This window comes from Pistacia vera, unplaced genomic scaffold (assembly GCF_008641045.1).
Source record: "Pistacia vera cultivar Batoury unplaced genomic scaffold, PisVer_v2 Contig27, whole genome shotgun sequence".
Taxonomy (NCBI): Eukaryota; Viridiplantae; Streptophyta; class Magnoliopsida; order Sapindales; family Anacardiaceae; genus Pistacia; species Pistacia vera.
In genome coordinates, this window is record NW_022196079.1 from 548,231 (window position 1) to 609,676 (window position 61,446).

Genomic DNA, 61,446 nt, shown 5'->3' on the forward strand with positions numbered 1-61,446 from the left:
TCAAATTGAAATATCCAAACGAAGACTCCAACTTTTTAGAGAATGTTGTTTTGAAGGAAAACCCTTCTTCTTCTAGCAAAGCTTGTGTTACAGTCTATAGAAATGAAAATGATGTGTAATTGTTGTTTGTAATATTTAATCAACTTTTGGTATGGTAATTTTTGTACAATTACAGATTCAGCAGTATATCTATCCTTGTATTTTGTCGAACACTTCTTTAAAAACAATGTTTTTTTAATTTGTCTTCTGTTTCTTCTTCTTGTTGCACCAATGAGATCTTGATCCCTTCTCTTGAAGTTACCCTTGATACAGCAACATATAATTGTCCATGCGTAAATACCTGATGCTTCATGTATAACCCCACTGTTTTCAAAGATTGGCCTTGGCTTTTGTTGATTGTCATGCAAAAGCCAACTGCAATTGGCAATTGTCTTCTTTTCAATCTGAGGGGCCACCTCGTATCTGCATTGGACATTACTATTCTTGGAATCACAACATTATGCCCAATATTTGATCCTATAATAATCTCTGCTTGTATGCACCAGTTTCCTAGATGGGTTACAATTAATCTTGTGCCATTGCAAAGACATTTGCTTGGTTCAAATTACATAGTAACATAATTGGAACCCCAATTTTTAACTTTAATTCGTGTTTCGGCATACCGGAGCATATCAAGGTGTTTAGGAATTCAGATGATATAGGATATCATCATCATTTGACATTCCTCCTGCTTTGCAAGTTGTATCCGAGCTGTAGTATGTCTTCCCTTCTGATGGCAACGTCTGAATAATATACTCATTAAATTCATAAACTACGTCATTTTTTGCTGTAAGAATTGCTCTCTCCCTTATATACTCAACATTTTCTATCTGATCACATAGACCTAGGAAAACAGCATTGAGAATGGTCTCTTGTGGAGTGCAATCTACAGTAAGATTTAAGTCATCTAGAATTTGTAACAGGCTTTCATCTTCCAATACGCCTGTTCCTTTTCCAATACGAAGTAACCATTTGTCAAAAGCAAACATCTCATCCAAATCTGCAGTGCTACTGTCATTTTTCTTCAATCTCGTGTTCTCTATAAGTTTCAACACTGTTATAGTTTCCCAAAGATAAGATGAACATAAACATGCTTACATTATATCGAATTTTTTTCCTTTTGGAATAACAAGCAAAATTTGTCTGAAATCGCCGCCAAGAGCAATAGTCATACCTCCAAACATCTTTTCAACATTTGATTGGTCATCCTCAGATAAATTATCTTTCAATAATCTGTCAAGAGCTTCAAAGCAATACCTATTTGCTATAGGTGCTACATCCCAAATTATCAAAGACATTTTCCGAATGAGATCTGCCAATTGCGTGCCTTTTTTAATATCACATGTGATGGAAATTAAATAGAATAACATATATCCTAACATAATCCCAAGATCATAGTCGCCATTTTAATCACATTTGTATATAAATGAACTACAATGAATTAACACAGCATAAATACCTCATTTCCTTATCTCTGAAGTAACAAAAGTAATCTGGAAGAAAAACCACGAATTGTATTTCTGTTTTCCAAATTCTAGAGAGAGAAAGCGTATTTTCTTTTTGCGTTTTTGAGAGTGACAGTGTGCTTCTAAAAGAAAGAACTTTTTCTTTTATATGTAGCGGTTAGAGAGAAACTGCATTTGGCAGTTTCATTTCACACACGTCGCTTGGGGTAACCCATCATGGGTGTACCCTTATCCAATAACATGTACTCTTGTCAGTGATATCTAAAGGTATTCGAAAACATGAATGTGTTGTTCTTCCTCTTGGTAACAACAATGCAACAATTCCTAAAGTTGCAACAAGAAGTACAATTTTGCCTTTAGATCGTAATTTGCTTATTATTGTTGACCATAGGAATGTCTTGCCTATTCCACCGTGCCTATAAACAAAAAAAAAAAAGTTGTACCTTTTTTATCTTCAACTGAATCCATGATTGAATGATATATATAGTAAAACTTCTCTATAGTTATAATAGTGAGATCAAACTAATTTATTATTATGAGGAGTTTATAACTTAATAGAGGTGTAGTTACAAAAATTATTGTTTTGATTTCTTATTTTATAATTCACGTTTTAGTATTATGTATTAGGATTTCAATTTATTATTTTAATAGTCATTGCTACAATAGACTAAAAGAGAAAAGACATTATCCCGAGGATGATAGTACAGAAATACAAAAAGTTTTGTTCCAATAAGCTCTAAACATGCTTGAGAAGTTAGAAATATTTTGACTTCAACAAGAAGGTGTTCATACTATCAAGTTATTACGTACCCACAAATTAAAAGATGTGGTAAGAACTCTAAAATATAAATATCCAAAGAATTTTAGATAATTTTTTTTTTTATCTTAAACCTTTAATGTAACATAACATATATTTTTTTGCAATATACATATAATTATTACTATATGGAGGCAACATTCTTAAGACGGGAATTATAAAAATTATAACTTATTACAATGTGGAGTTTATTCTTATTTATAAATATCTCAAGTTGGGACTAGAATTTTTTATGACTATATAGAGGTTATTCCTATATAAAGTATCGCTATAGAGAGGTTTTACTGTATTTCTTTTTATGACTATATAGAGGTTATTCATATATAGAGTGTCGTTATAAAGAGGTTTTATTGTATTTCTTTGCCCGTTGTTGAGACCATTGTACAAATCATTGTGCAATTTTATATTGCTATCAATGTCATAACTCATCTCCTCAACAATTAATCTATTCTGTGTACTCTCAAATTGAGAACGATTTGGAATTGGAATTCCATGGAAATCAGCCATTGTTTTCCCTCGCTTTTTAATCAAGTCTTCAATTTCAATCAATGCATGATTCTATAGTTGTTCATCACCGAATCTCACTGTTTGCATTCCCATTTTTGGTTTGAGAATATATGTCATATCTTCAGATAGCTTAACTACATTTGTTCTCCACAAATCTGTAGGACTAACAACTCCATTGAATAGCAGAATTGTTACAAACAATTGTCGTAACAAACTTCCAGAAGCCCATACTCATGGTTCATCTAGGCAATCATTCCATTCTTTATCATCATCCAGCAAACCTAAAGTGTAACATGCATCTTTGAATGTAGGGTGTATCTCTCCATTTACAATTCTAATAGCTGCAAACGATGTTGCTCCTTTAACTAAATTTAGGAGCATTCGTAGATAATATTTCTCACCACTACTTGGATATGCAAAGTAGATTATGCAATACATTTTCCATTTTTTTCTTTCAGTCCATTTTCTTTCTGTAGCATTCCAAACCCATTTACTTGGAAAATCAGAATAAGTCAATGATCTTGCCTGAGGGTATTCTTGATTGCATTTCATCCACTCCGTTAACTTAGTCTGTGTAACAGCTCTACTTTCCAAATATGTTACTAAACACTTATCTGGATCAAAGATTACAATCTGTTCGTTCTCCAAGTGGAATGGTAATCTCTCAACTACCGGCTCTTTGTAATAGATATCAAATTGAAATATCCTCCAGCAAGATTCCATAGCAAATATGTATATGTAATTTGAATATTGAATTCATTAATGTTTTAATTATAATAAATAATAGCAAATGATACTATGAGATTATATGTTATCTGTTTGGATATACCTGCAATCAAGATAAGCTTTTATTTCGTCCACCATTCCAGCATTAGTGGATTCAGAATTCGCTTCACTATTGTTATTTGGCTGTACATAAATTGTAATTCTCTCAAGCCCTTTGTTGATGTATTTGAACAAATACTTGATTGATCTATGTTGATTACAGATCGAAATTAATGTGGGCATAAGACTTTATCAATAAATTCTTATTGTAAGGAACAACAAAAAGATTGTTCAATTTGACTCCTTTTTTCTCAATAAATGCGCCAGTATCCCAACTTCTATATACTGGGTAACCTTCATCATCGACAGTTGTGGTTTTCCAAAGAGTTTTTGACATTTTCCTTTTTGCATGCAAGGGGATTTTTTATTTGCATCACCACATGAGCCATGGATCATGTAGTTCTCGACAGCAGTAAAAGGAAGAGGATCATTTTCTTTATCTGGTATTTCAGCAGAGATCATATTATCTATTTTTTATGCTGGAGGATTCTTGTACTTAGCAGCCAGAAAAAGCAATATATGTGCATGTGGAAGTCATCTTTTCTGTAACTCAACTGTATAGACAACTGGAAAAAATAATATAATTTGATTAATATTGGTTTATATAACATAATTACATATGACAAATAATTAATAAAGTATTTATTTTCAATAGAATGCACATGTTATTCATCAGAGTACTTACTTGCTCTCACCAAAATATTTCTTGTGTTTTATTTCTCTCATCAATTCAAGTAATTTTATCTCAAACACACTGCAGTTACTCTGCCTTCTTCATCACAATGCCCAATAGCATTTTGTATATACTGAATTTCTGACCATTTTGGATTACATGTGAATGTCAAAAAAATATCAGGATATCCAGAAGTCCTGCAAATTGCCATAGCATCTTGATAATTTTGAACACGATATCGGGGACGGCCAGTGTGAGAGGATGGCAACAATGTAGATTTGCCTATATGTTATGGATTCACATCTCCATTTGAAACAGCATCCATCAATCCACTATACAAATCACTTCTTAATTTATTTATTTTTTAATTTCTAATCCAATAAAACCATTCTTCTTCAATAGCCATATATGCATCTACAATATATTGTTGCAACAATTGATTTCATTAGAGCATGACCTTAATTTACTCTATACTGTAATCGAAACGCATAAAATTGTCCCATTGTTAATCTTTTTCTCTTAGAAGATTCTTTGTTCTCCAGAACTCTATGATCAATGTCAATTTTGTATCCATCTTCTTCGTATGGGAATACAAACTTAATGCCATAAAACTTGGATGCAAATCAGTAATTCTCTGAAGACCTTTTTTGAATGGTAAATAAATAACATCTTTTCCACGTTCAGATATTCCAATATCACCAACTACCATACTTGCAATTTCATATGCAACTGGCAAATTGTACTGTCTTCCATCTTTCTCTATGAATTTTTAATTGTAAATGCATTTCTGGAACATTGTTTGAATGAATACTATCCCTGGCAAACCGATAAACTTTAACCAATCCATTGTTCCTGTCTAGCATGAATTGCAATTCCTGCAACAAACCCTTGTCAATGCACCCTTCATCTAGATAATCTCCCATACAATTCAATCTGTGACTGGTTTCACATTGTGTGTCATATATATAGAGTTGTGCAAACGTAGGTTTCTTTCCAGTAGGTGGAAACAATGACCCTATATGATGGTAATTATGTCCACAAAGTCTGAAAAGAAATGCACCACTCCCTTTGTTGATGTCACGGTCAATTCTCAATTGTTCCTCCCATTGAAGTAAATGAGAATATTGTATTATACATTCTTATCTTGTTTTTGAATTTAGCTCCTTTCGATCCACTGGCTACATCCAATAATCCTTTCAACGGTTCAAGTGGTTCTTTCAACAGTGGTATTTGAACTTTGCCATCCATACAACATAGTGAAAATGTAGGAGAGGTTGGATTTTTGCTCTTAATAGTATGCTCTTCACACCACAAAATTGCTTCACAATATTTGCAAGTGTAGGATGGTTCACCAAAGTTCTAGGGCCTTACATTTGTTGTTCACATGAAAAAGAAAATTACAAATATAAGAAATTAATAATATTGCTTGAAAAAAAATGTTTGATAATACTTAAAAAACTCACGGTCACATTTTTCTAATGGAGAAATGTCTACATTAGATCTTGGTTTTTTGCGTTCATTAATACCTGATATATATATATTCAAATGTTGGACGCAATTCCTCAATCGAAACAAATCAGTGTTAATCAAGTGTCCTTTATTTACTTTTCTGTTTATTTTATTGCATGTGTTTGACTGGTGTTTCAAGATAGTGGAGTAACAACATTAGTTGTTCGACAGTTTATTGTTGACGGTTTATTATCAATATCATATTCAGAATTAAAATGTTATTGCTTGGCATGCCAATAGTAATAGGCAATTATGACTTATATTGTTCGGTATAGCTAATTCTAATTACTGAGGATATAACTTATAATATGATATAAATGACAGCTACATGTATCACAAGTAATGAATAGATTCACATTCAAATAAATATCTTTAATATTTCATATTAGATTCATGTAAACATAACGACATAACTCATACACTGTATTCTTTGAAATTCAGAAATTTTAATAAATCACTTTATCAATGTTTTCAAATACATGTTCATTTATATTAACACATCTGTAATATTCCATTAATTTACAACAAAGGAAAGAAATAAACAAAGAAAAGTAATTGATTTACAACATACGGGTCTAATTGATAAATACAATAAAATTATTTAACGAAACTGCATTACTTTTATCAAGAACTATATTGTAAAGTTGAAGATTGTACGAATACAATCAGTATGAACTGTATATCAAGCACCGCAGAAATTGTTGAAAGATTTGTGTGTGTTTTTGTATATTAAAACTCAAAAAGAATTATTAGCATATAATTAAAGAACTAATAAATGAATTGTATAAAATAGAGATAAATTACCAGATATTGACGTAGATTCAATTGAAGAGATGGTTTTCTAGAGATTACAAATCAACTGATGTAGGTTTCAGATTATTAAAAGTTACAAAGAAAAATATATTCATAAAAGTTTCCCAAAACTTTGTGAAGAAATAGCTTTGAAGAAATTGCGCATCGATTAATCTGGATTTTTGAATATTAAAAGTCAGAAAGATTAATATTGTTATAAAAGTTTTGCAAATATTAATTGCACTATACAGCAATCCGTTAATATTCATCTACACAAATAATGCAACACATTTATTCAAAACATAGTTCATTTTCAACAACAGAAAACTCAACAAATACAATGTATCAAACTCTTTATTTTGAAATAAATATGTATAAGCATTAATAAAGTAACTTTAAAATATACATATGATAACATGAAATTTACCATATATTGGATTTAACTTACATGAAAAAATTAATATAGGTAATTAATGCCTCTTTGTGGTTTTAATTGTGTCCCATCAATTTACATACATTGTATCTAAATATAAATAATTACCTTGATTTACCATAATATAAAGTGTTAATTTTGTACAAACAGTAGAGCAAAAAATAAGAGTCAAATTTAACAATAAATGTATCCCAAGACAAATAGTTTGGTATTAATATTTATTTAAAATGTAGATATTCTGGAAAAAAAAACATAATTAATTGATGAATCTGTAAATTTTTTAACCTTTGCTATTAATTGTAATGTATATAACATTTCAGTTTAATAATTATTAATATTCTTAAATTTGTTAAATTTAAAATATTTCAATACGCTCCCGTTTAATGTAATACCAGTGTTTAAAATTGAGTTGGGGATTTAGGGCATTTTCTTTTTACTTCTGCGTCTTGTTCATCGAAATTGCGTCACAGTCTATTGTTAATAGTTAAATTAATTAGAGTAAACTTGGTTGATATTTTGGTTTCTCATTACCGTTTTCTTCTGCCTTTGTCTGTCTTTGTCATCAATTTGTTAATAAGCAAGTTTTTTTCTTAATCTACTTAGCTTCAATTCCAATTGGTATTCGAAAATGCTGGGTTTAGAAATACCTAGTACTGTTTCTTTATATGATCTTTTGATTTTTCGAAAGCAATATAATATATCTGATGATTTTGATTTATTACCTTGTGATGCAAATAATTTTTATACATCCACCAAACCTCCTCCTGGATTTTTTTTCTTTCTATGAAGTGTTTTTGCAATGTGGACTTGTTCCTCCTTTCTCTCAATTTGTTGAAGAAATGATTGCTTATAACATTGTGCCCACTTAGATTCATCCGCATGGTTGGAAAATAGTTTTAGGTTTTGAAGTTCTATGCTTGATGCATAAAATCATACCTGCTTTCACTATCTTTAACTATTTTCATGCGATTAAAAAAAGAGCGAATAGCCCTTTTTATTTTATTGAGAGTAGGAAGGGTAAATGTTTGTTAACAGGATTGTGCAATAAGCTGCGAGGTTGGAATGATAGATTTTTTTTTATTGGGTTGTAAAAAAGGATGGGGGGACTACCAACTCAATGGACACATATTATTATTATTTTTGTAAAAGTAATATTTGAAAAAGTTATAAGACTTCCAGAGACTTCAAAATCAGTTTGGCCACGCAAACTGCTTGTTTCACCTCATTCTGGACAATCCACAATTGAAGAAGATCAGAATCTGATTGAAGAAGAACATGAGGATACAGAAGAGTGCCAATTAATCAGGTGCAGCAGGCGGCAAAAACAAAATGCAGAAAGGGATGCAAACCAGCAATCTTTTATTAATTTCAAGACTATGTCTGCAGAAGATCTAGACAAACTTGCACCAGATGAGGTAATTTTGCTGATTTCAAACATTTAATTTTGTCATTGTTGTATTTATTCTAGTTAATTATTTGTTTTGAATTTTTATGTTAATTCTGTTGACAGGCTTCCAGTTAATTAATTGTTTTGTATTCCTTATGTTATATTTTTGTAAAAAAAAAAAAAAAAACAAACAAATCTAGATCTTGAAAGGAAAAAGAATACTGCCAAAAAATTTTGCTTACAAAACAGATTAGAAGAAGCTATAAATTAATTAAAGGATAAACAGCAGATTGTGAAAGTTGCTGGAAATTCTTGTGCAAAAGCTGAGGAACAGATTGATATTCTCAAAAAAGAAAACAGAGAATTACTTGATATGATCTCAAATTTACAATCTACTCTTGCTAAATCTAAAAAGGATAGAGATGAAGCTTCTGATATTGTGATAGACATGTTTGTCAAAACTCAAAAAGCTTGTGCTGAAGCATTTAAATCAAGTTTTCCAGATGAGAGTGCAGACTTTTTAGAAGAAGCGATGTTGGAAGAGGATCAAACCGACTGCAATATTACCCATGTTTCCGTCGATACCATTGATCCTTGATAGATCATATCTTACAACACTTATACAAATACATAAGTTCTAACATTTTGAGATCTTATGTATATATTACATAAGTTTTGTATATATTTACAGTAACATTTTTAGATCCTTTGTATATATTTTTAGTAAAATTTAAAAAAGGTTTATATCATGTGTCAAAAAACATGGAACTAAAAATGAATATATGGATGTTCACTTTGTTTGAGTAATGCATTACTGTATTAGTAGATTCACAAGACTGATGAAGTATGGTTAACAGATTCCAAAGATTGTTAAAGCATTGTGAAAGTTCTTAAATGCAAAAACTAATATCATCAACCAAAGTTCTTATTAGATTCCGATTAAATATACAAACATTGTTTCAAAATTTCTTTGCAACAGGTTTTTAGTGTAACATAACAAAATCTTTATCAAAACTTCAATTTTTTCTTTCTGTTGCTTTCTATGTCTTGCTGTTCTGTTCCTTTGCCCTTTTCTTTTGATATACTATCCTGTTCTTGGCCTTCTATAGCTGATCCAATATTTGCTGACCTGTCAGTTATTTTTGGCATTATGGTCTGACATTAAAACACATCTGCTTTTGAAGAATCTCCTTCATCTTTTTCTTCAATTGCCTGTTAATTTTTTATAAAATATTAATATCATTTGAAAGTTAACAAAATATTAATATCATTTGAATGTTCAAGAATCCATTATTTAAAATTAAAAACTATACTAACCTCTTCCAATTGCTGTAGCTTGTGATCATTTTCAAGTTCATCATGTAGGTTTATGGATCTATTCACGCAGCAAAATTTAAAAATTTTAGATCCAAAACCTAACCCATGATCCTTATATTTGTTGTACATTATTTTACACATGAAAAATTATCAAGATATAATAAAAATCATACCAACGTTTGGAGGCTCCTTCAAGAGATTTAGATTTGCTTCCACTCCAAGGTAGGAGTGCACAAACGGTATCCACATAAAGACAGGATGAATGCCGCTGGTTGATTTTATTGGCTAGTAAAGTCACCAACTTTAAGAAAAAAAATCTGTAGAATTTTTCTTTGGGAGAAAAATTATTTCTCTCGCAAAAGGCTACACGTTTTGGGAGGGAGAGAGAGAGGTGTGGCTAGGGTTTTTTTTAATTGAATGAAATTATTTCATTTTAATTTTAGTTGCACTTAAATAGTGCACACTAAAACCCTATTCCAAATTGGATATTAGAATAAATTACCCTTGCAACCAAACATGGTATTTCAATTCAATTTAAAAACAAAATTTGAATTCACATTATCAATATTAATAATAAATATTAATACTGGATAATATCCTTTATATATATATATATATATATAAACTAAATATTTAAATATATATAATCTCACTAATTTAATTTCCACATGAAATTAAATTTAGGCAACAACCTCAATAAATTTAATTACATTATGATATTATCAAAATCTCTTTCATCTTAAAAGACGAAAATCCCTTTTCATCATAAATGACAAAAATACCCTTCTCATGAATTTTATTCTTAATCTGTCTTCTATGTGCGACCCGAAGGCTCCTCATCATATCGGCAGTGAATCATATTGCGATTGACAATCAATCAATCGTTCCACTAGACATACACCAAGATTGGCCTCTAGCCAGGCATCATAGTCACCCGATAGATTCGGATTTAGCGAAACTGCTACATATCAACGATATGATTACTGTGCAATCCAATCCTTTCATCATCTACTATCTCATCAAGGTTGAGGCACAAAAGTAATGTCAACCTCGGATATCCTTTGTTAGAGTAAGTGCCCTAGAGCTAATCAATTATTGTAAAATTGACTTTGTAATAAATGTTTATTTATCAATAAAAAGAATATTCTTCTATATCATGTATGTAATGATATATGTCCTTAGGATGGTAGAACCATGACGAGGGTATCAAGTGTTTCAAATCTTGATAGTGAGAACACTATGATCACATATGGTGGCCATTCGATCTAGAAACATCCGTAGCCCTAGTATTATTCTGACCAAGGACACAGATAATACGATAAGGATATCATAGTATTAAACGACCCTGTCGAAAGGTAGTGATTGATCTCACTTGTCAAGGTTGTTTGCCGACAACCTAGTGCAACGCATGGGTGCTTGCTAGAGGTAAGTTCACTGGACAGACCCACCAGAGGATTCCATATGGATGGTAACCCGAGTGTCTATGGAATAAATCCTCTAACGGATGGTGGTGCATGTGATCCTTAGACTTGAGATCACCGAAGCGTCTTGTGCACCGATTGGTGTAGTTTGACACTAGCCCAACGCAGTTATATTCAGAGTTGTCAATACGGTAGTGATTGGCTGCATCAATGAGTGTATCAAGACTATAGTGGATCGACAGAGGATTCATCACTCTCGGGTACGGGAGAAGTTATCTCACGGCGTAATTCAGTGAATGACAATGACACTAAAACTGTGGCCACAGTGGGATTGAGTTGTTGCTTAATCCAATTTATTATTCCTGTCATTGGTCCAATAATTGAATACATAGATATCGAGGATAACTGAGGTTGACACTATTTATGTACCTCAATCTCGAGGAGATAACCGATGATGAAAAGATTGGATTGCACAGTAACCATATCATTGACAGGTAGTTGTTTCGCTGAATCCGAATCTATCGGGTGGCCATGATGCCTTGCTAGGGGCCAATCTTGGTATGTGAGTAGTGAGACGATTAATTGGTGTTAATCGCAATACTACTCACTGCCGATATGATAAGGAGCCTACGGGTCACACACTTAGAAGATAATTTAATAATCGTTTTTGTGAAAGGGGTATTTTCGTCTTTTAGGACGAAATGGTATTTTGGTAATCTCATAGTGTAATTAAATTTGCTGAGGTTGTTGCATGTATTTAATTTTAATATTAAAATTAAAAGTAGTGAGATTATATTTAAATATATGTGCGCATATATTTAAATAGATTATTATTAATAATTAAATGTTAATATATATATTATATATATTAATTGATTTTAATTATATTAATAATCAATTAAATTAAAATACCATAAAGGGTGTGTTTGGTTGCAAGGATGGATTAACTTAAGAGTCCATGGCTATTCCTATTGGAATTAGGGTTTTCAATTAAGTGACACTATATAAGTGAAACTTAATTAAAACATAAAATATTTAAATTTTTCATTCATTCATTGAAAAGAAAACCCTAGCCACCTTTTCTTCTCTCTCTCACATTTTTCATACTGAGTGAATCAAAGTTTTTGATTCACTTGATTCTTGAAGCCTTCTATTAGTTCTAGCAAAACTATAGTAGGTTCTACGGATTATCTTCGTATGGACGACGTTCGTGCGATTCTCTTCTTGAATAGACAAGCGAAATCAAAGTATTGATAGATCCTCCAAATGTTGGTAATGTGTTCTTAATCCCTGTATGGATTATTTACTATGATTTATATTGTACAGATTTTCTGTTTATTAACATGTAAGCAATTTGATCTATACCCGGATCTTGGCGTAGAAAGTGATTGATTTTTTTTTTAATTTGTGATTTTTCCGCTGCCTTTTCGAGATCAATCACTTACATCCTTGATATCTTGGTATTCAGTTATTGGACCAACGACCGGAATAGATTGGATTGAGCTACAACTCAATCCCACTGTGGCCACAGATTTAATGTCGTTGCCATCTACCGAATTACTCAATAAGATAATTTCTCCTGTACCCGGCAGTGATGAATCCTCTGTCGATCTACCATAATCTCGATACAATTTTCAATACAAGCCAACCACTACTGTTCTAATAGTCCTGAATAAAACTACGTTGAGCTAGTGTCAAACTACAATTGGTGCACAAGGCGCTCCGATGATCTCAAGTCTAAGGATCACATGCACCACCATTCGTTGGAGGATTTGTTCCATAGACACTAGGGTAACCATCTATGTGGAATCCTCCAGTGGGTCAGTCCGATGAATTTGCCTACAACAAGCACCCATGTGTTGCACCAGGTTGTCACTAAACAACCTTGATAAGTGAGATATGTCACTACATCTTGACAAGGTCATCCAACACTATGATAGTCTTACTGTATTATCTGTGCCCTAGGTCAGGATAATACTGGGGCTATGGACGTTTCCAGAATGGCCACCATATGTGCTCATAAGATTCTATTTATCGAGATTTCAAACACTTGATACCCTCGTCATGGCTCTACCATCCTAAGGACATATATCATTGTCTTATATGAATATAATCAGATCATATGATATAGATAGATGTCTTTATTGATAGTAAAACATGATTACAAAGAGTCAATTTACAAAATAGGATTGGCTCTAGTGCACCTACTCTAACACATCATTCACTGGATAAACTTTTGATATAGCGTAAGAGTCATATCCTTGTTTCAAGCCATCTTTTGACAACCTAATTTTGAAAACAAAACTCTTTCCACAAAGTGCATTTAAAACATTTGGAACTGTTTTACGGTTGTTCTCTTGGGTTTTCAGTAGTTGGGAACATGACAACCCAATTAATGTATGGCATACTATATCAAACAGTATAGAAGTTGTTTCAACATTGCCGTTTGTGACTTGCAAATCAACCTTGTACCTGTTATATCAACAATTATTCATTAATAAACATCAATTGTTAAGGTTACCATGCATTAGTTTATACCAACAATTCAATTTAAAATAACAACTGATATACCTCATCTGTGGGAATTGCGTCTCTTTGTTGCATTTAACACAGTATAAATTGCTGCTGTTCACATCAGGGATTTTTTTCTTGCAAGTATTATAAGATAAATAACACCAACCAAATCTACTATCAATTCCAAGTATTGTCGCCTTTATTGTATAATCTGTTATCCAATCCCAGTTATGCCACATAAGACCGGTAAGATTGTTCAAAGATACTCTATTCTAAAACATTTCCTTCTCAACTGATACTTCATTCAGCTTTCTCTTTTGCAATTTAACTACTAGAATATGTTCGTTACTACACATTGTATAGTAAATAAGATATAAATCATACAATTATTTAATAATATATTTCAACATACGGTTGCTAAGATACGTACTTTCTTTGCAGAAGATACAACTCCTCAATTTCCAAATTTATACAGATTTTTTATGCAGAAGTACTATTAAGATATAGCTTTCCTATACATAAAAATTCAAAAATTAATTATCAAAAGATTTTCTAATCTAATATAAAAAAATTAAAATACCTTGAAAATCTTTAACATTTGTCGACATGACAATTATGACAGCTGGTTTGTCATTCTCCATTTGAAACTTTCATGAATCTCTTTAGAAATATTTCCATAAAGAGACTGTAAATGTTTCACTACAAATAATATTGAAGTAAGATATTTCGATTGTATCAAGTGATTAAGATATTCGTAGAAGAACTTACTATTCAATTTGTAGTATTATATCCCATTTATCACTCTTCATTGATATGATTTTTTTAGTTTCTCCTATTCCACTCAAAACACCTATGACATATGCAAAACATTTGTTATATTAAGAATTAGAGTAATTAGTATAGATGTACAACATGGATAAATAAAAAGAAGTTTACCTAATAACAAAGTAGTGTCGTTTGATCTATTTTGAAGATCATGAATACTTGCAAATTGGAATTTAAACTTTGGAATGGCAATTGTTGCCTCTTTGATCTCCTCAACAAAAGTTATCATGAGAAATTGTAAGAAGTAAGGACCTTCAACAGGTTTGTAAATAGCAGAACATGGTATGACTTTGACATTTTCAACCAAATATATAAGACCTTCACGAATTTGGTTCTTATATTTTACAACTCTATTCTTTGGTATAGCTCCATGAATCAAATTATGTTGTAGAATAATTGGAAATAAAATAGGTTATTAAACTTGTACAATTTCAATTCCAGTAAAGTTTATATTGTTCTAGAAATATATCTTATACCTGTTTGTCAATCAAAACCATATCAAGGCGAATCAACTCATTATCCTTTCTGAAATTTAAACATACCCACAATCTAGATACTCTAACAATCAGTAGCCAATCATCTCGCGATTGGTTAATATCTTTAAACAAAATATTCGACACTACCATAACTTGCCTGCAAAGATAATAATCAACATTATAAAGTTTTATGTAAAAAATGATCTTTTATTCGTAAATGCATTGTGTCAAACAATATACAACACACTTAAACATGTGCCGGAAAAGCAGGGGCAAATATCAAATTTCAGATAAAAAATATATAAGGTGAATAAAATATTGTTCGGCAACTTGGTTACAACTGCAAAAATAATAATCAACAATATAAAGTTCTATGTAAAAATCGATCTATTATTCGCAAATGCGTTGTGTCAAACAATATACAATACACTTAAACATGTGCCAAAAAACAGTGGTAAATATCAAATTTCAAATAAAAAAATATATAAAGTGAATAAAATATTGTTCAACAACTCGATTGCAACAATTATCATGAACAAAACAACAAAAAACTTTTAATAAACCCATTACTTGCCTGCAAAAATAATAATCAACAGTATAAAGTTCTATGTAAAAAATGATTTATTTTTTGCAAATGCATTGTGTCAAACAATTTTTTGTCAAACATTACTTCCCTTTTTATTAATTTTTTTTATCACTATTTTTTACTTCAATAAAACAATTTTTGATGAAATCAAAGTAGTAGCAAAACATTCTCTACTTGTTATCAGTCAGAAATCTAGAGTTTGATCTATTTTTAGATTTTGAATGTAAATAAATGGAGAAAATAATCAAAATATAAATAAAATTTATAGTAATGTGAAATAAAATTTCCTCATGTAAAGATGGTAGGAGATCAAATAAAACAGTCTCTTATCTATTTACTTTTTTTACTTATGAAATGTATATCATCTTCAAAATTCTAAAAAACCAATATGGAAACATTAATTAATTTATCCAACTTCTTTTTAAAACAAGCAAAATAAAATATCTAAAAATTAGAGTTAATCTTAATCTAATGGAAGCTGGGAATTATCTTTTGAGAGCCCTGAAACCTTCCCATTTCAGTCTCTCTAACTCCCTACGTTTTTCTTCTGGTCACTCTCTCTTATACTCTTAACTTTGTCGTTGTTTGATAGTTGAATTGATTTAATTTTTAGCATATGGGTGGGGTTTTTCAAGGTTTTGATTGTGTATTTGTATTGTAATAGGAGGAAGATCGGTTGAAAGAGCTTATGATGCATTGCTGTTGGATGCTGGAGGTACCCTTTTGCAATTGGCAAAGCCTGTCGCAGACCTTTATTCTTCAATTGGTAGAAAATACGGTTAGTTTAAGGTTCCAATTGTTAAGGTCTTTATATGATATATTAGTATTTTAAAGCTTGATGATTCAGTGTAGATCACATTTGATATGGTGGAGTTTATCGTCTCTTTTGTGAATTTTACTCTAATATGACTGGGTTAAACCATGATAGTGTTCTGTTTTTGTAAAGTTTAATTTATGGTCTGGGTAATTATTATTACTAAATGTTTCAGAAATCACTCAGGTCTGACTGCCACTTCAGCCGAAATAAAGAAGGGATTTAAGAGAGCTTTTGCTGCTCCGTGGCCTGAGAAACTCCGTTACCAGGTCAAATATGTTTCTTTGAGAATTTTTTTTCATATTTTGAAATGTAGTAGTTTTGATTTGTTCTGGTTTATGATACAATTGTAAGCTGTTGTCTTTTATACTTTTAATATGTTTATTTTGTGATCCTTCATTATGCTTAGCATAGCATCATTTAGTTTCTGATCAAGCACTTTGGTTGTGTTCTTGTGGCTTGCTAAAAAAAATTGTTCAAGCAAATCAATAAATTATGCTTTTGTGATTGCCACAAGAGAAATTCATTTCAAAGACAATGTAATGGGATAAGTGTCATCATGGAATAGTCATTTTGCTCTATTGAAGCGGAAAGAAATGATCTTCAATGTGCTCAGAGTTTCAATAACTTTCAATTGACTACATTGTATTTATACTAAACAAAATCTTGGAAAGGGAGGACCTTCATGTATCTGTATTACTGCAATTATGATGAAAACTATTGAAACATTAAGATGAATGAGTAATAACATTATATGACACAATAGAAACATTGCACCTAAAATTTTCATGAAAAAGAGCCAACAAAGGGCGCTGCTGCTTCTTCTTTGTTGGCAGCTAAAACTTGTGCAACTGATTATATCTTTAAAATCCTAATCAAAATAGTATCGAGCTAGTTTTTTCAGTAAAACTAGTGAAATTTGTTTTAGCTTGTTATTCTCTTAATCTTGTAAAGTCAGGAACATTTAATGACTTGTTGGTGCTAGTGTATAGTAACATGCATTTTATAGCAATGAATATTGCTGTGGTGACGGAGGAATAGATTTCTTTTTGTCATCTGCTGATTACTTAATATAAATGCTTTACCAGCTATTTCAAAATACATATTTCAGTAGTACTTCAGAAGTTTGAACTGAATCCTGTGTAATCTTTATATCACATGTATTGTTATTAGGGTGACGGAAGGCCATTTTGGAGACTTGTTGTTTCTGAAGCAACTGGTTGTGCCAACAATGATTATTTTGAAGAAGTCTATGAGGTGATATTTTGTATAAGACTATGTAAAATTAAGTTAGCAGTTGATGTAATGTTGACACCATCATCTGAATTCCTATTTGCTTCCTTATTCAGTATTATGCAAAAGCTGAAGCATGGCATCTTCCAGATGGAGCTTACCAGACAATTTTCCTCCTCAAAGAATCTGGAGGTAATATAAATTAAGAATTCTCTCTCTTTGTTCTTCACTGCAAACAATTCTCAAACCAGTTTTCTGACTCCTAGCTTTTTTGTTATTTGTGAACAGTTAAGGTGGCTGTTGTGTCCAATTTTGACACCCGGCTAAGGAAGCTACTGAAAGACCTCAATGTTATAGATCTGTAAGCATCAGTTCTATACAGCCGTTTTCAGTCACTTAGTTTCAAGTATTCAGCCAGTTAATGCACTTAATCAAGTTAACCACAAAACTTCATCTATTTTTCTAAAATTCTTTTCACATCTTTTTTGCATGATATGTAGGAATAATTATGCTTTTCCTCTATTCTTTGATACATGATGTGGATGAGGGTATTCTATTGTGCACAGAAAAACAAATTGAAATTTTTGGTTCTTATGTCACCTTTTTGCCCCTTTAATTGAGACATATAAGTCCAAAAGGTCACTTATTCTCAAGTTAGCCTTTTTAATATGAAATTTGTTGTAGTTTGCTCATGTGGTCAACAAAATTATAAGGCAGCTAAAAATGCTTTTATGTCCTAAGATTTATGGAATTGTTTTGGTTTGCTTTTCAGATTTGATGCCATAGTTATATCTTCAGAGGTTGGATATGAAAAACCAGATCCAAGGATATTTCAAGCTGCTTTAGGTATATATCGTAACACCAAGTTCAAAAATTTAGGTTTATTGTTTTGTGGTCTTAAATTTCCAGTTCATCTGCTCTGTTGGAAAAATTGACACCAAGTTCATCATTTGTTTCTTACATACTGCTAATATCTGTATGTGGTTTGAATAACACAATAAACTTGCTTCCTCTAGTTATTTAGTTGAGCTTTCCATCTGACATGAACAGCTTCATTATGTTATTCCTGAAGTTCAGAGGTACACACTGATGATCGTCAAAGTAAATCAGATCTCCGTGTCTAACTGTATATATCTATATCAGTTTCCGGTTATGTTGGAATGTCAGCATTCAATTGTTGAATTTCATGATTGATGATGACTGTAATTTTTCTTGGAATTGTCTAGTTTAATTGTATGGAGCACATGCATCTAAGCGTGCCTTTCAATGATATATCTGTATTAGATGGTTTATTTCTTTTTGTTTATTTCCTTCTGCCATAAAATTAATGGTTGAACCGGAAAGAAATTTGCATCAATGCCCTAAAATGTTCTTTTTTGAATTAATTATGCATTGAAACGACCCTCACATGTTAGGCATTTTCTTAGATGAAATGAGTATAGATGCTAGCAAGGCTATTCATATTGGAGATGATGAAAAAGCAGATAAGGAGGGGGCGAATGTTGTTGGGATTGATTGCTGGTCAGTATACTTTCTTGCAAACACCTCTGTATATGTAAACTTTTTAATGTATTTATTTATTGCCTAGCTTGTTACATCCGTCACCATTGTATCTCTAAGAGAAATGTTCATTCTAAATTCAAGAGCCGTATATTGCAACTGAGAACTGCATACTTCCTTCCGTTATGAGTCAAAAGACATAACCATATACTACTTTGCAGTTGAATCAAATGCATTAACTGTCAGAATCTAATGTCTTTAAAACATTTGGAATAATCTTACTGTTAATCTGAATAAGCAGGTTGTGGGGAACAGATGTGAAGACATTTTCAGATATACAAAACCGCATCATCATCTCAGAATCATAAGTGCCAGAAGATTGTCAGTCATCCTTGATACCTCCTCCTTTGTAGTACTTCAATGTAGTCAGATATTGGATTAGGTTTGATAAAATAAATAAATAAATAACCAGAAACCTCCTATATGATTGACATATGTTAATGGGGATTCTTTCCGATGTATGCCTGTTTGAAGATTATAAATTGCTATTGGATCAGTGGATTTGTTTTATTTTATTTTAAATTGACAAAGAATGGGCTGAGCTGCGCCAGTTGATGTACTATAATTTTGTTCTGATATCTTGGACAATGAATGACTGAATAAAGAGCTAAAAGATAATTCATCAGGTACCATGTCAGTAGCCAGTAAAAATCAAAAAAGTTGCATCTCCAAATGGGTGTGCAGTAATGCAGCTTAGTGATGTGTTGCTTTGAACAAACAAAATGGACAGCAACAATTCACACCTCTGCCAATATCAAATTTCTGGTTGATGGGTTCTCAATCAGATTTAGCATTATTGATTCATCTGACAATCAAAAATCTGCCTGGTACTGTGAACCGCAACGATTATTGGTTCTATTATTGGATTTTGCAATCTTATACAACGTCCACAACCATTTTAGAGCTTGTTTTCAAAATTATGCAACCCATTTTCACCTTCTAACAACGCAACAGGACTCATTCTATTCCCAGTTTTTGTAAGACTATTTCGTTTTGGAGTGGTATAACGGAAATGGCAGACAAGAAGACCAGTTTCACCGTCTTAACAGTTAACATTAACTTTGACACAGCATATTTGGCCTCCAAGGCAGGTGTAACTTTAAAAACAACAGAAAAATAGCTAATAAAGCCCCATCTTTTTCCTAAAACAGAGAAGACCTGACATGTGACTCTTCAACCTTTCAGTGTCCATGATAACAACCTTCCACGAAAAAGATTTGGCATACCAATAACTTTCATGAAGTTCCCTGAATGCAGATAATTGTGGCGGTCTATGCTCTGGTAGCTAGTAATGTCTTCCTTTCAAAACTGCAAAAGAATCTCGTCATTTGTTGCATATTAGCATCCAGATATTGTCTTCCAGGTTTCTGTCCGCTTAACCTGTCATTATTATAAATCGAGGATTCCATGCATAAATCACCCCTTCTATATCTACATCTATGGACTATGGCTGATCACACTAGTCTATTTAAGATCAACAGCATAAATTCACCTTTTTCTAATGAATATTTGTGTATAAACAAGTACAACTTTGAAATCCATGCTAAATAAAACTTATGGCAGAGATGAAAAATACAAGTCAAACATGAATCAAGTCACTGCTTTGCTAACGCACCTCCAAATCAACAACCTAAAAAAGACAACTTACAGATTTAACAGTGAAGATACTTCTAGGCCTAAAGAAGAAATTTTCTTCTAAAAAGGAAAAGAGTTTGTTTAATTTAAGATACCACTGGCATGATATTCTCAAAATTATTAGTTTAGCAATGGTTGCATATCAATTAACCAAAAAATTATACAACAGTGTAATCAAAAGGATAAAAAAAAGCAGAAACATAAACGGATATTCATTAAAATCAAATGGAGCTTGCAGAAGTCGCAAACCAATTTTCAACTTACCCACTAAGGTACAATTTGTCAATGCTAGACTTCCCTCAAGGAAAAAGTAATCTGCTAATTGCCATTTTTTAGGCAAGATACCGATACAATTTTCTGTCCACATTATCTCTCTCCAAGAAATCCCTTTCAATTAGGGACTCAATTCGTTTCTTAATCTCTGTGGGGTTCGCCAGGAACCGTGATTGCAACTGCTTTGTGACCTCTGTGATTATGTTGTTATGATCAAGAACCCTCCTTGATTTCATCACCCTAACTATAGCGGCTTCAATCTGTGGCTTTCTGTCCTCCTCTACTCTCTGCCGGGTTTCCTGTTTCTCAGGTTCCGATTCTTTTTGTGCAACCACAGTTCCTATCTTTACCTTATAGAATTTGCTTGAGAACTTATCATTGACAAAAATTGCATCATCCTCACCAATGTCCTTACTCATAGGCTCTTTCCTAAGAACGTTCTTGCCCTTCACACAAGCCATAGATTGGAGACACCTCTTCAAGTCTGAAGCAGGAATCTCTGTGGCCTGCTCAATTTCCTTGTAGCTAAGTCGATCAGCATTGTTAAACAACATGAGAACACACATTTGGTACGTTGAGACATTCAGCTCATGCTTCTGACCCTTCCCAAATATTGCTTTTATATCTGCTGTGCCCATGTTCGTTTGCCAGGACAGTCTCCTTCCAGTATGGGTTCCAAGGTAATATGACCTAAATTTCTCACACAATGCTGACATTTCAGCTGGCAGATTGCAAGTAACACTGGGTTGGGTGGGCCAAGATCCTGTTGTCAAAACCTGGACAACCAGTGTGCGGCTATCCCCTAGCTCAGGGTGGCTTGCATAAAACCCTTGCATTGTGTCTTGGGAGGTCTTCATGTCTGTAAACATACCTTCTAATTTGGAAGTAAATTGGTACCCACATTCTGTCTTAAGCTTGACTATCAGACTTCTCTCTGCATCATCAGAGACAGTTTTTCCCGACAAAAGTCGCTTAGCTAAATGTTGTTTGTAGTACTTTTCAAATACATCTTTTTCCTGTAAGTACCGGAATAGCATCATTACTTTGTCAAGAATGGTCTCCACATCCTCCTCACTAACCCCCTTCAGACCTTTACGAAGTTTGTCATCCACAAACAATGAGATGAACTCAGGAGAACGAGGGTTCAGATTAATGAAATATTCAAATGAGGAATTCAAAGCATTTTGGAACGTCTTATCATTGTTAAATGCTGCATTGATAATGTTATCATACTTATCTTTTTCATCCAACAACCTCTGCACAAATTCAACAGGATCCTTTAATCTTTCTGGATCAGTAACTAGCTGTTTACCAGTTTCCCTGAGGTGAGAAGTCATCACTTCCCGTATTGATGAGAGACCATTAGGAACCCTACGAAACAAATTGTACATTCTTCCCAAGTCCTCATATTTATCATCAAGGAGCATATTTACCAAGCCTGAGTTCTCCATGTGTACTAGTCTCAGCATGTGGTTTGCAATCATCTCCTTCTCCACCACATTCGTTATCTTCGTCTCACTCTTGGCATCCAAGTAGTGGGTCACTCTCTCCATTTCTTCATTTAGACGTCTCTCTGCCTTTTTCAGGTATTCCCCACAATCGCAGCACTCGATGAACTTCTGAGATTCAACCTTATAAAACTCAGCAGAAACCTCAAGAAATGGCTTCTCAAAATCTTCTTGGTAAACAGAAGAACCTAAGTCCATTAGCATCTTAATTATATTCCTCATTAGCCCCCTGTTTATGACTTCACCAGTTCTTTCTAAATGCACTAGCTCAAGAAGTGTATTCAAAAGCCTTGTCTGAATTTTGTTTGAGTGTATAATGTTATCCCTCCAAAGGTTCAAGCCAAGCTCATGAACGGGGGTTTTATGGGTACTTGGAATATAAGTCCTGTCCATGTACATCAATATATCTCGAATCATTTGCAATGCTTTATTATGATCATTCCATTTCCTGTTCAGCTCTTCCAGAAACAAACCTCCCTGGGCAGCCTCAATGGATTTTGATATTTCTTTGAGATGCAAGGTCATAGTCATAACAAGTCCTGAATACAGCTTCTCACCAAATTTGTGCAGCACCATATTGTAGGCATTTCTGGATTAAAGTTAATAAATAACATTAGCAACAGGTAGACATTATAACAATGCAACATCGCGGCTTAAATCTTGACTTCAATTTGCTCATGCAGAAACATGAGTACAAAAAAGGACAATATTGAGATTATAAAAATCTGATTGCGATAAAAAATACAAACATTCAAAATTATCTTTGGATACTTGCAGGGACAAAAGAAGAGTATAAATCTTGAAAAACAAATAAGACTATAAGAAGTTATATACAGAAATAAATTAGTGAATTGTATGCCTTTCCTGTTTCTTATTTCTAGTACCCCTTCCAGTTTGATATCAAAATTAAGAGTTAAAAGAAGAGAAGATGATAATACAGTGAAGTAATTCCCAATCTCTTTCAAACATGTACATATTCACTAGGGCACCTAACAAGCATGATATTGATGTCCTCACTCATTGATGATGCATTATCACATTAAGGCTGTTGTGATGGGAGCACAACATTTCTCAAAAATAAATTCAATTAAATTCCATTCCACGACTATGTTGGCTTTAATTTTACAGCCACGGCCAAGAATCCTATTGTCTGACAAAGAGTTAGGGGCAAACAACATGAGGTACCACCAACCGTTAAAACCTATACCAAAAATGAAATGAAATAAAATATATTTCTGGAAAGCCTTTAAGTCATCACTAGAACTTCAGGCATTAGCAATTTACATACCAACCAAACAAAGAAAATGGTATGACTTAATGTACTTTCAGCATAACAATAATGCTCCAACTTGCAAACAAGTCATGTCATCATCTTGACTATCTAATCATATAATACGATTTTTTTTTTTTTTTTTCATTTTTTAAACCAATACAGTTAAGAATGTTAATGAATACAGATATCTTCCACTATCCACCATTTGCTTGCTTAAGATATTGTCTCTCGTCTCTGTATCATCTAATCAATGGAAAATGATAGTGAATCAGTGCCTTGATTGACAATTGCTAACCACACACCATTTACAGCTCTGTTAAAACACAGGATGATCTCAAAAATGTCAGCCATCATAACAGCATGTCTAAAGAACCAAAACAAACCTCACTTAACTTTTACCACATTGACAAACAAATTTCAAACAGTTCATAAGAGACATATATCAGATTATAGATAATGAAAAAGCTCAGAATCTATCAGCATATCAGCATAAACAAAGCTTCTCACCTACCAAGTTATGCAATACCCACATAAGAAAAATTAGTACATAAGCACCCTTATTTGGCTCGAATCAAAATGTCTAACAACTAGCAGCACTGACAATTTCCAACAATAATACCATCATATATGCTGTGTAGTGATACTGTAACAACAGAGAACTATAGAACTGAATAAGCAAATGCAATCCAACAATTTAGCAAAGAGAGATATAACACAAGAAATAATTAGGGCCCAGTCGTTATCAAGTTTAGATTCATTTTCTTTGTTCTATCATCTCGTAAAACTTGAGCAACCAATTCTCTATCATTTCCGTTTTCTAGAAACACAAAATGGAAAAACATTTTCTTACTTCCATGACTATGAAATAGAAAACAAGCAGAACACAATTTAAAGATCCTCTACCTGTTCTCTAGGCTTGAGCTTAGTCTTAGTGCAGGTTATCTATCCTCTCTCCTATCTATCTCTTTCTCTTCTCTAGAAACATATTGTGGGATCTAACAGAAAGAGTGAATAAAAAAGATATATAATACGGCTTATTAACGGATAATGTATAATATTTACAAAAAAGAAAATACCCAAGTATCAAATTAGGACCCTTAATAAGTAATTCATTGGGGCGTTTTTTCCCTAGATTTACCTTCATTTAAAATTTTAACATTATAATTTTATTATGTATTAAGCATAAAATTAAATAACTTATACCTTTGATTTAATTTTATTTTAATTTAGCACTAGTTTAGAATTAGAATTGTTGCCTTTATTTATTTTTCGCACATAAAATTTAAAACTACCATGTTTTATATTTATCATTAAACTGATATTGTACTATTACTAGTAGACATATATTTCAATGGTTTCAGTTACAAACACTGTTTTCAAAGAATGATGATAAATGCATTCTCAAATTTTGAAAATACAAATTACATTTCTTGTATTCATTTTTTAATTTACTAATACACAAAAACAATAATGAATGCATCCTTAGAAATCAGAAAAGCCTAGTTAACACACACGGTGATTTCAAAATAATATGAGCAAAATAAAACCATGAAACAACAACTCATGAATCGCACTAGATCATCATAAGAAGATTAGCTCGATTAAGATAATTAAACATGGGGTTTCTCAGACAGCACAAACAAAAAAACTACTGCACCAGATTCATCCTACGACACACTAATCATTCCCACCAAATTTGCACCACATCACCATATTCCTAAATACTATTGCCTTATTCAGTAGAAAAATTCAAAGCAATCAAGCAATTCTGCACTCCAATAGAAACTTTACATTATCCCAAATATCATCAACACAAAAATAACTGAAATACTTCCTCAACTTCATATATTAGCACGTTGATGATACGTTACATTCCTTAATTGCACATGTACACTAAAATCAAGCATATCATCCAATAAAGAAAATGAATTTTAGCATTAGAAATACAATCGAAACCTAAGAAACAGAGTGATAGTAAGTCGATCATAAAACGTAAAAGAGAAAGAACGAAAGCTGACCTATAAAGCTCTTCAAAACTGAGGCCACTAGCGTTGTGATTATAAATCTCATGAATCGCATGCTCCAGAATCTTCCACGTCTTCTCGGCGTACTTCGGATCCACCACCACACGGTGTTTGAACGCCTCTATTTGAAAGTTCCTCTTCTTCTGATTACTCATTTCTCAACCCGAATCCGAAGCCAAACAACAAAATATTCGGATCCAAGAACCACAAATTAAAAAGTAAAGTGTAAAGTGTAACGATCACACGGAGATCATGAAACGGTCGAATTCCCGTATAAGACCGGTGACCGGAAGAAAAATTGTACGGCGGAGAGAGAGCGGGCTAGGGTTTGAAAAATGGATTAAAAGATAAGTGTAAAATGGGTCCCAAAATGAGTTATGATTAATGAATTGGAGGGATTTTGATATTTGATGATGAATATATATATATATAAATTAAAGCAAAAACGGGTTCAGAGGGTAAGGTAGCGAGAGTTGGCTCGTATTGTTATAAACTATGATATCGTTTCGGGGGTTTACAACAATTCGCTCTTCAAAGTTGAAGAAAGTAAAACACACCGCAAAGATTTCAATAGTAATAAAATTATAATTCAATCTTAGGAGCTACTACAAACTAACTATAAACTGATTATTTAAAAACCACTAATTCAGTTGTGAGAGAAAGTTATCAAATTGGGTTGTAAGTGCAGTATTATCTCTCAAAAAATTAATTATTTTACTATAGTACCTTTTACCTATTCTTTTGGGTTATATTACTTCAATTTTATGGAATAAATTATAATTAAACTATGAATAGTTAAATTACTGTTCATTTTATAAAGTAAATGAGAAGTCCAAAAACCTAAATTTAATTAAATTACTGATAAGAGCTTGAAAGTATACATATTATTAGTGATTTAATTGGATTATTTGTAGAAAAAGAGGTTTAATTGTTGGAATTTGAATTTATTATTTCATAAATACTTTTTACGGGATCACGAGTGTATTTTGAGTATTTTCAGATTCAAACCAATATTTGAAGGAAAAAGAATGATGTCGATGGAATTCGTGAAGAGTAAGAACAAACGATGCAAGAATCGGAGTTGAAACGAGAAAGTTGTGACGCATCGAAACTACAACGTAAAATCTAAAAATCTTTCAAGATGAGCATGCTTTGATGTTTCGATCATAACTTGAGCTGTGGTAATCAGAATTCGACGATTCTGGTGGCATTGGAAAGCTTATTCAAAGAGCTACAATCAAATTCTGAAGTTCACGGACTCTGGAGACAGAAAGAACGATGGCCACAACGATCATTTCTCATCGCCGCAACGATGGGTCTCGGGCCTGTTTGGGTTATTGCATTCTCCTAATCCGAATTTGAGTGGGTTAAGGATTTTTACTCTTTTCCTAAGTAAGATCAAAACCCTAGGATATAAAGAAGGGTCTTTAGGGAGATTGAAGAAGGAGAAAGGACGGCTACTACTTTGGAGATCGAAATTTTTGTGATTCTCGTTCACAAATTAGAGAAGTGTTTCTATTTTTCTTTCTTGAACTCATATTATTCAATACAATGGTTGTTTTCATTAATGTATTTATGAACTAAATCTCTTTTCTAGGGTTAAAGATATAGCCCAATTTATGAATATGTGTTGACTTAAATTGCTGTTAATTCTTATTCAACATTTAATTCTAAGTTTTATTATTGTGCATAGTGCTTTCAATTCTTAAGAATCCGAGAGTTAAATGATATCATGGGATTGGGTTGAGATCGAGAGATGAAATCTGATTTGTCTAAGATAATAAAACCATAGATTGAGCAAACGCTAGAGATAGGTTACCGCAATCTGTGAGGCTCTGGTAAATTCTATGAAACTTAATGATCTCTTTACTTCTAAATCCAACTTAGAGATATTTTGGGTTGTTGCTAAGGGTTAATTCACTAATTGTTCGAGAGAAAGTTAGTGGAATATTAGGGAATTTGGCCTTTAGAATAAGCTTAATTAGGTTAGCAATAATTGTCAATGCATAGGATTAAATTGGTGTGAAATCTGTACCCTAAGTTTAGTCATATTGATTTCTTTACCAAAGTATTTATAAAATCATGTTTTTATTTAGGTTTTAGTTTGTTATCTTTTTTATTAAATTCATTCTTAAAATTATGTTTCATTAAATAATAATAAAATAGACTAGTTTGGTACTTGGTAGGTAGTTCTCTTGGGATTCGACACTCGTTTATTCGAGCTTTATTACTTACGTGATTTCGTATACTTGCGAATAGCCTGTCAATTACATACTAAGAAAATTGTAAAGGGAAGTATAATAAGATAAAGGATACTAAAGTCTTTTTGAAACAAAGTTTTAGATTCTTTTTAGTTTTTATTTATTTATTTCTATACAGTTAAAATACAAATTGAAAAGAATATATAATTAGATAAAAGATATTATAGTCTTTACTAGGCATGGCAATCCTCTCCGAAATTTCGGGGACCTGTCCCGACCTGCTCCATATGGGGTAGGGAAGCCCTGGTTTTTTTGAGGATAGGGGCGAAGGCGAAGGGCGTTTTCATCCCCGTCCTCAGGGTTAGGGCAAGGGTAGGTGATGCTTTTCCCCGCCTCACCCCATATATAATATATAAAGTTATATATATATATACTTTTCACTAATACTTATATATTTCACCTAGTTTCACAATTATCCTACCTATATAAATTCATATTATGTTTTCATAAGGAGAATCCAGGGAAATGCTCAAATTTATGTTTATGTAAAATTAATTATGTTTAAACGATTAATTTAAGTGTTTGTCAAGTGGACGAGAATTAACTATGTTTGATAATGCTCAAATTAATTTATGTTTATGTAAAATTAAAGGGGCGGAGACGGGCCTCCAACATTCCCCATGGGGTAGGGAAGAGGAATTTCTGTCATTCCCGTAACGGGGATGGGGCGAGGGTAGGGAGTGATTTTTAGGACGAGGATGAGTATGGTGAATGAGATCCCCGACCCATTGTCATACCTAGTCTTTATTGATAAAATAATTAATTTTTTGGGTGTAATTGTTATTATCCAAAACCCTAGTGTATTTGTTAAATTGTTATAAGAATGGGCGTTTGGCTCGCTTCGTCAGGGACCCGACCCACCCCAACCCGAACGAGATGGAGATTCCCCAAAACAATTAGGGGTTGGGATGGGCCCAAGCCCAATGAAATTCCCCGATCCTAGGGATGGAGGTAGGCATGGACTCGCCCCGCCCCGTGCTCATTTTGAGAAATAGTGATTTTGAGGTAAGTAGAAATTATGCAAATTTTCCTATTTTTCTCAGCAACCAAACATATCACCAATGAGGAAGATAGGAAAAAAGACATATACACCAAAGCTATTACATTCCTTTTAAAGACCCAATTAAAATTTCCCTTTCCTCCAGTTTTTCAGCAACCAGACAAGCCACCCAATAAGTAAAAGAGAACAAAGCAATTCAATTAAGTATCTGACGAGCTAATTTTCACTAAGCCGCTTTAATTACTTTTCTAGTGGCAGATATGGGAACCCAATAGTGGCATAGTAATCACTAGAAGCTGCCACCACAAATGGGCCAAACGGAGCGCAAAGCCTCCTGCATTATTGAGCTTTGAACTACCAAAAGGAAAGAGTAATAGTAATCTTGCTCACTCTTCTTACTCACTTCTCTTACTCACATTTGTTAAAATGTTAGCCTTATCCACTTTTTAACTTTTTTAATAAAGGTGAGTAAAAGAAGTGAATAAGGCTAGCATTATTCAAAAGGAAAACCAGCAACAGTTAAAGTAATAGAAGCAAAGCTCTTGTGAGACCTAAGGTGGGTCATAACTTTGAAGAAAGAAGAAGAAACGGGACGATCGAGACGGCAATGAGAGTCACCACATCCCCGTGGGCCAGGGATGAGAATTTCCTGACATCCCTGTCTCGGGGATGGGTAGAGCTCGGGGAATCCCTTTGGGGATTGGGGCCCCTAACCCCACCCCACCCCGACCCCGACCACGCCCATCCCTAATTCGTTACTTTTCTTCAACCTTGAGGAGGAAATTGTTGTAAACCCTCGATTTGGGTTCACTAAAGCAATTTACAACTTCTTTTCTCTTCTTCTTTTTGGTTTATTAGTTGCTATGTTTAGCTAAACAAATCTCAGGGAGGTTGTGGGAATGCTTCTATTTTTTTTCTATTATATTTAAAAAAAAAAATTAATATTTGAAAACTGTAAAAGGATGTTATGATCAGATTTTATTAATACTTGGATTTGGGTACCGTTTGAGATATGATTTGGAATGATATTATTCAGTTTGTTGTAACAAAATTCTATTTATACATTGATTTACACTTTCTAGATCAACGTGTATGTGACGTTGACATTTATGGTTTAAGATAAAAAAAAAATTAATTAGACTTTTTTATATTAATATTATGCTTCAAAATTTATTTGGATTGCTTTTTAATTTTAGTTTTCTGTTATATACTTTTTAATAAATAACATAGCTAATCAATTCAATATTTTTTAATATACACATTCAATATTTTTTAATATACACATTAGCGTATAAACTTCATAGAAATAATGAAATATAATTAATAAAAATACAAAAAAATAATAAAATAATAAAATCAAATCAAATAAAAGGAATAAATTATTTACTTTTCGTGTCACATTGGTTTATAGCATTTAAAACTAATGTTGATAAATATAGGAAAATTAAAATAGTTAAATCAAGATGTCATTATATATATATAAAACCATGAGACATAGGCCATATGATTGATTTTAAAGGAGCTAGAATTCTTTCATTTTGACACGTCTGCAGTTGATTGCCCAACACATGGCTGCATTTGATTGGTGATGATGTGGATTATTTACATTTGGCTAGATGTTATTGGTGATGATATGCAATAGATTGTTGAGTTGTATTTTATGGTATATTAGGCTTCATGTAATTGGTGTTTGATATTGTTTGTTAGTAATGATAGATATTAATAATCTTATTGATTGTTGTTTGTTTCACATTGACAATAAATATTGTCATTTACATTTACATAACCATATACACTCATTTTATTGATTGTTGTTTGTTTATAAATTTATGTGAATGTAAGGGGTCTTATACCTTGTATGTTATTCACAATACATTTATGTGAATTTAAGGGGTTTGTGAATATAAATGGTTTGATAAGTTTTTATTTTGTTACATTGTATGTGTTGTATGTTGCTCTTTAATATAAACGGTTGCAGATATTTATGAAAATGTGAAGAGTTGTATACTTTAATTGGATGTATATAGTAAATATACGTAATTATTTGTGTAATTTGGAATAACCAGCAAGAAGCTGAGCAAGAAACAAAGTTATAGTTATTCGGTATTGTAATTTTTATATGTTTATATGTCATGTTCTTGCCAGTTTATTGTTTATATTTTATCATATGTTCATGCCAGTTACTTTTCCTAAAATTTCATTTAGGTATATACAATTTGTGGAAGGAACAAAGTTGCTACTTATATATATATCTTGGTGAAGGTAAAGTTATTCGATATTGTAATTTTTATATGTTTATATGTGATGTTCTTGCTAGTTCCGGTTTATTTTTAATATTTTTTTCATTTATAATGATTTATATTATAAGTTATGGTTCGACAGGCGAATCATAATGAAACGTTAGTATGTTTGTGATTATGTCACAGGAACTCCACATGGAGAATCATGTAGAGCACCATGAGCGGCCGAAGTATAATGATTTATGTTATAAATTATGGTTCGACAGTCGAACCATAATGGACCATTAGTATGTTTACAGTGGTGTCGCATAGAATCTACAATGCCGAACTATAATGATTTATATTATAAGTTATGGTTCAGTAGCCAAGCTGTAATGAACCATTAGTATTTTTGTGATTATGTCACAGGTATTCCACATGGTGAATCATGCAGAGCACCACGGCAAACTATGCAGAGCACTTATTGATTATTCAACTATAGTTTATAATTTTCAACATACAATTCAATTGCTGAATTATGTTGGTTTATTATTGATATAACAACTACTTTTTCCTCGAATTTGATTTAGGTATATATGATTTTTGGAAGAAACAAAGCTGCTGCTTATATATCCACGTGAAGGTAATGACTATTTTTATTTGTTTATTTTCATTAAAAATCCAGGTGACCAAATTATAATTACATATCTAACAAGTTCAGGTTTATATCTTGAACCATAACGATGTTGTTGGACAAAATCTACAAGAGCGAACTATAATGATTAATATTATATTTATGCTTCGACAGTCGAAGTATAATGTATCATTAGTATGTTTGCGTTTATGTCACAGGAACTCGATACAGCAAAACATGCAGTTTTTTTTTTTTTATTATATTTGCATATATAATTATGCAATAAAACAAAGTAAAAATCTTAATAAAAAAAGTTAACAGAAATTTTCTATCTTAAATACAAATGATCAAATTACTATTCATATATTAACTATAAATTAGTTTTTTTTTTTTTTCCCTTCTATCAATCATCTTCAACTTCAATAAAGCAAATTAAAGAGAATATTTCTTCATGCAGTGACGTTAGGAAGTGGCATGAAGCTAGAAAATGTACATGAAACTAGTTATTAGATAATTAGGTTCTGTCATGATACATCTTTCACCATCACAAAACCCATTACTGCATGTTGATGCAATAATTCGTACCAACCAGAGATATCCAACCAGCCTTGGAGGGGACCAGACAAGATGTGCGTATGGTCACTAGTAACTAGTAAGGTCGCTAAAACAACGTAATAAAGTAAAGAATAAAAAAAAAATTTATAGTGGTTCGGCGGTATGAAAACCAAACCTGCATTCACTGTCATGTTATTATTGCAGGATGTTACAAGGTCAAATGAGATTACAAAGGAACGATCACGAGATCTAGGGGTAGGCAAGTCCGGGTACCTGCCCATAACCAAAGGAACCAGAACTGGGCGGTTCCTTTGATTTGGAACCAGAACCAGAACCAGAACCGTCGGTTTCGGTTCCTAAAACTTGGAAGGTTTCGGTTCTGGGTACCCTAGAAAATATCAATTACCCCATATTTTTTTTAAATCACAAATAAACTCTTATAAAATTACAATTACACCCCTAATAATTAAGTGCAAAACATTAAATAATATATTTGTTTATATTTACTTGATGTTTGATGCTTAACTATAAGTATTTAATTATTTGTTTTCACCGATAATAAACATTTAAAAGCTATTATTTAACATAAATGTGTTAATGTATATTAACTTCTTAATCAAGTAATAAGTGAAACTTAAATATTTATAAGAATATTTTGAAAAACTGATATTTTAATGAAAATTAATAAGACTTTTGATACTAAGATGAAAAAACCAAAATTTTCTTATATATTTATATGATAAAAAAATAAAAAAATAAAAAAACCCATATGCAAAATATCAAAAAAAACCCATATTCTTTAATATTCTATCAATTTAGTCCTGATTCCTGGTTTCGGTTTCGGTTCCTTTGATTTGGAACTGGAAACAGAACCGCACAGTATCGGTTCCTACATTTTGGAATCGGAACCTACCCTGTTACGGCTAGTTTCGCATAGGAATCGAAACCAACACTCGGGTACCCGTCGCTTCCGGTTCTACCCTAAAATTTTACCCACCCTTAACTAGATCAATGGAAGGCATTTGGCTCTTGCAACTTATTCTCTTTAAACTATCTCTAAAAAAATCAATGTATTTATCCTTAAACTTTACTAATACTCGAATCCTCTCTTGAAACGGAGGTTGTAGGCTCCTTTTATTCTTAGCTCTTCTGATAGTGGTTGAGAGTGAGTGTTACGAGGTTGCTTACATGCATTATCCTCCTAATTAGGATCTGAGTCAATAATTCTCATGTTTGTGATAAATCGGGCTATGCTAATGAAAATTTAACTCATACTTGACAGTAATCACCTTGTGAGAAACTAGATAGAAAAAATAGTTGAATCACTTAAAAAAAAGTTTTAAATAAATTTGTCGTAAACAATAATAAGGATTTAAAATTAAAAAAAATAAAACTATTTTTACTACTAGAACTTAATAAATAATTTTATTTTGTATCGAATATAGAAAGGCCCATCTTAAAATTTTTGGGAGAGTTTCATAAACTACCCCCAAGTTTTGCTTAATTACAAATCTATGATGGTTATATAGGAAATTGTCAAAACCAACCCCTGAACGGCTGAACCTTACTGCCGTCGAAAGAAACGGTTCAAGGGCCTGTTACTTTTTAGTCATTTAATGTTAGAAATTAATAAATATGGTTCCTTTTTAAATTAGATTAACTAAAGCCTCCTCAATTAACCATCCACTGTTCACCGTCACTTTCCTTATTGAAATAATAATAATAATAAATAAAAAGAATGAGTTATCCACTTTTTTTATCCAAATAATAATTTAATGACATTTTCTCACCATAAATTTTTAAAATACTATTTTATTATTTAAATTTATATTTTGTTTCTGATTTTGGTGTTGTTGTGAGCTCACGCTACTATAATTCTCTTCTCCAACCATCACTTACTAAAACCCCTCAAATCCTATTTTCGTTGATCATATCAATAATTGACAATCGTTCGATTAGGGTTTACAAAATCATCCATCTCAAGTCAAATTCTAATTAATCTCATCTACCAAAATCTAGGGTGCGTTTGGTTCCATATTATTATCCATATTCCCAATCCTATTCTCCAAATATTGTTTGGCACATTATTTGAGAAATATTATTGTATTTTTTTAATTATTTTTAGAGCCCTTAAATTTACTAATTTCATAAATACCCTCAGAAAAAAAGTTTAAAAAGTAACAAAAATACCTCTTAAACCCATACTTGCCAGATTCTGGCAACCACCGTCGGTGGTTGTTGGAATCTGTTACAACGGCCTACACCACTACTGGAAAAAGCTGGTAATTCACCGATTTGGCATTTTTCGGCTAGATCCACAGATTTGGCTGTCAGCGACAGCCAAAGATGGACTTTTGCAGCCGTCGACGGCCACATCTGGCTGTAGATCTGACATTTTCTAGGCAGATCCGTGATGGATCTGGCCGAAAAAGGCCATATAGACGTATTACGACACATATCCGATCGGTCTGTGTCGTAACATAATTTTTTGGCCAAATTTTGGCAGTGGTGGCTAGAATCTGACACTGCAGGTGATGTGGGTGTTTTTATTATTTTATAAAATTTTTATATATAGGAGTGTTTAATTAAATTAGCAAACCTATGAGATTTTTTAGAAATTTTTAAATTTTATCTCATAATATTCTCCTATTCAACTACCCAATATTATTTCTAAAATCCTATCCAAAATAATAAACCAAATACACCCAATCTTTCGCTATCAAAACACTCGTCTGTTTTCCCTTTTCAAAAAATACATCCATAATAAAACGATATTTTAAAAATTGGGAGAGAGAAAGCCTTCATTAGCCCATTATTTGGGTGTAAAAAAGTCGTTAACTCTAAAAGAACCAGCAAACCATCACATCTTAAATTTTAAAACCCAAGCCCCTGGTTCTTTAAATTAATTTGATTGAGTTGATGAAATTCAGTTGATTTTGTCCAGCAATTTCTCGAATCACCATCATCATCTTCCTCTCCGCCCCTTTCCCTTTCTACCCCAGCCTCTCCAGTCTCCATTACCGTCCATGTCATCGTCATCATTCTCTTCTTCATTCTCGTTGTTGTTTTTTTTTTTTTTTTTTTTTTGTCTTCTTTCTTTGTGGAAGATCGGGAAAGACTTCTCTTCATCACGAGACTGATCGGCTACGCCGTAGACATCCGAGAGACCTCCACAAAAGCGCAGAGACCTCCACAAGGCAGGCTAAAAGAGTAAGAGGAAAACAAGCAAAGAGTTATGCTTTAATTTCTTTGTTGATATTGAAATCAACTTACTTAAAAAGGGTAGCTATGATGCACTTTAGAGTTGAGCCCTCGTCACATTCTTTCTTGGATGGGTTTGAAGAGTGCCTCACGGCTCACTAATTTTTTTTTTCTTTTTTCTTTTTTCAATTCCCTTTTCCTTAATTTGTTTAACTTGATTGATAAGCTCAAATAGTCACGCTAGACAAATAGCTTACCTTATTTTTAAAGCTACTTCGCGTCAAAGTTACGCTCCTACCCCTCTTATAAGTACCACCACCCTGAAATCCGCGAAAATTTGAGAGACTTCCACAGCCAAGAACCGTACATACGAACCTTTGTTCATAAGGTACTCTCACTTTACAAGTTACATGATATGTTTGCTTCACTTAATTATTTTAATATTTTCCTTCCTTATTATCTAAGGAATTAATGTTCTTTGTTTTTTGTAAGTTCGTTCGACTGTAGTTGGATTATAAATTTATAATTTGAGTAACTGAACTTGCGATACCTTTGTTGTAGGAGTTTGTGCCTTTGTATGTAACATGTCTCAAGATTTTTTGTTGGAACGACCTCTGTTTGGCGGCGCAATTACTAGCACTTTCCCTCAGAGGCTCCAGGTTTGTTGCAGTTAAATCAAATCATTTTTTTTTTTTAATAAAATCATTCTTGTTTAAATATAACTTCTATTAAGTCTAGACTTAATTAAGGGTTTTGATTGACTTCTAAGTTAACAATTGTAGGATGTGAGCGATATTCGGCAAGTCCCTGATCATCAGGTTGGTTATATAGATTATTTGGTGACAACAAGATGGATGAGTCTCATTTTTCTTATTCAAATTGTTAGATGGTTGAGAATTGTTTTCAACATTGTTGAGTATAATTTTTGTGGATTTAAAGGAGGTATTTGTGGACCCGGCACGTGATGAAAGCTTGATGTTTGAGCTGTTAGATTTCAAGCATGCAGTTGCTGATAGTGAAAGTGCTAATTGGTTCCTTCAAGACCTTGCTACTGAGCAAGATGCTGAAGGATGTGCGGTAAATTTCTTGGTTTTATCTTTGTAATTGTTGAATTTATTGTTTTGCTCACTATTTTTACATCCAGAGACTAAATTCAAGCTTGTTACTTGTCTCTTCATTCATTCTTTTTTAATGTTTGGATGGAAAAATTTGTGATGAAGCAAGGGAGCCTCTGATGCGCCATTGATTAGAAGTGCACATGATCATTGAGTTTTCCTAATTGATTATTGATGATTGATATTGAATGAAACTATATTTTCTATTGGATTTTTTTTTTTTTTTTTTTTTTTTAATTTCAATGTAGTAGTGGATGCAGGTTTCAGGTGCCTTGTTATTTAGTCTATTTTTGTATGGTGCACCATGTTATTGCCTTCATATAATGTAGTTTTTTTGCCACAAATAAAACCAATTACTCTTCATTTTAGTATTTTTCTTTCTTCAAATTTGTGTTTATGCTATATGTGTGATTGTGAGAGAGAGAGAGAGGACTGGTTTGGACGCTTCTTTTTCTACCATTCGTCTTGGTCATTTAAATACCTACTTAAGTCAGTTGCAATTATGACATTCTTTTTTGTACACATCAGCTGTTGGAGCAGTCAGGAGTGATAGAGGCCCCTGGATTGCCCTTTGGAAACATCCCTGCTGTCTTTACAACAGCAGTTGGTCAAATGGTATGTTTTGTATCATGTAGCTAAAGTTCCATTAGCTTACTGGTTTTAGCTTTAAGCTGTCTGCCATGTTTATATATCATCCTCAAATGCTCTTTGAGAATAACTTTCACTATAAGCTTTGAAATTGATGTGACACTGTATTTTTGTTTGTGTTGATTAACTAATGCATAGTAGCTGTAGCACATTTCCCAAATACCGGTTGCTCACCATCTCTTTTGTAATCTCATACAGAAAGCATATGTTTAGAAAACATAACTTCTTGTATAGAATAGAAAGAGTTTATGATTCACCATCACTATTATGAGTACCCTAGCCTCTGCATCCAGTAAATAAAAAGGCACCCACGTTAATGTGTTGCTCAAAATTTTTGTAAGATTTCAACTTCTTTTGCCTGGTCAAAGTTCTGTTTGAAAATTGTTATAGACATAATGTTGGTTAGTCTTTGAATGAATTTAAACTGAGGTCCAACTGCTGAAGGGCTTACCATGAAAATGTTCCATTTTTACCATATATGTACCATAATTTGTTTGGCTTTTGGGGATTTCTATTGTATAGATTGTTTCCTAAATCTGACTACAAATTGACACTCATTAGAATTGTGCCGTATGAGTATTTGAGTAATATTTGACAGAGAAATTAGAATTGTTTTTTCCTTTTTGGGTAGTGTAGAGTTGGAAGCTTTGCATGGCTCTACTTTAAAATTAATTATATTATATCTGATACTTCTTTGATAGTTTTCTAGAATGCTATCGAATGAGGAAAATTTAACACTATTTATACTCTCTGCTTCTGTACACAATTTATTGTGGCAGTATCAAGTTGACACTCTGCTTGTTTAGTGAACAGTCTTCTAAGGAAAGAAAGTGCATTTTTATTGTTGTCTTCAATGTTTGTTTCATATCAATGATATTAATTGAAAAAAACTTTGTTGGGATTCTTTGTCCTAGATTCTTGTCATCTGACATTGCTCATATTATGTAACTTATATATTTGTCATCACCCTTGCGTAGGCCATTTCTAAAGGAAGGCAAGGAAGGGAAGCACAAAATATTTTGAGGGTAAGTTCATTTTGTGTTTCTTTATTGTCAGTCAGTTGTTGAAAAATACTAATTGAAGTTTATCACTAATATTTGCAGGTCTATTTGGCAAATTTACGTCTAAGGCTAGTTGGTACAGATGTACTAGTAATTGCTTATGAGCCCACCGTGATAAAGTAAGTAGCAAGAGCATACCAGTACAGGAATTTATCTTGTCCTTTATTTATATTTTTCTTCTTAATAAATAAATTTTAGGATACAGTTTTCTTACATAAAAGCTTCACACAAACTTTCTTGTATCTTGAAAGCACATTTCTTGTAGCTGTAAACTTGGTATATAGTTTGCATTGGGGGTCTGGAACTTTGAGAGTTACTGTAAAACATAAATTAATCAATCCTAGAGCATTGCAAATTTGGCTGGTCTTCCAAGAACTTAGGTATATGCTGCTCTATCGTGAGGATTTCTTTAATGCCAAAGTCCAGAAGAATTTAATATGTATTAATTCTCATAATGCAATTTTTTGCGTCCCTATGAACTGAAGAGAGTTCCAAGTCTATACCTTGTACTTTTAATCACCTTAAATGGAATGGGGTCTTGGGCTGATCTGTTCTAGTGTTGATTAAAGCTTTTGGGCTTGTTTAATATCTGTGGATTCTTAGTCTTTGGGTTTTTTGTATGGTTTTTGACACACTGGCTTAACTACAATTCACTCTTGTGTCTCTTGTAATATCACTGGTGGATTTATGATCTACTCATGTATCTCGTTTCCCTCCCCATGTTATAACGGTATTTCCCTAATGTTTCTGCTGTTATGTTATTGTGATTGCAGCCCTTTGAGTGAAAGTGCTAGCACAGTTGGTGCTGGTTTAGCTGTTCCTGCTGCACAATGTGGATTGATGCCAGTGTCTGAGGTCTTTAAACTTGCAGTTTCTAGCTTCAAAGTAAATGACTGGAGCCTTTTTGGTGATGCTGCTTCTTGAGATTTGATTAAGAGGCAGCTGTGAATTCACAAATACAAGTGACCTGGTTTCTTTTCCGAGTTCTTATTTTAAGAAATTGTCCAAGGTAGGCTTAATTCGTCACATTACTCACTTTACATGTATTCTGAATGTTGAGATTATATTGTATGGGAATCGAGAACTATTTGTAATTTGCATATCTAGACTGTTGAAAATTAGAAAGGTTGTTAACTAGTGAAGTATAGAGATTGTTCCTTGTATGAAGTTGAGAATGTAGGGAAGATATGGTTCAGAGAAAATCATTTCTTTGAATGAAAGATTTTTGAAATGCTACAGAAGGGAAAGGTAAATATCTTTGGAATCCAAGAAAGTTTTGGTTGCAGAAGACTTGTTTATCTTACTTTTGCCAGCTTTAACAAAAGAAGAAGGTGCTTTCTGTTGGAAATGTTTTGATGATAGAGGTACATAGGCCATTCAATTGTGTAAATAAATGGGCTGGACTGAGGCGATAGGATCTGAAATCTTTAAACCAATAAGGTGTATGTTAGCATGTTTGGAATAAGATAAAGGAGAACGTGGAGAGTTAAAACAAATGTGAAATATGTACATAAATCATTGAAAGCACTAAACATGTTTGTTAACTTTATAAGAAAATAGAATGACGGCTTAGTGGACAATCTTAAAAGTTATAACGAATTGTATAAAATGATTCAAAGGTGCTATGAGTTATCACATCAAAATCAAAATTTAATGAAATCGTGGTTTGTTTGTAAACAGAATGTGGGATCGTACTGGCAATTTATATAAAATTCTCTGCTTTTAAATACTACAGCTGGACTTGTCTACTTCTTTCATTTAAAAACTCTCTTCCTATGAATCATGCTCAATTGACGTGTGTGTTATGCCTAATTGAATTGAAAAATCATTCATTTATAAAAGTCTCTTCCAAAATAACTCAATTCTAAAATTTCAGCCTTCTTAAATAATATCATTAAATTGTTCAAGTGGTGATAGTAATTCGGCAGTTGATTTATTTGAGTGTAATTTCAACCTATGGAGGCAAAAGTAAGTAAAATAATTGACAAGTCAATCACGTGAGTGGCAACTGGGTGGGTCCGAATGGACAATTCACATCTTAATCTTAACAATATTGTGCCCCATACCCTTCTCTTACATTATATTTTTTTCTAAATTAATCTTATAAATATTTTGAAAAAGGGATTTTTATGATGTTTCTTTAAGACCATATACATTAAGGATATTAAATTATGATGAAATAAACAAACCAAAATTCAATACATTTTATATTTCAATCGCTTAACTTATGTATTTAGAGACTTAATAATATCTTAGTAGGTGGATAAATTAATTATTTAATAAGAGATGCTTATTGTTATTGATAGTTTGAAACTTTTGAAGGCGTTAACATGTGATGTAGGATTAACAGGTCCAGCCCAGCCCAATTAATTAAGGACGCAGTTGTAGAAAAGTCATGCACGATGTAACTCAACTTTTTTTTTTTTTTCCCCCCTACTATTAGAATGATGATGTCAGCCCTAGTTCATCATGTAAAGATATGAATGATGCCATCTTATGTATGCCACATGTCAAGATATAATTCTATTATAGGAAAGAAAAGTAATCGAAACCAACGGACATGATGAGTCTCTCACAAGGGCAAGGGAAAGAGAGATAGGAATTGAGAGTGACGTGGCAGTGTCAGGTTACCCACCAACTTTGGCAGAGGGACTGAATAAGGACAGATTGACAGGAAGAACAGTAAGTTTTTGGCATTGCCAAATTTATTGGAGGCATGTGGTGAAGATTGGTTAGCCTCAGAATCTGATCCGTCCAGCGCCGAACTAGATTTTATGTAAAGTCTGATTTCTGTGTGATTTAGATCGTCTCATAACTTAACCCAGTTTCTTTGTGAGTTCAGTATATATCACGATATCCATTAAAAATAAAAGATGCTATTCTTCTTATTTTTTGTTTCTTAGTGTGAAACTAGAAAGTTTAATTTACTATATATTATTGATCCACTTGTTGGGTCCATTATTAGATGTTAATTTGTCCCATTCAGGTCTGAATGTGAAAAGTAAAAAATAAAAAATAAAAGAGAGATAAATGGTCTGCCGACAGAGAAAGTGGTGAATTTTGGTGGTCATTTAAGAGAAGAAGATGGTCAACAGGTCATGGATAGTGACTCCTAAACAATTCTTTTATTGTGCCCAACAAATCTAACTCATCTCATCCCTTCATTTAACAGCAACTTAAAGATAAATATTAGCCCATGGAAGGCTATATCTATTAATTTGTTACGACGGTACAAAAATAAAACAAAGTGAATAGACAGTTTGATATTAATAATAATGACTACGAGGTAAGGTCACTAACAACACCAACAATTGAATGACCCACTTTCTAATATATTATTATTATCAGTCCCATGGATTACTTTTAGTGCTGGGTACGGATTTTTGAAGTGAGATGGATTTTCTGATTGGCTTCTCTCCGTCATTTTTCCATTGCCAACCTGTCGTTCATTGGGTTATCTTTTCTTTTACATCAATTTACTTATCTCTATAAACTCCAATCCTTTACGTACTCATGGGTTGTTCTCTACTACATTGTTGGTATTAGAACAAAGATTATTAATATTCTAATGCATATACGTTGAAACTACCTTTTTGTTTGGAGAATTGTACAAACTACGTACATAGCCATAACAAAGTTAAGTAATTGAAGGGTGGGTTAAGTGCCAATATTCCGACAAATTGGTTTAAATGATTAGAGTAGAATGGATGGTAAGGCATCCACATCACCGGCATAGGTGGCAAGGCACGTGATTTCTCATCACTCTTATCTTTGTGATAAAAATCTCATGGGACCCTAATTAAATGTCGATTCTACCCTAATCCTTCATTTTCTCAAATCACTTGTGTTCTTCATAACAAACAAATCTTTCTCATTTGGATCTCTAATAATTCCACCAAACTATATGACTCCACATTTGAAGAAACTATTAGTAATCATCCATTTATAAATTTATATATTCTTTAAGATTCCTAATAATTAATAATCGTACTCTATTCTAGAAGTTGTTTTGTAATTTGGTAACATAAATAATAAAAACATGTTTTTCTATATCTCCTTTTCCGAATGAAACACATGGGTTCTATGTTTCTTCAAAGTTTTAGGAAGTGATTAGAATTAAACTATGGTGCAATTAGGGTTACAGTAGAAAGTGATAATGTCGTTGGGCAGTGCATGAGACAAGTTTGATATATATTATTATTGGGTTTTTGTGGGTGACTGAGGAGAAGGGTAGAGAGAGTTATGGTGAAAAAGTACATATGTAAATTGGAATTAATGAGATGACCAACATGTATTTCAAATCAAATTTTAATCCTAGGAATGGTCATTATCTATTTAGATAAATGATTACAGTACTTGAATTCGATTCATGATGAGTTAGGTATGTTGGTTGTTGAATTTATATTATTATTTTTGAAGGTTTACCGTATGGCATATTATCATTATTATTTGTGCTGTATGTAGATATATATATTATTTGTTCCCTTTTAAGTTACACTTAGGGTTGTTTGTCACATGGGTTAGACATGCCATGCTTTCTCACTTCACTGCACTGGTGGGGGCCGGCTACCATTCGTTTATATTTTGAATGTTAAGTTGCAGGGTAATTAATAATTTGGTGAAAATGAAATAAGTAGCTAGGTTTATCCAGTAGATATTAGGATTGAAGAAAATGAAAAAGACGTATAAGTGTTGAGTTGTAAGGCTTTTTTGAGTCAACAAATTTAGCTTTCCATAAGACCACAACTTTTAAGGACCACTCACTCATATTGAGCTGTGTGGCTCACATGTCTGAAATTCGAGATCTCAATAAGTGTTGTCTATATCATCCCATAATGTCATAATTCCAACTCCCATTTGGGACTTAAATTATTCACACCTTACAAATTCGAGATTATAAGTCTATTACTCGTTGATTTATTATACATTGCCAGTTTGAAGTCTCTTATGAACAATATTAAACTTGTAACGTCACCATATTAATATAATGATGCCACTATGAGACAATTTAATCCAATTATATTTATATTATGAATGAAGAAATTAACACATTTTCTTTCCTATCACACTATTTTGTTTTTGTTTGTTTAGTGCTTTCTTTTGAAAATCTTTATGCAAAGATTGACTTTTTTTTTACCTCAATATGGAGCGGTTAGGCTCGTTCACTTCACTTTGTGATTAATTCCCCTAAAAAAAAAAAAAAAAAACCAACCCGTAGTTAATAGTATGAATATATATTTTGTCTGGCTAAAATTTAAACAATTTGAAGAACTATTTTAATCCCATAGTGATGCATGGTGGGGGGTTTTTGCCAATGCATGCAATTTAATTATTATTTATTATTTATGATTTATCCCACTAACACAAAATACAATAGTAACTTAAAGATAGATTTGTTTGAATCTTTATAAGCCATGTACTATCTTCTCCAGGATATCTCAAATTATTTTTAGTTCTTTATGAACAAATATCAAAATATAAATTCACTGACTGTGTAGTGAAGGATGAGCAACTCAATATATGTATTTTTTTTTTTTCCAAGTAATGAATTTATTTTAGTAGCATATTTATAATAATGAAAATTATAATATTTTTTTCTAATTATGTTTGTTGAAATAAATGAGTAATGGATAATAAACATAAATTTTAATTGATTAATTCTTATATATGATAGTTGCAAAATGGTTTCTAATCATGTTAATTATGATTAGATTATTTGTCATAATAACATAATCTTAAAATCATAATATGAGATTGTGCTCAAATGTCTTATAGAATACAAATTAAAATATTGTTATAAAGCACAACACCTGTAATTTTTTCCACAAGCACTAAATTATATTGTTATTATTATTATTTTCTTTTGACAAAATATAGAATTATAATAAAATAAATATTATTAATATTTAAAGAGTAATAAAAGAAAAATTACCTGTGAAGCGCAAATATAAAAAAGAAATAATAGAAAAGGGAATTAAGGGGTGGTAAGTGGAAAGGCAAAAGGCAATGATTATGTGAATGGGATGGAGCCACTTGTTGAATATTTTTTTCTTTACCAGTCTTTCTTTCAGTTTTTTTGACTTGGGAGATGGGTCCCACCTCAGGCCACCACTGTCTTTAGATTGAATGATAAACAGCACGCACGTGGAGTCTGAATCAAGGGACTGTCCAACCACAATAATATAAATAAATAAACCCAGATTGTTATTTTTAATTTTTAGATTTTTTCAAATTACAAGCAGATCCCTACACATTTCAAACTATTGCTTTTAATCCACCCCTTATAATAATTCTCACTCTGTATTTGTTGCTTAAAGCTTATTGCTTTTCTTGCTTGTTCTTCTCTTCCCTTATCTTATTTTTTTTTTTTTTTCCTTCTTCTCATTTCTCTCTCTTTCTTTTCACAACTCAGCAGCCAGCTCCCATCTCAGAGGAATTTCAAGTTACACGACACAACAGAAAGAGAGAGACCCACTCGGTCACCAGTCTCCGAAATTCATCAACTGGGTCACTCGCAGATGTACTCGCAAAATTAAAAAAAAAAAAAAAAACTTAAAAAAAATATAGCGAGCTGAGCCCCCTCATATCATGGAAAGAAAATGGGATCCGCAGGCCAAATTCCCTCTACAACTCTTAGAGAAAAGAGACAACAACAACACCATCAACAACAAGAAGCTTCATGCTCCGCCTATCCTTCTTGAACTAACCGGTAACGACGACGACGACGACACAAACAACATCACTGAACCCAGCTTCTCAAATCGCTCTCTACTCAAGTTTCTGAGCGCCAAGAAACCTCCTCCGAAGAGGACCTCAACGAAGGACAGGCACACCAAAGTTGATGGACGTGGGCGCCGGATCCGCATGCCTGCCGCCTGTGCAGCTAGGGTTTTTCAGTTGACCCGAGAACTTGGCCACAAATCGGACGGTGAAACCATTGATGGGTTGCTTCAACGGCAGAGCCAGCTGTGATTGCCGCCACTGGAACAGTACTATACCTGCAAATTTACGTCCCTTAATATATCTTTAAGGAGTTCAGGTTCTAGTATATCTGCAAGTCATTTGAGGAACAGTTTATTCAATCCGAATTTCGGTTCACAACAATTAAAATATTCGAAATGATGGGAAAGAAATATAATTGATGATTCATCCAACAGAGAAGGTTTTGTTTCCGTGTTCCTTTCATCAGATGTTCATTGAGCTTTCTTTAAGTTCTAGTAATGTGAATGCTATTTACAAACTAATAATCATAAGCAAGAGTTACGTGATCATAACACAAGTTTAGATATGGCGTCTAATAATGCGGAGACGAGTATGGGAAGGAAGAGAAGGCCGGTGGCGGAGCAAGAATTGGCGCAAAATCAGTTGGGGAATTACTTGATTCAATCAGTACAGGGTCTTTCCGGCAAGTCAAAGCACGACTCCGCGACATTTTGGATGGTGCAAATCCAAGTAACCAAGTTGTGAGTGGTGGTGGTGACCCCATGTGGACATTTCCTTCTTCGGTTGGTAACAGTAATATGTATCGGGGCTCTATGTCTAGTGGGGTTCATTTTGTGAATTTTCCAACACCTATGGCGCTTTTGCCTGGACAGCAATTGGGTTCAGGAATTGGTGGCAGTGGTGGCATGATGAGTGATAGCCATTTAGGCATGCTTGCTGCGCTTAATGCATATAGAACCCTTCCCGGTTCTGTTGCTCGGAGTCTCCGGCCAGTGCCTCTCATCAACACCATGGCGGTGAGATGGCCAGATTCAACTAGTCATCATTCCTGAGTGTATGGTTTGATCATCGTCTTGTTAATTTTCTTTTACTTATATATGTGCATATTGCTACACAGAGGCACTGCTTTGATATTGAGTTGAAATATCAGATTTTTGGTGTAGAGCTGAGGAAATTTAATTAGGGTTTGATGATGAGAGATTAATTTTATTAACACGAACAGAGTATTAGCTGGTTCTGAAGAAGTCTTAATTATTATTATTTCTTCTGGGTTACTAATTAAGAATGTTGTCATATTTTCAAGATTACTTAGCTATAGCTATAACATTTCTTTGGTTTAAGAAAGAGACTAATATGCACAATATTGAAATTTTGTTGAGACTCTTTACTAACTTGCACTTGATGTTATTAGTTTAACAAACTTCACATTCTATAATCTCTTATCTCCTAGTTCACTCAACAGGTGAGAATTATGAGGAAACTAATTAATATGCTTTACATGATATTTTTCTACAATTAATCATGTGTTGTGGGTATATATGATTTTGTGATTTTGATACCATGATGATCAAATCGAAAAAAGGTCCAGCTAGCCTATACTAGGAAGGAGGAGCCCCCCACATAAGATCACATTCAATCTTGATTTGCTCTCTCAGGTGGTGTGAAGTGCAGGTCATTTTGCCAAATGCCAACAATGTTGAACCACTGAGTAGCGAGATCGATGATCGTATTATATATCTTCCTCTTTTTCATTAGGAATGAGAGCTATATTAGATATATATATATCAAATTCGTTTAATTGATGGTTGTATAATTAAAGACCTTCAATTCCATACCTGTCCCAAATATTTATCATCTCTGACCCTTCATCAGATGGCCTATTCTCCTTGATGGATCATCCTAACTCTTCTTTAATTTCTGTACGTACTGTATGACAGGCAATCCGAGATGTGGGACTTCTTGGGCATTTAAGATTACAGTTGGCTTAATTGCTTTTTGTTTTATATAGTGCAGTGAATGATTGGTTAAACATATTTCTTTTAAGGGCTTTGCGTTTATATTACTTAATTCTCTCCTGATGCATGGATGTATGTCTTCCGCATTACATTAATCTATTTATTTACGCAAATTAACGTAACCCTAATTACTTATCTTCTTATATGTAATATCCTTATTATCGATCACCATTATGGGTAAAACTGAAGAGGTGTCATTTGTTGTTAGTTTGTTCTATCTTTTTACTAACTTGCGGTTCAACTGAATTTCGGCTTTACCACTCAGTAATAAAATGAGGTTTCGTAGCTACCTTATGAAGCGGTTAAAATTAGTTAGTCATATCTACCTTGATGGGTTGGTGAATATATATATAGTGTTGGCTGAGTCATCTGATAAGAAATTCACTTGTTGCTCAATCATGTAGAGCATCTATAATTAATGGTCCATACTAGATCTTTACTTAGGGATCCATGTTAAAAATAAAGTGAATCGTGCAAGTTGTTTCCTTAAAAATAACCTAAGTGATTATGGAAATAAATTTATATTTAATAACACGAAGATAGCATATGGATCAGTCTCCATATGTTCTAGTTCATGTGATGTCTTCTATTTCCAATTTGTCCATGGAAATGATGATCTATGTATGTAGAGTACCCATTATTAGTTGAATATTAATGTATCTAAACTTTTAAATGTTTTGGGTAGCTAGACATATAAAACTGAATTAATGTGTATAATAAGGAGTAATTGATTTCGGAATGGGGTAGGCTTTTCATTCATCATCAAATAAAACATGCACTATGGCCTATAGGGATTAAGGTCCCGTAGTTTAAAACTTTCTCATACTATTTAATTATAGCCCTAACTGTACCACTGCTCCTCCTTAATTCTCAATAAATAATTGCTTATCCTCTACGTAAGTCCTCTATATTGCCTCCTACCGATTTCATCATGAAAATTAAAAGAAATTAAATCAAGACAGAGGCAATTCATATAACATTGTAATTTGCAAATGCTACCACTAGGCTATATACCTGAACTTCTTTCATATAAATAGTACTAGAGAGTCAACTTTAAGATGCAAAAGGCTATGCAATTCATAGAGCAGACTTAGGCATTCTGGTCTATGATTGAATTACCCAGAAATGCATTTATTCAGTCCTACTGGAAGCTGCATGATAATTTCAGATTTATTTTAGTTAGACTGTGTTTGGTGAATATTAGTGATGATTGTTAATTAATAATGGTTAAATTAATGTTATGCACAGTGGGTGCCATAATGCCCTAGCTGGCATATTATATATTTATTTGTCTAGGTCACTTACTTTCCAGTTCATTTCCATTCTTTTTTTCATGTCTATTTCTTATATATATGTAACTATTTATATTAAAATTCACAGAATCTATGATTTATATAAAATTAATAAATTTAAATTCAAAGGAATTAATATATTATAAGCTGCTGGATGAACTGTCAGGTTTTTTTCATGAGCTATAAATATATACTACATGGAAAGATATGATCGTTTGCTCCCTTATTTATTATCTGGCTGACTTTTCTTTCTTCTTCACTTTAATAATTTCATTCATTTTTTAATATGAATATCTGGCAGGCATCATATGCATATGCTCCATCTCCAATTGACCTAGATGACACTTGACAGGGATATGAAAATTCCGCTCTACTACTAATTCCATCATCATCATCAACCAGATTTTATTAAAAAAAAAAAAAAAGCATCGTAAATTAATATATATTCACGTTTTTATTTTATATTTATTATTTCTTAGCTAAAAACGAAGAGTATATATGGATCAATACAGTAGATCGAGGAGAGATATAAAATAAATTTTTATCAACTATTTGTTTATATACAAAACAAGTTAAAAGGACTTAAAATTTAATTAATAATGTAGTAGAATCAAATCATCTCATTTACTATAGTTTTTACTTCTTTCCAACCTTAACAAATTCAAGGACTTAAAATTGTTTTATTTTTTTCCTATCAAAATATGCTTAATAGTATTATCTGTGCAAGGATTTGGAAAGTGAGCAAGTGAATGGTTGGCCTTTAAATTCAAAACAACTTAAAGGATGAGTTTGATGCAGAAACAACAAATACATATATATTCTTGGGCTGAGTTTATGACAACTTTCTTCTGACTTTGCATCTTGCTACTTCCTTTTGGTGAAAGGTATCTTGCAACAATCATATTATATCACTCTCTCATTCATAAGAATTGGGCCTTGTCTACGTACTTTTGGTAAGTGCACCTACAGTTAACTCTAAACTTGGATTGGACCAAGATCTTTGCCTGAGCTGCGATTAAGTTATAAAATATAATACACAAATAGATATCCACGGGTTATACGATCTTTAAAAGTTGTCCCGATCCAGCCTAACAAATCTCATAGGATCGTGTCCCACTGACACTGAGTAGACTCAGTTTGGTTCATCCAGGAGGGTCCCCCTCGGTCAAGTTTGTCAAACTTGCAGGAGAAATCATTATTTGAGACTTGGTTTCTGTAGAATCCATCACACCTTAACCCAATAACTTCTCCTACATAATTTTAACACATCAAACACAATAAAAACAGGACAAGTGGAAATTTTGCGGTTTTGGTAAGGTGGCAAGTAGGAATTGGTGCATTTGAAAGGAGGGTTGTGACAACTTCACAACAGATTAAATTCAAACATTCGGTGCCTCTTTTCTTGTGCACCTTAAGATTCTCCGGAAATTTAGTTCCCACAAAAAGACTCACTTTATATATTCTTCCTTTCTTTCTTTTCTTTGTTGCTTTACAGTTTTCATACTTTTAAAACTTTTTAGTTTCGCGTTCTCTTAATTAGAAAACCACGCTCACACTAGCACTACCAAAGACAGTAAAAGCAAGTTATGAGTTCCCGGAATTTTCTCCAAGTTGTTGCTAAGAACTTTGATGTTCTTGCTTTGTATGTACTTTCTTACCAATGCTTATGACATAATTGAATTTATCATAGAATGCAATTTACACTTGAAAGTTTAATGCATTGTGCTTGTTTTGTTTTACACTAAGTGAATTTCTCTGTTTTTGGTATGCAGGCCTCTAGTTACTCTTGTTTACCCTCTGTAAGTAGGTTTATTATCGTATTGTTTATGCTTGAGGATTTGAACAAATACATTAAGTGGGTGTGAATTTTTGGTTCGTGCATTTATATGGTTCGTGTTCTTTTGACAGATATGCTTCAATTAAGGCTATAGAGGCGAAGTCTGTTTCTGATGACCAACAATGGCTTACATATTGGGTTCTGTATTCTATGATCACACTCTTCGAACTTACTTTTGCCAAAATGCTTGAACTGTAAGCTATCTTGTTATACTTCTCAACTTTATCTGATATTCAACAATGTGGGATTTCATATTTGCTTATCAATTTTACATTGACTACTCCAGTGGCTTTTTAATTTTGATTCAGTTTAACATGGCAATCTTGGAATTACTCTGAACATGGAATATAACTGTAGAACTTAATGATTTTCATTTTAAGGAAAACTGATTATTCAACATTATTGTTTGGATCAACTTAGTAATGGACTCATTGAATAGCTTATTTTTTGTAGTGGATTCTTAAGAAAGTTTAAATATCTCATTTTGAACTGCAATTTATTCTTATTCTTAGGATTGCTATATGGCCTTATATCAAGCTGTTTGTTACATGCTGGCTGGTATTACCACATTTCAATGGAGCAGCACACGTTTATCGGAACTTCATTAGACCTTTCTATATGAACCCACAAAGTGCAACTTCTAAAATCTGGTATGTCCCAAGGAAGAAGGACTTCTTCAGCAAACCAGATGATGTTCTAACCGCTGCTGAAAGATATATTCAAGAGCATGGTACAGAAGCATTTGAAAGGCTTATGACCAAGGTATGACTAAAATTGTTTTTTTCTTTTTTTTGGTGCAGGACTTGGAAAAAAGAAAATACTAAATGTCTATAAAAACTTTGTTCTGCTTCACTGCTGATAAAGAGAAGCTTGCAATTTCTATTTACCAAGTTTCAGAAAGTACAAAAGGGTATTCTGTTAATTCAGGAGGACCATATTTGTTTGTTTAATTTGCAGGCTGAAAGAGAAGAAAGGGCGAGGAGGAGCAACAATTATATGATCTTTGATGATGATTATATATATTGAATTTCAGTGTCCACAAAAATGATGCCTAGTTTCATTGTTTTTGTTTCGTGTGTTGCATTGAAAATGCTAGTTTAGTACAATGAGAGTGGAATTTGGATTGTGTCCATGTTCAGGGACAAAACAAGACTTTGATTTTGCTTAACCATCTCTACCCTTTTTATCAATTAAATTTGGTTAATTAGTTTGGTCCTGCTTTTACCATAACAGTACTATTGCATGTAAACACACACCAAAAGCTTCATGCTTTTCGAAAGCAATTCCTTCATGTGCCCCAAAAAAGGAAAAAAAGGATATTCACAGATTCATTTTCATCATATTTAGAGCGAGATTCTCTGCGGTTTAGGCATCAATTTTAGTGGCAGCACTTTTTACCTGTGAAAATCAGAGATGAGATGTTGGAGGAAATATGCCCTTCTATTGATGTTATATAACTAAATTATTATGTAACTTTTTGAATTATATAACTTAATCATTCATTAGTATAATTTATTATTAATCCTTAATAGTAGGTTATTATAGTTAATTATATAAAATATTATGGACTAGAAATGCATCAATTGGTCATCGAAAACTGATCACAGCCTTTGAATTTCACCGATTGGATAATTCATATTTTTATTAAGGTAATAAAATTGGTATCAAAGTGATCCTCATTGAACAATCTATCTATATGAATATTTTTCAACATAAATAAATGTGGAGTTTGGCCAAGATCCGATGTAGAAAGTGCCGTCACCTAAATTTTCTCTATCAGATCTCAACCAAAAGTCACACTTACTACTAAAAGCAATAATAATGTTAGATTAGCGTTGAGAGATGATTTTTTATACAAATATTGTCATTAGAACTCACCAAACAATTTTCTAAGCACCAGATCTTGACGACCGCCAATTGGATAATGTCGAAAACAAAGTACGAATATTTACATGTACAAAAAGTAGGGTTGCTTGTAATACAAAAAAAATGATACACATAGAAATCGTCGACATGTAACCCAACCTAGAGCGTAGAGATGCGCTGTACTGATCGTGGGGAAAAATTTAAAAGGGTGAGCTAAAGGTGGATAATAATAGGTTTTATAGAGGAAAAAATACTTTACTTCATCAAACAAATATTTTGAGACCTTATTTACACAAAACACAAAGGCATAATATCATGAGAATATATGATGATGCACAATGGATAAATCATCACCACAACACTCAAGAACATTTAACATCCACCACCTCTGCAAGTGCCCCTAACATAGCCAGAGCCACTGAATGTCAATCACTTCGTGTGCGTTCTGCACACTTGCAATAGTTATGTGCTCACTTCATGTGCGCGTTGCACACTTGCCCACTTCTTGTACATGTTACACACTTGCATTTGGCTCACCTCGTGTGTCCTGTTCGCACACTTGCATTGGTTTTCTGGCCCACTCTTCAAGTCAGCCGAAACCAACTCCTCTCTATGCCATCAATCACACCTCAATGTTAGGATCCCACATTAAAAGGAAAAAATGGTGGGCATGTGGGTTATAAAAGCTTGAGTATCCTCCTTTGACAAACCGATTTTCCAAGGAGAGTTCTATCCAAGCCCATGAAAGACCTATGACCCAACCCAAATTATTGAGTTATTGGAATGTGGACCTATCAATTGGTATCAGAGCATGATCCCGTGCCTATGTGGCAGCACACGCTTGGCAAGCTGACCCATGGTAGGCTGACCTTGGGCCTGGGCTGCTACCCCGAGAAAGGGCATGGAGGCCCGAAGGAAAGGGGATTCGCGTAGTCACCCAAGAGGTAAAGAGGCCGACGGGGGTAAAGAGGCCGACGTGGACGTCGGTTGCAGAAGCGTGGTGGAATGTTAGGATCCCACATTGAAAGGGAAAATGGTGGACATGTGGGTTATAAAGGTTTGGGCACCCTCCCTTGGCAAGCCGGTTTTCTAAGGAGAGTTCTACCCAAGCCTATGAAAGACCCATGGCCCAACCCAAGTTGTTGAGTTATTGAAGTGGGTTCCTATCAATTGGTATCAAAACATGATCTTGCACCTATGTGGCAACGTACACGTGGCAGACTGACCTTGGGCCCGAATTGCTACCCCGAGAAAGGGCATGGAGGCCCGAGGAAAAGAGGATCTGCGTAGTCACCCAAGGGGTAAAGAGGCCGATGTGGACGTCGGTTGCGGAAGCGTGGTGGAATGTTAGGATCCCACATTGAAAGAGAAAAGGGTGGACATGTGGATTATAAAGGCTGGGACACCCTCCCTTGACAAACGGGTTTTCTAAGGAGAGTTCTATCCAAGCCTATGAAAGGCCCATGGCCCAACATAAATTGTTGGGTTATTGGAATGGTTCCTATCACTAAATTAATCATTTTCAGCAACCTTTAATTTCATATGAACACCATATACAACAAGCAGCATAAAAATCAAATTTTTAAAACCCGTCTACTGCAAAATCATCTGCACAACACCACTTCCAGTCCACTAACCAACCACCAACACATTTCAATTTATCACAACAAGACAAAGATTCAAAATAAACAAGTATCACACCCAAAAACCAATACTTGGGAACAACTCAACCCAACACTTGTCGAGCACACCGCCAACTAATATAAATATACCAGCATAGTTCCATATTCAAAATTAATCATGCATTTCAATTTAAAAGAAAAACTAATTATGTGCAAATTCCCATGTAATACATCTCTGCACAGGTCTTTACACATGCACAACCACCCCCATGTCATCCACATTCAAGTACGATCACACTCCATGAACAATTTATTCAGTTGACTTCCTACGCATGCAATTACATCTTACAATGAAATTAAACAAAATTACCATTAGTACAACTTTCCAGCAACCGAAAAGCACATGCAATATACCATTAACAACTTTAATTTAATCATTAATTTGTATACCTGCACAATTGCGGGAAAATAAGGAATGAAATTGAAAATCATTTTGATATATATATGTATACCACTCAGCCACAAAACCTTCTTCTTTACTTGATCAAATTAAGGCTCGGGTTCCTTCTCTCCTTCACCTAATTATTTCATTTTTTTTTCTTTGCAAAATATCAGCAAATTCTCAAGGAAAGAAAGAATAAGATATAAAAATAAGCTTGGTAAATGAATGTATGCATGAAATCCCAACTTGCCTCTTCCTACCAAAGAATCAATTTTTCTTTAATCTCCTCCAAAAACCTCTCGGCACTCTACGAGAGGAAATTTAACTGGTATGACCTCTCAAGTTTGTATTTAAGAAAATGACATTGAAAATGTTTTACATTTTTTTAAAGTTCGAAAAACTGATGTGGCACACTTAAGAATTACTAAACATGTAAAAAAGGTTAGACTGAAAAGATTTAAACATATATGGGTAATAGTATAATTAGCGAAAATTTCTTTAAAATTTAAAAATAAAAAATGACTTCCCCCAATCAAAATCAATTAAGCGGACTCAACCCCCCCACATTCAAATCGCTTAAGCGACCTAAAAAACCCCCGACAGAAACAACCACCCTTCAGCGCGTTTTTCTTCTCGTTTTTTGCCACCCATTGTCGAAATCCTTTGCTATTTGTATTGAAGGCATTCCCTCTTACTTACAAAGAAACAATGGCTGACCTAAACAAAGATTTTGACAAAGACCCAACCCCTTTCCAAATCATGGATGTGAGTGGTTCGAAAATTGGAGAATCGAAGGTTGCGGTGGAGCAACTTCCGATGACTGAAGTTACTCCACCAGGAGAAGATACGACACCGGCAGAAGACTTGTCGCCAGCCAAACAAGGGAGGGCAGAAGTTGAAATTGAAAATGAAGAGGAGGATGCCGGTGCAACTTCAGGCGAGGAGGTGGAAGAAGATGAAGAAAAGGTAATAATCTATATATTTTATGAAATTATTGTTTGTTTGTGCCAATTTAGGGATATTTGGTTGGTGTTTGTTGTTAGGGTCATTGTTACATTTTTTCGAGCAGTTGGAGGGCATTAGAGGAGTGAGTGTTTTGGGCTTCCAGAGGAGCGGGGAAGCCAAGAGAGGCCATAGGGAGGTTGTTTGTGGTAGTTTGGATGACTTTTGTTGACAAAGAGAGTGGAATAAGGGGGCTGCCCTACATATTGTAGGGTTGTCCACGCGCAATTGGTCCTATAATATGCAGGTAAGCCCTGAGCCCCCCCTATGTAGCTCTCTTCTACGAAGACCAGAGAACTGAACCTACCACAACAGCCTCTCTTGTCTTCACTAGACCTCTGGAAGCCAAAAACAACCACTCCCCCAATGCATTCCAACATGTTGCTTATTTTGGTTTTTTGTTGTGTTGATAGGTAGTGTATATCGATTGTGTAATGTTCTAGGAGCATAAATTATAAGGATTATAGGCTTGAGGTTGTAAATGATGTTGTGCCATACTTCCCAGCACAGGTTACTGTTAGGTCTAGTTAGCAAGTGTTTAGGAAAATTAAGGACATTCTAGGTAGGCATCGAAGAGGGATGGACCAATTCAGAAGCTCATGTTTCGGTCATTTTTTGGGTTGGGAGATAATTGGAGTAAGGTCTTTTGGGGGCAGGGTGCACATTATCTTTTGGTGCAGTTTGTTAAATGCAAAAAGAAGAATGAAATGTGGTTTGTGGTTGATGGAAAGCCAATTCAGTTTGGGATGATGGAATTCTACTTAATGATTGGCCCAAATTGTGGGCCCTTTCCAGAATTAGAAGTTGAAGAAAGGGTAAAGAATATCAAGGTTGCCAAAACGTTTGTTAGAAAGGTTCTTGCAGGGCAACAATCAGTTTTGGGTCATGATTTAAAGGAGAGGTTAGAAGCGGAAGGAAATCAATATAGCTCTTTAGAGAAGTTTTGAATGTGCTTGGTATGGTTCGTGCATTCAATCATAATGGCTTGTGACTCAACAAAATCTGTAAACTTGGTTTGGGTGTGATAGCGCAAGTAACAATGACTTCTTTTATTCTTATCCGTGGGTCAGGTTATCATTTCAGTTAACCATTGATTCCCGTGAGGAAAAGACATGGCGATAAAATACCGCCAATATGTCGAGAAGGAGAAACCCAACACATACAATTTATTTGGCTTCCCTTGGGCAATGCAGATAAAATGCAGGCGGTTAAAATTAGTTAGTCATATCTACCTTGATGGGTTGGGAATATATATATGTGTTGGCTGAGTCATCATGATAAGAAATTCAACTTGTTGCTCAATCATGTAAGAGCTATCTATAATTAATGGGTCCATACTAGATCTTTACTTAGGGATCCATGTTAAAAAAAAGTGAATCGTGCAAGTTGTTTCCTTAAAAATAACCTAAGTGATTATGGAAAAATTAATATTTAATAACACGAAGATAGCATATGGATCAGTCTTCCATATGTTCTATTCATTGTGATGTCTTCTATTTCCAATTTGTCCGGAAATGATGATCTATGTATGTAGAGTACCCATTATTAGTTGAATTTAATGTATCTAAACTTTTAAATGTTTTGGGTAGCTAGACATATAAACTGAATTAATGGGTGTTAATTGAGGTAATTGATTTCGGAATGGGTAGGGCTTTTTCATTCATCATCAAATAAGAACATGCACTATGGCCTATAGGGATTAAGGTCCCGTAGTTTATAAACTTTCTTCATACTATTTAATTATGCCCTAACTGTACCACTGCTCCTCCTTAATTCCTCAATAAATAATTGCTTATCCTCTTACGTAATCCTCTATATTGCCTCCTACCGATTTCATTCATGAAATTAAAAGAAATTAAATCAAGAACAAGGCAATTCATATACATTGTAATTTGCAAATGCTACCACTAGGCTATATACCTGAACTTCTTTCATATAAATAGTACTAGAGAGTCAACTTTAAGATGCAAAAGGCATATGCAATTCATAGAGCAGAGACTAGCATTCTGGTCTATGGTTGAATTACCCAGAAATGCATTTATTCAGTCCTACTGGAAGCTGCATGATAATTTCAGATTTAATTTTAGTTAGACTGTGTTTGGTGAATATTAGTGATGATTGTTAATTAATATGGTTGAAGATTAATGTTATGCACAGTGGGTGCCATAATGCCCTAGCTGGCTATTATTATTATTATTTGTCAGGTCTACTTACTTTCCAGTTCATTTCCATTCTTTTTTTCATGTCTATTTCTTATATATGTAACTATTTATATTAAAATTCACAGAATCTATGATTTATATAAAATTAATAATTTAAATTCAAAGGAATTAATATTATTATAAGTGCTGGATGACTGTCAGGTTTTTTTCATGAGCTAATAATAATATACTAACATGGAAAGATATGATCGTTTGCTCCCTTATTATATCTGCTGACTTTTCTTTTCTTCTTCACTTTATAATTTCATTCAATTTTTTAATATGAATATCTGCAGGCATCATATGCATATGCTCCATTCTCCAATTGACTAGATGACATTGACAGGGATATGGAAAATTCCGCCTACATAATTCCATCATCATCTCAAACCATTTTTTATATAAAAAAAAAAAAAGCATAGAAATTAATATAATTCACGTTGTTATTTTATATTTATTATTTCTTAGCTAAAAACGAAGATATATAATATATACGTATCAATACAGTAGATCGAGGAGAGATATAAATAATTTTTTATCAACTATTTGTTTATATACAAACAAGTTAAAAGACTTAAAATTTAATTAATAATGTAGTAGAATCAATCATCTCATTTACTATAGTTTTTACTTCTTTCCAACCTTAACAAATTCATAACCTCAGGCCTTAAAATTGTATATTTTTTTCCTATCAAAATATGCTTAATAGTATTATCTGTGCAAGGATTTGAAAGTGCAGAGTGAATGGTTGGCCTTTAAATTCGAAACAAACTTAAAGGATGGATTTGATGCATGTTTATCTTTCAGAAACAACAAATACATATATTCTTGGGCTGAGTTTTATGACAACTTTATTTGGTTCTTCTGGTTCTGACTTGCATCTTGCTACTTCCTTTTGGTGAAAGATATCTTCAACAATCATATTATATCACTCTCTCATTCATATGAATTGGGCCTTGTCTACTTACTTTTGGTAACTGCACCTACAGTTAACTCTAACTTGGATTGGACCAAGATCTTTGCCTGAGCTGCGATTCAGTTATAATATAATATACAAATAGATGTCCACGGCCACGGTTATACGATCTTTAAAAGTTGTCCATCCAGCCTAACAAATCTCATAGGATCGTGTCCCACTGACACTGAGTAGACTCAGTTGTTTCATCCAGGAGGGTCCCCCTCGGTCAAGTTTGTCAACTTGCAGGGAAATCATTATTTGAGGCTTGTTTCTGTAGAATCCATCACACCCTTAACCCAATAACTTCTACATAATTTTAACAACAATAAAACAGGACAAGTGAAATTTGCGTTTTGGTAAGGTGGCAGTAGGAATTGGTGCATTTGAAAGGAGGGTTGTGACAACTCCAAACAGATTAAGTTCAAACATTCGGTGCCTCTTCTTGTGCACCTTAAGATTCTCCGGAAATTTAGTTCCCACAAAAAGACCCACTTTATATATTCTTCGTTTCTTTCTTTCTTTGTTCTTTACGTTTTCATACTTTTAACTTTTAGGTTCGCGTTCTCTTAATTAGAAAACCACGCTCACACTAGCACTACCAAAGACAGTAAAAGCAAGTTATGAGTTCCCGGAATTTTCTCCAAGTTGTTGCTAAGAACTTTGATGTTCTTGCTTTGTATGTACTTTCTTACCAATGCTTATGACATAATTGAATTTATCATAGAATGCAATTTACACTTGAAAGTTTAATGCATTGTGCTGTTTTGTTTTCCACTAAGTGAATTTCTCTGTTTTTGGTATGCAGGCCTCTAGTTACTCTTGTTTACCCTCTGTAAGTAGGTTTATTATCGTATTGTTTATGCTTGAGGATTTGAACAAATACTAAGTGGTGTGAATTTTGGTTCGTGCATTTATATGTTCGTGTTCTTTTGACAGATATGCTTCAATTAAGCTATAGAGGCGAAGTCTGTTTCTGATGACCACAATGGCTTACATATTGGGTTCTGTATTCTATGATCACACTCTTCGAACTTACTTTTGCCAAAATGCTTGAACTGTAACTATCTTGTTATACTTCTCAACTTTATCTGATTTCAACAATGTGGGATTTCATATTTCAATTTTACATTGCCTACTCCGGCTTTTTAATTTTGATTCAGTTTAACATGGCATCTTGGAATTACTCTGAACATGGAATATAACTGTAGAACTTAATGATCTTCATTTTAAGGAAAACTGATTATTCAACATTATTGTTTGGATCAACTTAGTAATGGACTCATTGAATAGCTTATTTTTTGTAGTGGACTCTTAAGAAAGTTTAAATATCTCATTTTGAACTGCAATTTATTCTATTCTAGGATTGCTATATGCTTATATCAGCTGTTTGTTACATGCTGGCTGGTATTACCACATTTCAATGGAGCAGCACACGTTTATCGGAACTTCATTAGACCTTTCTATAGAACCCACAAAGTGCAACTTCTAAAATCTGGTAGTCCCAAGGAAGAAGTTCTTCAGCAAACCAGTGATGTTCTAACCGCTGCTGAAAGATATATTCAAGAGCATGGTACAGAAGCATTTGAAAGGCTTATGACCAAGGTATGACTAAAATTGTTTTTTTTCTTTTTTTTGGTGCAGGACTTGGAAAGAAAAATACAAGGTCTATAAAACTTTGTTCTGCTTCACTGCTGATAAAGAGAAGCTTGCAATTTCTATTTACCAAGTTTCAGAAAGTACAAAAGTATTCTGTTAATTCAGGAGGACCATATTTGTTTGTTTAATTTGCAGGCGAAGAGAAGAAAGGGCGAGGAGGAGCAACAATTATATGATCTTTGATGATGATTATATATATTGAATTTCAGTGTCCACAAAAATGATGCCTAGTTTCATTGTTTTGTTTCGTGTGTTGCTTGAAATGCTAGTTGTACAATGAGAGTGGAATTTGGATTGTGTCCATGTTCAGGGACAAAACAAGACTTAGATTTTGCTCCCTTTTCATCAATTAATTGGTTAATTAGTTTGGTCCTGCTTTTACCATAACAGTACTATTGCATGACACACACACAAAACTTCATGCTTTTCGAAAGCAATTCCTTCATGTGCCCCAAAAGGAAAAAAGGTTTCACAGATTCATTTTCATCATATTTAGAGAGATTCTCTGCGGTTTAGGCATCAATTTTAGTGGCAGAACTTTTTACCTGTGAAAATCAGAGATGAGTTGTTGGAGGAAATATGCCCTTCTATTGATGTTATATAATTAGCTAAATTATTATGTAACTTTTTGAATTATATAACTTAATCATTCATTAGTATAATTATTATTAATCCTTAATATTATGGACTAAATGCATCAATTGGTCATCGAATCTGATCACAGCCTTTGAATTTCACCGATTGGATATTCATATGTTTATTAAGTAAAATTGGTATCAAAGTGACCCATTGAACAATCTATCTATATGAATTTTTTTCAACATAAATAAATGTGGAGTTTGGCCAATCCGATGTAGAAAGTGCCGCCACCTAAATTTTCTCTATCAGATCTCAACCAAAAGTCACATTACTACTAAAAGCAATAATAATGTTAGATAAGCGTTGAGAGATGATTTTTTATACAAATATTGTCATTAGAACTCACCAAACAATTTCTAAGCACCAGATCTTGACGCCCGCCAATTGGATAATGTCGAAACAAAGTACAATATTTACATGTACAAAAAGTAGGTTTTGCTTGTAATACAAAAAAAATGATACACATAGAAATCGTTGACATGTAACCCAACTTAGAGCGTAGAGATGCGCTACTGATCGTGGGAAAAATTTAAAAGGGTGAGCAAAAGTGGATAATAATAGGTTTATAGAGGAAAAAATACTTTACTTCATC

General features: G+C 33.2%; 4 protein-coding genes and 2 pseudogenes across 5 annotated transcripts; 5 read left to right on the plus strand and 1 right to left on the minus strand.

Annotated features, from left to right (window-relative positions):
- Positions 1–16,029: 16,029 nt before the first annotated feature.
- On the plus strand, positions 16,030–19,588 carry LOC116133444 (haloacid dehalogenase-like hydrolase domain-containing protein 3). Of its 2 annotated transcripts, XM_031419150.1 has the most exons (9): positions 16,030–16,137; positions 16,252–16,365; positions 16,588–16,670; positions 17,575–17,658; positions 17,751–17,826; positions 17,923–17,995; positions 18,407–18,480; positions 19,062–19,155; positions 19,436–19,588. In XM_031419150.1, the coding sequence occupies exons 1-9, from the start codon at positions 16,059–16,061 to the stop codon at positions 19,500–19,502; spliced, it is 744 nt and encodes a 247-aa protein (XP_031275010.1). In that variant the 5' UTR covers positions 16,030–16,058; the 3' UTR covers positions 19,503–19,588. The 2 variants fall into 2 exon arrangements, with proteins under 2 accessions (XP_031275010.1, XP_031275011.1); XM_031419151.1 differs by lacking the exon at positions 19,062–19,155.
- Positions 19,589–21,013: 1,425 nt separating this feature from the next.
- On the minus strand, positions 21,014–26,316 carry LOC116133430 (cullin-3A-like). The gene is made up of 2 exons (XM_031419135.1): positions 25,902–26,316; positions 21,014–23,199 (listed from the first exon to the last, which is right to left on the minus strand). The coding sequence occupies exons 1-2, from the start codon at positions 26,060–26,062 to the stop codon at positions 21,162–21,164; spliced, it is 2,199 nt and encodes a 732-aa protein (XP_031274995.1). The 5' UTR covers positions 26,063–26,316; the 3' UTR covers positions 21,014–21,161.
- Positions 26,317–36,308: 9,992 nt separating this feature from the next.
- LOC116133447 (ran guanine nucleotide release factor) lies at positions 36,309–39,947 on the plus strand. Its single transcript, XM_031419154.1, has 7 exons — positions 36,309–36,436; positions 36,560–36,595; positions 36,717–36,854; positions 37,421–37,507; positions 38,518–38,565; positions 38,644–38,720; positions 39,375–39,947. Exons 1-7 carry the CDS (start codon positions 36,362–36,364, stop codon positions 39,523–39,525), a joined length of 612 nt encoding a protein of 203 aa, XP_031275014.1. The 5' UTR covers positions 36,309–36,361; the 3' UTR covers positions 39,526–39,947.
- Positions 39,948–45,189: 5,242 nt separating this feature from the next.
- On the plus strand, positions 45,190–46,363 carry LOC116133460 (annotated as a pseudogene).
- Positions 46,364–50,106: 3,743 nt separating this feature from the next.
- Positions 50,107–51,627, plus strand: LOC116133473 (HVA22-like protein c). Its single transcript, XM_031419178.1, has 5 exons — positions 50,107–50,273; positions 50,404–50,430; positions 50,540–50,662; positions 50,981–51,230; positions 51,426–51,627. The coding sequence occupies exons 1-5, from the start codon at positions 50,218–50,220 to the stop codon at positions 51,492–51,494; spliced, it is 525 nt and encodes a 174-aa protein (XP_031275038.1). The 5' UTR covers positions 50,107–50,217; the 3' UTR covers positions 51,495–51,627.
- A 7,468-nt stretch (positions 51,628–59,095) lies between these two features.
- Positions 59,096–60,662, plus strand: LOC116133410 (annotated as a pseudogene).
- The last annotated feature ends 784 nt before the right edge of the window (positions 60,663–61,446 follow it).

Excerpts from the sequence above, each read along its gene's own strand:
- LOC116133473 (XM_031419178.1), top strand. The coding sequence starts at position 50,218 with ATGAGTTCCCGGAATTTTCTCCAAGTTGTTGCTAAGAACTTTGATGTT. Across the intron at positions 50,274-50,403 it reads AACTTTGATGTTCTTGCTTT|GCCTCTAGTTACTCTTGTTT; the intron begins GTATGTACTTTC and ends TTTGGTATGCAG. Across the intron at positions 50,663-50,980 it reads TTTGCCAAAATGCTTGAACT|GATTGCTATATGGCCTTATA; the intron begins GTAAGCTATCTT and ends TCTTATTCTTAG.
- LOC116133447 (XM_031419154.1), top strand. The coding sequence starts at position 36,362 with ATGTCTCAAGATTTTTTGTTGGAACGACCTCTGTTTGGCGGCGCAATT. Across the intron at positions 37,508-38,517 it reads CAACAGCAGTTGGTCAAATG|GCCATTTCTAAAGGAAGGCA; the intron begins GTATGTTTTGTA and ends ACCCTTGCGTAG. Across the intron at positions 38,721-39,374 it reads TATGAGCCCACCGTGATAAA|CCCTTTGAGTGAAAGTGCTA; the intron begins GTAAGTAGCAAG and ends TTGTGATTGCAG.
- LOC116133430 (XM_031419135.1), bottom strand. The coding sequence starts at position 26,062 with ATGAGTAATCAGAAGAAGAGGAACTTTCAAATAGAGGCGTTCAAACAC. Across the intron at positions 23,200-25,901 it reads AGTTTTGAAGAGCTTTATAG|AAATGCCTACAATATGGTGC; the intron begins GTCAGCTTTCGT and ends ACTTTAATCCAG.
- LOC116133444 (XM_031419150.1), top strand. The coding sequence starts at position 16,059 with ATGGAAGCTGGGAATTATCTTTTGAGAGCCCTGAAACCTTCCCATTTC. Across the intron at positions 17,659-17,750 it reads ATTTTGAAGAAGTCTATGAG|TATTATGCAAAAGCTGAAGC; the intron begins GTGATATTTTGT and ends TTCCTTATTCAG. Across the intron at positions 18,481-19,061 it reads GATATTTCAAGCTGCTTTAG|ATGAAATGAGTATAGATGCT; the intron begins GTATATATCGTA and ends GCATTTTCTTAG.